Genomic DNA, 68,257 nt, shown 5'->3' on the forward strand with positions numbered 1-68,257 from the left:
GAAAATTGGTCATTGGGTGAGGCGGTGGGTCCGAGTGAGCCTCAGCAATTTTATTTATGAACAGAAATTTAATTGTTTAATATATCTCAAACTCTTTCTTGTCGTCACTGAGAACATACTGAAAATAATTCTGTCTCGAAAAATCACACAAAACACTAATTTGTGTTCTTTGTTATTAAGTGTTTTTGTAACCTTCTGTTAGAAAGGAGCTGCTAGTCCAATGTTTTAGCCCAACGATAATCCTGAACTCCCAATGAGCCGCTGTCACAAGCTCAACACAGCCCTTCACCTGTCATGATGTTGTTGTGCTGATTGAAAAATAGGTGCATGAGTCACAGATTGCTGTCAAGATTCTGGAATGTATTTAGGAAAGGGCCTTAAATATTGGGAAACTTCTGGAGTTGTACGCTGAAGCAAGTTGTGTGTGTATGTGACAATTTTGTGGAGGTTTTGTATAAAGCGGCAGTGTGTATTTTCAGATCAACAACCCAGACATGCGGGTTCAGATCCTGAAGGACTTTGTGAAGCAGCATTTCACCTCCACACAGCTGCTGGATTACGCTCTGGACGTGGAGAAGATCACTACCTCCAAGGTGAGCCAGAGAGAGAAACAGCCACCGTGTTCGCTGACCAGTCGTTGCCTCCCGTACCTTGGTCGCAGGGTTTTGTTTTTCCACTTGAGGTGTTTTCTGTCACACTACCCAGTCTACTCAGTTGTATTTCTTGCCAACAGAAACCCAACCTGATCCTGAACGTGGACGGTTTCATTGGCGTTGCCTTCGTGGACCTTCTCAGGACGTGCGGCGGCTTTACAAGGTAAACTGTCCCACCTGGAGACTGAGCTGAAGGAGAAACATCTAATTAATGTTTAAGTATGAATTTAAATTCAGCCATCACCTAGCTGGGGGTGTGGTCATTCACTGTGGAGGAAGCGTCTGTGCCCTTTGTGACATCACAAAAAGATAATTTCCAGGACTGCGTACGTTCTAAAAAGTGGAGGAAACGAAAGAAGTAAAGTGAAGTTCAGTGACCAGCTGGAGACTCAAATTATTGTGAGAAAACATTGATGGATTGAATTTTGCCTAATATGAAAACGTTTTACTTACTTTCTTCAGTTTTTAATTTAGCACACGTATATTTTTGCATATATGTGCAATCCATGTACTCTTTAATCCCACCATTTGGTTTACAGCTCACCTCAGTCTGTCCCTTGACTTGTACGCACGTCTCTGCTGTTTAAATGTCTGAAGACCGTCGTTTGTGCTGTTTCTAACCGTGATGATTGACGTCCCAACGTTGAACTGCTTCCAGGGACGAGGCCGACGAATTTGTGGAGATCGGAGCACTGAACGGGATCTTTGTCCTCGGCCGTAGCATGGGCTTCATCGGTGAGTCCCGCTCACGTCGAGCCAACAGGGCTCTCGGCTTCATTACTAACTGGAGACACGTGACTCTGCAGGACACTACCTGGACCAGAAGAGACTGAAGCAGGGCCTGTACCGCCACCCCTGGGACGACATCTCATACGTGCTCCCCGAGCACATGTCCATGTGATCCCCAGCCGGGTGGGAGTCCACCTGCATGTCATGTGACTGTTCTCAACGGCTCAGGCAGCAAGGATACAGATCTCTCTTAACGAGCATCACAACTGCTGCCTTGGGAAAACTGGCTCGGATCATTCTGGAAAGTTTAGGCGCTGTCTAGTTCTAGTAGGAGTCTGGCTTATCCAAATCTAGTTTTTGTTGGAGGAGTTAAAGAAGGGGAATTATATTTTCAGAATATTGCCATGATATAGTCCGTTCACATTGACCTTAACCAGTACTGCGATACTAAGAGCACAAAAACACTTGGTACTAGAAAATTGACACTTAGCCTGTTTAGAGACAATGTTACATGAGCAGGTTTTCAAAGCACATTTCAACATAAGACTCCTGTGATGAGGTACCATCGACAACCTGCGAAACAGAAAAAGCTGCTGCAAATATTTCGTTAAGCTCAGCAATACGGTCATGTGTCTTTTTCTATAAATATATTTAAACGGTAAGCCGGGGGAGAGGGGCGGGGGGTAAAGCATAAAACCCTTCTTAGTTCGGGAAAGCATGTATTTTGGCTCGAGCAGCATTGCACCTCTGTTTAAACACTAGCAGTACTAAGTCTAATTTCTCTTATATTCACAGTCCAAGTTGCACTCCATTAAGAAGGATCTTTGTCATAACGAGTGAAAAAAACCAAAGTTATTTTTAGAGATGCGTTTTGTTGTCAAGTTTTTTGAGGGAGTTGGCAGAATGCAGGGAAGAAAAGGAAAATAAAATCACTCCACCGTTGCCTTTCCCAGCGCAACCTTGATTTTCATCATCATTATTACTATTATTCTTATTATTGTTTACGTAACTTCGGACAAACTTTTGAGTTTTAACAGACGGTACGTCGACTGTCACTACTTGTTTTGGTATCTCGAGTTAACAGTCAGGAAACTGTACGATGCAGAAGCATGAATGGTGGGTTGAACTTTACACCCTAAGGAGAGCAGTGAGCCTTGGAGAGCAGCTAGGCCTGGCCAGGAACCGTGCAAGCGCTTGGTTTTATTTCAAGAGAACTGCCTGGCCGTCCTCCTGGGTGGAAGATTGACGGAGCTGTTAAAAAATAAAAGCAACATCCACGTTGTCACTTCGCTCGTAGACACCAACTGCAAAAATGCCGCCCTGCGTACAGCTTGCTGTGTTTGACCTTTGTGTTGCTGTTTTTTATTTAAACGTGAAAGAATGCTTTATTTGTAATATGCTTACATGTAATAGTATAAAAAAATAAAAACTTGTTTCACTATTTTCATTGGTGGACAGCAATCAAGTCAATTTGAGCATCTATACTGAGTGACTGATTTTTCAGAAGAACACAATACTTTTGCTCCATTAGATTTTTGCATCAGCATTGGCGTTGACTCTCATCTCCGCTGCTCATGTGCAGTGAGTGCACTGCCGAACAGTGACTTCCTCCAGTGGGAGCAGTACACTCAGATGAGAGGAGGATGGAGCGAAGGAGAGAGTGGAGTGGAGGAGAGGGTGTAATGACAGGAATACTTAGGAACTGTCTATGGCTCTAAGTGGAGTCGATAAATTTTGTCACTGAACCAAGAAGGTTCACTACAAACAGAATTTTACTTGGCATTTTCATTTTTGAACAGGGGTGTTTTGTATTTTTGTTTTGTTTGTCTAATAAAAACACCACAATGGCACTTTTGATCCTTCTAAGTTTGTTTCTACAAGATTTGCTCTAATAATCATTAGTTCAAACTTTGGACAGCTATTTTAGAACACGTTTTGTTGCTATGTGAAGTACTTTGAACACTTAAGTATTTTTAAAAGCTACTTTCTCTTTTATTGTAGAAACATTTGACCAGAGACGGATCTATACTTCAAGTCAAGTACCGAAGCTAGTAACTTTATCACCAACGTGGAAACTGTCGCACAAAAATCTAATTGGGGGGGGGGGGGGGGAATTCACATTTGTGTCAAAAATTCAGTTTGGTTACTTTGCCATTATTTGTTATTAATTAATAGAATAATTTATTCTGTCAATATCAATTTTGGGCATTTGTTTTATTTTATTTTCCGCGAAGCGGAAACGTCTTTATGTGGGAGGTAGGAACCGAAATACGTCGGAACCTTTGTGCCCTGTGTCGAGACGGATTAACGCTGCGGGTGCGACACAAACTCAACGTAAACAACTATTTCAAAAAACATTTCCCTGACTAAAGGCGCAAAGCCAGATATAACAGTTGTAACAGAACTGTCTGAAATGATCACAACAACCGTTAAAGGTTTTCGACAAAAGTCGTGAGACTGTAACGCTTCCTCCGGGTCGAGTTTGTCCGTCGTCGCATCTGCCTGCTAAGATGGTAAGTTCTTACGTAATCACTTCATCCATAGGAGGCGATGGCATGCTAGTCACACTGGCTATTAAAAGAATTCTCCTTATTTTTGGAGTTGTGACAACGCTGCGTAGAATGCATGTGCATACTCTGCAGAGGTAATCACAGCCAGTAACAGCATATAAAACAAGAAATAGTAAAAGGGCATATTTGAATGCGAGGCTGTATGATTTGTTTATTTTATTGTAACACAATTGTGTTCAATAAGACCAACAACATTTTTGTTACAGCAATCTATTGTATTTTATTTTTGTCTTGACATACCAAGATTAAAAAACAAAACAAAAACAAAAAACAATCCAAGTCAGGGTCAAGGTTACAATTTCAAGAAATAAACCAGCAAATGAGAGTCTTAACTTAAAACTGCAGTCTAGTTGAATATACATTTGTAAATAAAATTGTCGTTTACAAGTATAAGCTTTTTGTTTTTGTTTGTTTGTTTTGCAAAGGTGTCTATAAATATGAAAATCAAACTATTCAAATGTTTGTTTGTTTGTTTTTTCAAGTACTGAGAGGCAAATTTCATTAAAAAAAATAAAAAAAAACTTGCTTCTGATGAATAATCTATCATGAAATATTTCTTTAAATACTAAATTGATGTAATAGCTAAAATCAGTCATTGATAAAAATGATTGAGGCAGCTGTAAAATAGATAAACAATCCATGACCCAGTCTAAACCATTGATTTCCTGTTTGGCTTTGGCTATCCATGTCTGTCCTAACCTGAGCTCTATTTATAGCCAATCATGCAAGTTAACATTAACGTCTTGCGAACGACCAGCTCACTTTTGCCCCTTTGTGGCACCGAGTCCACCTGAAAACACCTCTGTACCTGCAGATACAGCAGATCCCCTGGATCCAGTCGCCGGTGCGGACCGTCCTGGCTCTCTGGCAGCAGCTCACAAAGACTGAGGTGAGTGAACCTTTTATCGCTAAACAAACGTAATCCTGATTAGAAAGTGAGATGTGTGGAGTATAAAGAGCAGTAATGTCAACACAGCAGTCCAAACAAAGACCTGGCACAAGGCTTTGGACCACAATCCCTGAAACAGTAAATGGCGATGAGATAGATTTTAGATTCTATTATTTGCCATTTCTGAGAGGCTTTGCTTGGAAAACACTTTAGAAAATGATGAGTCAAATCTTTTTCTGCTCAGATCCCCGAGCTGGCCAGAAGCTCGGTGCTGATGAGGGAACGCAGCAGAGTGGAGGAGACCATCCAGGCAATGCAGCATGCAGGTGCAGATAGTCTGCAGGTGCGTTCACTGACTCCTATTTTGCAATGCAATGTTTGGTGTTGTGATTTGTGGACGTGACGTGATGAAATGAGATGGGTGGCTGTGCACCAAAACAAACAGAAGACGCACTACTGTATATTTAACACGGTGAAGGCTCTGCCAGAATTTCTCTTCGCTCTTTATCATATCTCGATCTTGTTGATTTTTTCATTCCCATGACTCCTCAGGTGATCTCTGACTTTGACATGACACTGACCAGATTTGCCCACAATGGCCAACGGGTGCCCACTACACACAGTAAGAGCAAACCCCATTTTATTCATCTGTTCTAATTTTAATTCTTATCTGTTGTTTCTTTAAGCTCTCCCCTTCACCTGGTTTGGCATAACTCACTCTTTCCTGTTTCATCATCTTGCTGCTTCCTCCTCCTCCTCCTTTTCCTCCTCCTCCTCCCCCTCAGACATCCTGAATAACCGGCTTTTGATTGGTGAAGATTGTGTTAAAAAGGTAAAGTGGCTACACAAATGAACGGGTCAATGAATAGGGTGAGAGTTGCCTGTTGTCTGAAACATATATTAATAAGGTTGTTGTTACGTTTTTGTTTTTTATGAAACTTTAGATTCAGACGTTGTTAAAGACATACTATCCTATCGAGATCGACCCTCACAGGACTACAGAGGAAAAGCTCCCTCTAATGGTGGAGTGGTGAGTCACATCTTCTTTTTTGCTGCATTAATTTCCAATTTCATATTGATTTTCTTTTTTTTAGCTTCATTTTGTATTTTTTTCTATTTTATGTTCAATCATTCCAAGAATAGAGGAGAATTTTGTTTTGTGTGTTTCCCTCTACAGGTGGACTAAAGTCCACGAGCTGCTGATCGAGCAGAGGATCAGGAAGGACTTGTTGCCGCAGGCTGTGAGGGAATCCAACGCCATGCTGAGGTCTGCACATGCTCACTCCACATCACAACACAAAATTACAGCAGGAAATCTTACATGTTTTGAAAATAAGAAAAATCTTCTTTCTCTCTATCAGAGATGGCTACAAAGTGTTTTTCGACCTCCTGGACGAGCACCACGTCCCTCTGCTGATCTTCTCAGCTGGTGTCGGGGACGTCCTGGAGGAGGTGATCCATCAGAACCAGGTCTTCCATCCCAACGTCCGCGTCATCTCCAACTACATGGACTTCGACAGGGCGGTAGGCGTCACCTCACTTACTCACAAAAGGTCCAGTGTGTAATAATTGGCTTGATTTATGATTTTTATTTTGGTAAATGCGTAATAAACTGCCCATAAATACGTTAATAAAAGTGTATAATCACAGTACAATAAATGTAATTTGGTTTTCCAACCACTAGAATAGTTAGAATAGAATAGAAGGCCTTTATTAATCCCACAGTGGGGAAAATTGCATAATTACAGCAACTGTATAGTGCAAAAAGATAGAAAATTAAATGAATTAAAAGAAATAAGGCAATTATATATACATATATATACATATGTATATATGTATATGTATATATATATATATATATATATATATATATATATATATATATATATATATATATATATATATATATATGTATATGTATGCGCAGGCCACTGGGGGAGGCGGGAGAGTGAAAGATGCTGCAATCTATCAATCTATGTATATATGTGTATATGTATATGTATGTATATGTATATATATATGTATGTATATGTATATATATATATATATGTATATGTATGCGCAGGCCACTGGGGGAGGCGGGAGAGTGAAAGACGCTGCAATCTAAAATGTAACCACTCGATGTCGCTGTTTCTTCGTCAAAATCTCCAAGTTATTCCACACTCAACCTTTAGTATTATTCATCAAACGCCCCGAGTGTTCTTCCTGCTTTGCAAAGCTCTCTGTCCAGCTAACTGCACGAGCACCTTGTGTCTCAGGGCGTCCTGCGAGCCTTTAAAGGCCAACTCATCCACACCTTCAACAAGAGGGAGGGCGCCCTCACGCACGCCGCCGCCGGGCAGCCGCGGGGTCGAGGCAACGTGCTGCTGCTGGGCGACTCCCTGGGTGACCTCACCATGGCGGACGGAGTGTCGGAGCACCGCAACATCCTCACCATCGGCTTCCTCAACGACCAGGTCTGCTGCTCGTACACAAACGCACACGCACACACACACACACACGCACGCACGCACAAACTGCAGTTTCAGAGCTGCTGACTGCAGCTTCGGTGTCTCGCAGGTGGAGGAGAGGAAAGAGTCGTACGTCAACTCCTTCGACATCGTGCTGGTGAAGGACGAGACGCTGGACGTCCCGAACGCCGTCCTCAGATACATCACTCAGCCAGGCGCCGCAAACGCAACAACACACAAGAAGGACGAGGCCTCGCAGTGACGCCTTGATGGACGACGTCACAACGGACCTCAAACTGCACACTTCTGAATCACACTGATTCTCCAGTATTTTCACTCTCAAGCACAGTTTTTTTTAAGCATCTTGGTTTTTATCGTAGTCGCGCGACTGAAATCAGTCGAGAGCGACTGGAAAAGCAAGAAGACTTATTTTAACTGCAAAGGTTTTAGAAAAAGAACGAACTGCATGTAGTTCATGAGAAAAAAAACTTCTCAGTGAGTTTTGTTTGTGCTGCATTTTTACTCAAGTTTTAGTCGAGTTGTGCAAATGCTAATGTGCTGGAGCACATGACTAGCTACAGGTATGCTGTATCTCACTGGACCACACGGGTGTAAATGTTTGGTCATTTTCGTTTTTCTTTTTTTCTTTTGCTCAGTATTATATATTATATAATATGACTGACAGACTCAATAGGTCACGTCTGTGAAAAAAGGGCTTTAATGTGAACAGAACAATATTTAATATAGAATTAATGCTGCGGACAGCGTTCAATGGACTGAGCCTGCTGTGGCCCTGCGACCCCTGCTGGCCCTTGGTGACCCCTGTTGACCCCTACCCACACCTGCCATTGATGTCACTGCCATCGTCACCACGGAACCCCTTGAGAAGCTTTCTGTGGCGCGACTGTCCGAATCAGAGGCCCCCCAGTGAAACAAACCAGTGATTTATCTTTGCATCGCTGGAAAACAGTGACATGGATCTGGCTGGCGGATTTTGTTTTAGTCGGTGGCGCTGTAGAGTGTGAAATGTGTGAAATGTTTCACCAGTTTGGACCTGTGTGTCAAATTTGATGAGTTTCGTAGCATGTTTAGAGGGTGAAATATGTACTGTAATGGAAATGGTAAGGAAATTACACAAATGATGCATTTCCTGTTTGATTTTGTTTCAATTTTGTACTTCGATTTTTTTTTTTTTTTTTCAAACTAACTGAAATAATGCACTTCTAGCTTGTGGAGGTCAAAGTTCAAAGCAAAGGCAATGTAGGTCTTGAAAAGACGAACGTGGGTTTTTGCCTCATGTCTCTGTGACCTACCTAGTGGCAACCATAGGGCCATTTTAGCATCCAAAGTGTTTTGTTTCTTTTGGGTTTTTTTGCCTATATGTGGCGCTGTGGAGCAGCTAACGTTTTCAATTTTGCATTACGGTATATAAAATGTTTCAGTAGTCAAGTAGTAGTTTTGTTCAGGGAGTCCAAATTGGGTTTGAAGCTGCATATGAACAGAAATAATAATATAGATAAAATCATTGACGTTGCAATTTCAGTGGAGGTCTTCATCCTGATGATGAGTTGCTCCAGAACAGAGCAGGTCTAACTCGTGAAAAACTGAACAATCCCAGATTTATTCTAAACATTTTAATCAATGTGACTTTACAGGACAACTTAAGGTGCTTGTTTGGTTTTCTGAAGTAGTACAAAAAATCAAAAACAAACGTCACACAACAAAAAGACCCAAAGTCCGTTTCTCTCTCTCGCTCTACAAACTTGAACCAGCCGTGACGCGGTGAGGTTTAAAAAAAAATAACAATAAAATAAACTCAACTTTTTTTTTCATGTTGAACTTGTCGGCCTGTTTGGAGTTTCATCCCTGAGAGAAAATTCAACAACATTGGCACTGATCACAACTCGTCGTGCTGAACTGCCTCCCGCTCTTTGTCTTCGTCCACTTTCAGTTTGAGCTCCTCGGCTTTGATGACGCCGTCGTTGTTGCGGTCCTGGTTGTTGAACATGTCCTGCACCACCGTCTCCATGCTCATGCCAGGCTTGATGCGACCTTTGCCCTCTGCCACCTGCAGCTTGATGAACTCCCCAAACTGTCACCAACACAACACACACATCACGTTCAACAACAACACTGTTCCTTTAAAAAACAAAAAGATTCCGAGTGGAGCTTTCAGTCACATGATGTTTGCCATGGTGCTGCACAATCCTTCTCTTTCAAAGCTTTTAGCTGCAGCGAGTTACTTACTGAACGCTGGCCTTTGGAGAAAAGTGTACTAAAGCACATGGCATTGTCAATTGACTCTTTGTGATGTCACAAAGGGTGTTTATAAATTTCTTGGATCTATTGTCGGTGTAAGACATAAAATATCACATTTTTCTAAGTATATTGTACAGCAGGGGTCCCCAAGGCCCGGGTGGCGGACCGGTACTGGTCCGTGGGTCATGTGGTACCGGGACTTTAGCGCGATCGCCACCAGATTTCTGTAGTAAAAACAGTAGTGAAAACATCCATGTTACAACGATAGCAGCAGACACCGACCTCCTGCAGGGGAACCTCCAGGTTCTTGTCCAGGTCCATGGCCTCAAACAGGTTCTCAGGGCTGCCCTGGAGCCACACAAACAGGTAACCTGGCGGGACTCCCTTCTCGAAGCTCAGCAGCTCGATGTCAAAGACCAGCACGGCACTGCTGGGAACCCCAGTGGCTGATGGGAGCAAAGCCGGGAAAACACGGAGGAGCACAAAGAGCTGAGAATTGTTGCTGTTTTCAATAAAAGTGAAATTAACGCGACTATTTTGTTAAAGCTGTAGTGACAAAGTGCATCTTAATACATTTTGCTGAGGTGAAATTCAGCAGTGAATGGAATAGAGACAGATGAACCTTCACCTGTCATTTTTATTTTTGTGGTGACTCTAAATATTTTTTTTAGACAAAATGTAGTTGGTGGTGGAACTGAATGACTTTGGTGGGAACCAGTCAATGTTTCTGAGGGACCTAACGTGCCATCAGGGTATTTTGCCAAACTAAAAGCCATATTTTGCTAATACAGAATCGTACTTGAAGTATTTTTTCACCTCCTTCTCAATTTTCACTTTGGCAGTCTGGTTTTTCCACCGCTGTCAGAATAGAAAAGTAATATTTTCCACTTTGATCTACTGGATCTGTTGGTTTCTGTATTTATAGAGCGCTAAATCACATCTTTGGATGCCTCAAAGCACTTTCACAATAATAAAAAAGTTTGAGCGATTGATTCCAACCCACTGCGCGCTCTGCTCTGTCGCTGCTCCAGCCCCTAGAGTCTCCTACCTGCTTTTACTAAAAAATGTAAGTTTGCATACTTAGAATTTAATACAATCCCAATTATTGTCATGAAATATTTGCCAGAGAATTTTTCTGTGTGCGTTTCAAATAGTTTGTCTGCATCAGAGACACACAAACAAATTAAAATGATTTTTGTTGTTTCTTGTTAACACTAAATAAGAAAACTAAATGTTTGTACTCTTGCTTGTACTCAATGATGTGTTGCAAGGGACAAAATCATGGAACCAGGAAAACATGCAGCATGTGAGTCAATGATGTTGGTGACTGCACTAAATTAAACGGCACTCGGAGGCTTAAGACTGATTCTTAACACAATGCAGCGCATCACAAATGAATGAGATGTCCACTGCAAAATCCTTCAGCAAGAGACAAAAAACAAGGCGGGTGTCATTTCAGCTTTACAATCCCTGTCTGTGGCCAAACTAATGAATGAAACTCAAGACCTGAGGCCTCACCTCCTTTCTCCCCGTGGCCAAGGTGAGGCGGCACCGTCACCAGCCTCTTCTCTCCGGCGCACATCCCCCTCAGACCCTCGTCCAGCCCGTCAATCACTTTGTCGCCCCCTAGCACTGCATCCTGGATGTTCTCGTAGTCGTGTCTGAGGAAAAGACGCAACGGATCAAACAGGACATTCTAGTCCGTTTAGACAACAGCCACTAATAATAACAACAATGATGATGATGTTAATAATACTGCAGGGTCACGCATGCAGCGACTCACGAGGAGAAGAGCGGCGTTCCGTCCACCAGGGTGCAGTTGTAGTGGTAGCGGACGAGGTCGTGCAGCTCGGTGGTGTCGTTGCAGGCCTCGGGCCTGTGGGTGACCTGCACGTCGATGGAGTCGCTGGGGTTGTGGAAGTCGACGACGAGGATGTCGAAGACCAGCACCGCTGACGGAGGGATGACGTCACCTGAAACCAGAAGAAAACAACTGTGTGTTTTCTGTTTGTTTTTTTATTTTAAATGAAACTCAAAAGTGTCAAAAGTAAAAAAAAACTATTCTAAACTTTGTTGGGGATCTGCTTTAGCTTCAATTTGAACTGGTGTTTGGAAAATACTTGTGGCCGGTCGGTGACAATTATAGATGTGCCCTATTTAATTATTTAAATATAAATATAAATATTTAATTAATTCTGACAAAGAGGCCAATTATTAATTCTTAAGGTGACTCTAATTTTTTGGGGTTTTTTAGACAAAATGTAGTGAGTAGTAGGAGATGGAAACAAGTCAATGTTTCTGAAGGACTGTCAGGGTACTTTGTTAAACCAAAAGCCATATTTTGCTAATGCAGAATCGTACTTATGTATTATTTGACCTCCTTCTCAATTTTCACTTTGGCAGTCTGGTTTTTCCACCGCTGTCAGAATAGGAAAAAGTAATGTTTCCACTTTGTTTTGCTCTGGAAGGATCTGTTGGTTTCTGTATTTATAGAGCGCTAAATCACATCTTCGAAAGTTTCAAAGTACTTTCACAATAAAAAAATAAAAAAAGTTTGAGTGATTGATCCCAACCCACTGCACGCTCCCGCAGTCGCCTACCTGCTCCTTGCTCTCCGTAAGCCAGCCGTGGGGGGATGATGACCCTCCTCCTCTCCCCGGTGCAGACCCCCAGCAGACCCTCGTCCACGCCCGGAATCACGTAGCCCATCCCCAAGTACGTGTTGTACGTACTGTTCCTCTTGTAACTGGTGGCGGAAGGAACCAGAGAGTCACTTGACACGTGATACACAGGTTTGATACAGGCGCCAAACTGGTCACGTGACCCCCGTACGTCCGATATACCTCTGAAAAACCACCTTGTGAGAGTGTCAAAACCTTTGAGCCGTATTTGAGAGACTTTCCCGTGTTTCCATTTCCATTCTAACAGGCTTCTTCTGTGCTTCAGAAGAGTTTCCCGCCGTGTCACCGCTGAGTTTCCCTGAATGACCCGGGCCTCACCTGGTGTCAAAGGTCACCCCGTTCAGGAAGGTGCCGTTGTAATGGTAGCGAATGTAATCCCCGGTCACTGTCCTGCGCGTGCACGACTCCGGCACCACCTGGTTCTCGATGGTGATGTTGTCCTTTGGGTTGTGAATGTCCACCAGCAGGACGTCAAACACCAGGGTGGCGTGGGGGGGGATCTCTGTACCTGCGGAGCAAAGACAAGAACCAACCGGCGCTCAGATGTGCGACTGCCTGGAATGCTTCTGAATTGGCCTCCCTCCGATCTCCTCCGCCCTACCTGATCCCTTTTCTCCGTAAGCTTTGAAGGGCGGGATGACGATATGTCTTATCTCTCCCACACACATTCCCAGCAGGCCCTCATCCATGCCCTTCACCTGCCAGCCCGCGCCCACCAGCGAGTCGTGGGTCTGCTTTCTGGTGTAGCTGCGTAGGGCTCATATAAGAGCAAAGTCAAACACACAACAACCCTGGGGTGGCACAGTACAGACACACAAGAGCTGTTATTCACAACGAGGTCCGGGGTCACAGTGGGAATCAACAAGTGTGCGAGTGCGCCGCACTGTACGTCACCTGGAGTCAAAGGGCGTGCCGTCCAGCAGAGTGCCGTTGAAGCGGTAGCGCACAAAGTCGGTGCGCATCACAGAGCGCGCGCAGTCTTTGGGCGTGGTGACGGTTTTGGTCACCACCAAGTCGGCCGTGTTCCACACGTCCAGCAGTTGGAGGTCGAACACCAAAGTGGCATCCGGAGGGACGACGTCGCCTGAGAAACACAGTTCGGCGACGGTCAGACTGGGTGACCCCAGACCAGATCAAAGCCTCAGACTGCACAGCGCTTCAAATGATGTTTTAAATTTAATTTTTGAAATGGAAGGTGCGGTTACTGCAGTCGACACAGCGCCCCCAGGAGGCCTGGAGGTGAAGTATGCAACTTTGGAAATCAAGAACCTAATCGACACCAAGACCGGTCAAGACTCAGCCAACGCTACAATGACAGATAATAACAGAAGTGGCTGCAGTTTTACACTCTGTTTCCCCTTATTTCTAGTTAATAGTTGGCAAAGCAGCAAAATGTTAAAGAAAATGATTGAAAGATACCTTGCTGATAAGAGATGTTGCTGTTGGGATTAGAAGCAAACTTGAATTTTATTCTGTTTTTTATTCCACAACCACCGGGTTTTGTGGTTGTTTTTCTTTGATATATATAAAGTCTTGGTCTGGTCTTGCTCTCGAACTACAAAGGTCTTGGTCTGGTCTTGATCTCGATGCTCTGTAGTCTTGATCATATCTTGGCCTCGGTTGGTCTCGTCTTGACTACAACACTATCTTCGCTCAGTCTTCTTTGGTGTCTCTGCCATTGGAACAGCCACAGAGACCAGAGAGCCAGCGAGCTGCCTTCTTATTCCTACACAAGCAGTCAACGTGTGAAGTTGGCGGTGCAGAAGTGAAGCGTGACCTCCCGAGAGAGGCCCCTGGGCAGGCAACCAAAGTTTCATAGTTCTACCAGAGGCCAACTGGGCCTGATGTATCAGTGGTAGGTGTGTCATGGTCCCCGTCACAAGTCGAGGCAAGAGAGGCAAGAGAGGCATGGAAACCACACTCGAACCATCATCTGGAGCTACAAAACAGCACCGTGTTGCTTTAAACAACGCTAATGGAGTGCCAAAAAAACATAGTCTAACAATAATGTCAGAAAGGCTAAACCTGCTGCAGGCTGTCTTAAGATAAGCAAAGGCATGTGAGTACAGGAGGTCTACCTGCTTGAAAAGTAAAGACGAAGAAGAATATTCACAATACCACCTTCAGCTGCGACTGAACGAAGCGGCGCCAGTTTACCTGCACCAGTGTTGCCGTAGGCCAGGTGAGGCGGGACAGTGACGGTCCTGCGCTCGCTCACACACATGTCCCGCAGACCCTTGTCGACCCCGGCGATGAGGCGACCCTCCCCCAGCAGGCCCACCTTGGCCGCTCCTCTCTGGTGGCTTGCGGAGGAAAGAAAGAATCAAGACGTCGGTACGGGCGCGCGTGAGCTGACACGACACCAAAAAAAAAAAAAAAAAAACCTTCAACCCGAGGGCACGTTGGCACGACGTCTTTGCTTACACGCCTACCGGACCGAGGCTTTGATTGACGCACTGGTTTGATGTTGCAAAGCCTGGAATGCAAACTGTTGCACGCAACTCAACTCATGCAATTTGTTTGACGCCTCCCTCTTTTACCTGGAATCAAACGTCTTCCCGTCTGCAAGCGTGGCGTTGTAGTGGTAGCGGACGTGGTCTCCGGTCTTGGACTGCCTGACGCACAGCTCGGGGATGAAGTATCTGTCCACGACGACGTCTCCGAGCACCGGGCTGGGGTTGCTCCCCGCCGGAGCACAAGTAGCGGCCAGGAGGATCAGAGTAACACAGCCGGAAAACATCCCGATGCAATCACGTCTCATAACTTCTTGCGAGAAAATAAATAACAACGGTAACAAAAAATAAGATTTTTAAGGTGCGGGGTTTTTTTTTTGTTGTTGTTGCAAAGCTCCGGAATGTGTCTTTTTGTGCGGGTCGGGATGCGCACAGAGGGCCGCGGCTGCAGATCTGCGGGATCTCGGCGCTGTAAACGTGGACAACCTCCAGACTGGGGCTCAGATTTTTTTTTTCTTTTTTTTTTTTTTTCTCCAACACAGGAAAGGAATGACGAGGTCCGGGGAGTTTGGAGCGGGGACGTGTCTTCCAATAAGAAGCGGAACTTCCTTTAGGAAATAAAAGAAATCTTCTCCCATCAAGAACATTTTCAGCAAGGCTGCACATACATGGTTTTGTTTTTCCTTTGTTGTTCTGAATAAAACAAACGACTTGAGGCTGTGCTTCGGGATGGCAAATGAAAATAGTTTTCACGCCCACCCAAAAGTCATTTCCGCTTTTATTTTGAAGGCAAATCCACATCCTGTTATGTCTTGACTTGTTTCAGCTGCTTCTTGTGCACACAACGCACAGTTCCGCTTCTGCCAGTCTGTTTCGGGAGAGCAAAGAGGCGTGAAAGCCGCAAACTCTCAATCTGGACTTTCCTGATGTTATAAAGAGAAACAAACAAACAACAGCAGCCAGTCATTGGAAAAAAAAAAAAAAGAAAAAAAATCTGTGCAGTTTTTAAAAACCCACAAACCCAGAAATACCCTTTCATCTTTTTGATCTTTTAATTGTCGGGAAAACCCTTTAATTTGTCCCGGATGTCATTTCAGTGACTTTTCACATATGAAACAGGGAGAGGCAAAAAGTGTGTGTGTGTGTGTGTGTGTGTGTGTGTGTGTGTGGGGGGGGGGTCACGTTTACGCTGCGGCTGTTCCAAGTAAAGACAACAACCGGGGGAACAGCTGCTGTCTGTCCCCGGAAACCTGAGACCGCGGCCCCTCAAAGAGCCAATCCCGGAATTCCCACCGACGCCTGAGCACTTCAGCAGACCACCGCCGCTGGCTGAGGGGGAGAAGGTGCTGGAGAAGCCCGGCAGTAGCAGGAGCACCGATGTCCTCCCCATCATGGTGGCCTTTGGCGCACACGCAGACGCGCCGCTGCGCACCTTCCTCTGCCTGGGCGTCGTGTTGACCGCGGCAGCAGCGCAGTATGAGACCTACAGCTTCCACAGCTTCCCCGCCGAGGAGCTGCTGCCCCTGGCCGAGGCCTACGGCCTGGCGCTCGGCCACTACGCGGCGCAGAACTGGACCGAGTCGATCCGCTTCCTGGAGCTGAGTTTGCGCCTGCACCGGCACCTGCGAGAGAGCGCGAGGTACTGCGCGCGGCACTGCGACCGTGACGCGCGCCACGAACCGGGACCCTCCTTCGCGGCGTGGAGCCCGGATCTGCGCGCGTACTGGCACGTTCTGATGAGGGCTTCGTGCGCGCAGAGGTGCAGGGCGCGCTTCCCCGCGCTGCAGCTGCCGCCGCCGGGGAGACTCGTGCTGGAGGAGTTCCGCAGGAGGTCCCCCTACAGATACCTGCACTTTGCGCACTCCAGGGTCAGCAACAGCAGCAGGAGCAGCAGAATCACCTGAGGAGGCAGCTCGGCTCACTGTTTGCGTCTCCCTCGCCTGTCACCAACAGCTGGACGACCTGCAGAGCGCCGTGCCCTGCGCCTACACCTACCTGCAGAGGAACCCCCAGGACCAGGAGATGAGCAGACTGATGGAGGAGTACAGGAGCCGCTACGACCTGAGCGGATACCTGACCGACCACGAGGAGGGGCCGCACGAGGTGAGTGACTTCTGCAAACAGTTAAAAAAAAAAAAAAAAAAAAAAAGAGTTCACTTTAATCAGATGAAAGACTGCGGTCAAAGCCAACGAACAATTAGGATTTTGTTTGTTTGTTTGTTTGTTTGTTTTTTTGTGGGTTTTTTTTGGAGGGGGGGGGGGTTTCGGGTATTTTGAAAGGCAACGTCAGAATTATCTGAAACTGAGTGGGGCGTTTACTTTCATACAAAACGACAATTTTGGAGCTTTATTTTGAAATGCTACCATCACAATTTTCTGAAACTGAGTGGGGGGGGGGGCCTTCCTGGGGTGGTGTACTACCAGCCACACATGGAATGATGGACTGACAACAAAGACTTTTCCTAAAAATATTCATCTGAAACCAAGTACAGAGAAAATTCTATTACTATATACTATTACTATTCTACTAGATTCTATCTAGTTTCCTCACTGTGCACAGTCATTACCGTAATAACTGGTTTACGCGGAGTCAGCAAAAAGCGAGTGTCTGCTGCTGGCTCGACCGCTTTTGTCGAATTGTTGGTGGGCTTGATCGCAGTGAAGAAAGGAAAGTGATTCTTTGGGTGAATCCTTAAAAAAAAAAGATAAAAAAAAAAAATCAGTGTGCAGTTCGCCGATCAGTCCTCTTCCTGCGTCTTCTCCACCTCCTCGCCCCCCGCAGCCCTTCTTCCTGAAAGGAGTTCGACTGGTCAACTCAGGCGACTACAGCAGCGCTGTGGATCGCCTCGAGGAGGCCCTCAGGCTCTACCTGCACGAGTGCGACCTCTGCCGGGCGGACTGTGAAGGCGTCGTCCCGCTGCCGCCTCCGGACACCGACTTCTACGCGGTCCTTGCAGGTTAAAGACGGACAGTTGACGCGTTTACTGAGAGCAAAGCAAGTTCGCGACTGCGACACCTAGCGTCTAAAATTTCCATAAGGAGAACTTTTTGTTTGTTTGTTTGTTTTTTCCCCAAGAAAAACAAACATTTAACTGTATTTGTGAATGTAATCATTTAGTACTAATAGACAAAGCATAAAACTGTAATTAAAATAAAACAGATTTTTCAACTGGCCACAAATACTCCAATTATTTAAGATGTTATTCATGTTAATATGTTGTATAGCAGCTTCACAGCAGAAAAGAAATATAGCATAACATCAGTTATGATGCTTTGCCCAAATTATTTTTGGGAAAAAAAACAAAAACATTTGTCACTGTGTATGCAAAGTTGAGAATTTGCGCTCTGATTTTCACCCCCAGACGTCTCCCTCCATGTGATACGGTGCAAACTCAAGTGTGAGGACAACTTGATGCCAAACGTCGGGGGGCATTTTGTGCAAAACTTTGTGGCCAACATTTACCACCACCTCCAGTACTCCTACTATAAATGTGAGTTTTCTGCCAGCAGCTGAGCTTCTAACCACCTCTTTAATTCTCCTTCTGACTGGGAGACCAGAAAAATGATGTCTTCATCTTGTGCCTTTGTGTTTGTCCAGTGAACGACGGCCGGAAGGCTGTGCCCTGTGCGTTCAGTTACTTCCTGTTTGAGCCCGAAGACGAGGTCATGGGGCGGAACCTGCACTATTATAAAGCCTACAGTGATCAGTGGGGCCTTGAGGAGGAGCACTTCACACCCCGGAAGGTCGGAAGCAAAGAACGAAACTCTGCTTCTTGCGATTCAGTAATTCAAAGTTAAGAGAGAAAAAAAAAAACTACTTGTGAGTTTTTAATGAATGTTAAAAACTGAAAGATGACTAATTCTGCTTTAGGGACACCAATAATACGTTCAGATGCATTGGATGATTGTTATTCCTGATCACAGGAGGCCATCAGACACTTCAACCAGACCGCCGCACTGAAACAGATGCTGTCGCTCGTGGACAACTACTTAAATCTGGACGACGAGGTGAGATCGTTTTGGATTCTCATCCCAAACACCCGAGAATTTTGAAAACTACTTAAAATCTAACACCAAAAAAAAGGCCTCTGCCACTTCGACGACGTCTCAAAGCGTTTGTTTCTGCCGCTCCAGGATTTTCTAGGAGCGGAGGAAGCTGCACGTTTGTCCCCCGAGTCCCCTGACGAGGAGTTTGAAGGGATGGGCGACTACGAGGAGTCCATCTACTCCAACTGGAAACAGCCCAAAGGCAAAGGAGACGCCGGGCAGTCGGAGGCCTGAAGGCAGCGGCGACTTCTCAACTGTCAGCGAACACCTGTGTGACGTTTCATTAAATTATTTTCACTCTTTGGTAGATTCGCAGTGGTTTGTCATGATTGCAGCTACACAGGCACACCGGCGCTCTCAGTCCGATAGGCTTTATTTCAATACACAGAAATATGAGTATTTACACAGAGCGGCAACATTGTTTGTCTTGCTTTCAAGACTACGTTGCGTTCCGCTATGATCACAACAGTTCACAACAGCGGGGACACAGCCTGAGCACCAAGTTCACAACCCAGGAAGTGTGACGAGGAGAAGGATCCGGCAACATTTTTCAGCAGTTCTGAAAATTATATTTCACCCACAGCAGAACCAAATCGCTTCTCTCTTGTTTTTGAATTTGGAATGTTAAGTTACACAGCAATAAACCCTGACTGTAAATGTTGCTATGCTCCTTTAATGCTTCCCTGCTTTGAGTGGCAGTGTTTGAGCACAAGCTTTGTCTACAGGAACCGCAGGAGGAGAAGAAGCTGCCTTCAAAGCGGATACTCTGGTTTTCTTTCATAAATCTAAACGCCCCAATATGTTGTGATTATATTTTTCAGCACAATATTCACTGTTCTTTTTAAATGTACATCATTATTGCTTTTGCCTGTATCTATCAAGACAGTATTGAAGTATCAGGTCAAATTCTAATAATGCATATTTGCTGCAATGACCGAAATCTTGATTTCAATCTGATTCTGGCCCTTTGTGACCTGTTACAGTATATATATATACATGTTGGGTTTTTTTTCAAATTTGAAACTCCCTCCCTGGCGTGAGCTGCAAGATGTGCAGCACTGCAGAGAGCTGCAGAGACACCACCAAGCAACCAGGATCCCTGAAAACGCACAGTTGTATGACTTGAATGACGGTCGAGTTTTTTTTTCTCCGTCCGGATTTGTGCTTGGGTTCCGTTTTGCGGCAGTGAGTCGACTCCACCTCATCCTGCACTATGTACAACAGCACCCGTGTGTCTGTGAAGGTCGTCCAGGTCATCGTGGTCTTGGTCGTTAAGTGAAGGCGACTGGACTGGTTTTTGATGACTTGACAGTTTCTAGTTACCAAAAACCAGTCTTAGGTGCCTTAACTTTCAGAACAGCAGCACCCATGTTCAGCATACATGTATGCATAAATTTCTTCCTTCTTTTTTGGTTGGAATGATTACATACTGGGTAATGCAGACGAGGCTTCAACATTAAATGTAAACGTGTGCAACTGTCTATGAGGCTCTAAGTGCAGGAGAGACCACAAACGTCCCCACAGGCCTGAACTGGACATTCGTACACTGATGCATATTGTGTAATAGGGACTCAGAATGCTCTGATGCTTCTTAATTAAAAGGCTGCATACACGTAACTTTCCTTAAAAAAGAAAAAAGAAAAAAGTCAACTACCCTCGGCTAGACGCAGAAGATGTGGACGTCACTTAGTGATGCTCTCTTTACATTTCTATTGCAGTTAAATTCACACCTCCATCAAGAGATGCATGCATTCTAGCATCTTTGAATATGTCCACGGTCTCGCTGTCCTCAAGGAATCAATCAAAGGTTGTGGAAAGTATTTCTAAAAATAAAAAAAATAAAAAATTCTGCTCTTTTCACTGGGCCACTGCAACACAACGATCCAGGAAAGATAGTTCCAAGCAGTGGGAGGAGGAGACAGACGAGAGCCGAGCGAGTGAGCGCTCGGGAAGTGGAAGACGTCCGTGTCTGGTCTCCCTCAGAGTCGACGGGACACAGCGTAAAGTAAGACAGCAGAGGAGGAAGAGGAGGAGGAGTCAGACCCCCGAAGATCTGAGAAGGAGAGCAGAAGAAGAGGTGGAGGGAGGAGGAAGAGTAGGGAGGGGCCAGAGGGGAAGGGAGGAGGAAGAAGGGAAAAATGTTTAGCAACCTGAGAAGAAAACGAAGATGGAAACGGATGGGAATGACTTGACTTGACTTGTAATACATGTCTGAAAGGCTTTCCTGCACTGAAGAACGTGCACATTTGCACATTAATGTTTTTTTTATTTATTTATTTTTTATTTAAAGCAAAGTAAAGTAAAATAAATGAAATATCCAAAGCATGAAAGTTCAAAGTGGCCCCGGCCATTTATTACAGGAGACTTTGTGAAGTTAACACTACCACTAAATGCGCCAACTGTGCAGTAGAAGCAAGAGCCGAGTTCTTGAGGGGAAATGCACTACAAACATTACAAATACAACATAACAGCAAAAAGTCAGGTGTAATTCATCGGTCGCTGCACTCGCAGAAATTTAAAAATGACATCTTAAAAAGCACTCGTTGCCTTGACTAAGACTAATGTATAGAAAAGGATCGCAAACAGGCACACGATGTATAAATGCTGTGGTGATTGGTCGAAGCTGGTACAAGGACTGCACAGTTGGATTTACACTGGATTAAAAATAGTGAGTTAAAAAGACATGAACAGTTTGTGTCGGAATATAAAGACTTTACAAAAAGATGGTGGAGACTGTGGTGGTTAGGACTGATAGGCGGCATCGTACCTTCCCCTCCGGATGTTTCTGGTTCCGCAGAGAGGGAGGCGGGCAAAGAGAAAAAGAGGAGAAGAAGGGGCGGGACGAGAGCGGGATCAGTCGAGTAGAAACACAACCAGGCTGGTCAAATCCTGTGTTATGAGAGCGGGAAGCAGCGAGGCATTCAGAGACATGCGATGAGCGTGCACGTGGCCTCGGCCCCACAACAGGCATCCAGACCCGGGTCAGGTGACCCGACAGCCACTCGGATACTTTTGACCCCGAGCAACAGTCGCAAGGTCGAAGATTAGTTCAAGAGAAGAAACGGTAACCTGCAGAAAAGTCAGAGCGATGCGAGACAGCGGCGAGGAGAGAGGAGCGACTGCACAGCGAGGAAGTGAAGAGCCGCAGCCACATCGACCACACGTGCAGAGAGGAAGACGCTCAAAGCTCTGTGAATACTTCACCTGTAGAAATTAGACACCCGAGTGTGTGTGTGTTAAGATGTGCACTGCCAGTCAAAAGTTTGGACGCACCTTCTCATGCAATTTTCTTTTTTTTTTTTTGTATCTGTACAACTTTCTACACTGCAGATAGATACTGAAGACATCAAATACATGAGCAGGATATATGTAATTATGCAGCAAAGAAAAACACCTTAAATAACTCTAAATATGTTTTTTATGAAAGGTGGCTATTTTGAAGAATTGAAGTATAAAACGTGTTTGGGTTATTTTACACTTGTATTGTTTCCTACATAATTCCATGTGTGCTCATACGTAGTTTTGATGCCTTCAGTGAGAAACTGCAATGTCAATAGTCATGGGAAGGAAGACATTAAATTCATAGGCTGTGTCCAAACTTTGGACCGCTAATGTACACTCCAATAGATGAGCCCGTTGTGATATCACAAAGGGCACCAAAGCCTCTCCTGGCTTAGCGACAGTGACATCAGCCAGGTGTTGACTCCGCCCTCTGAAACTGCTTTGTTCTGGTTCCCTTCCAAACGTGTGGACGGTCCGACAAAGTGTCTTTTAAACAGGTGGCTAAAAACAGAGGGCTAAATGTGCTGGGTTTTTTTTCACCCCAGAGATTTAGAGAGTTTGTAGGATAATTACAAAAGCCTGAGGAAAAAATTGACCACAAAAACTTTTCAACCTTTAAAACTTAAAAACAAAAGCTGAAAAATGCACTGATTTAATACCCGACCGAACGAATCCTCAAATCTCAACACCGCTCAATGCAAATTGAGTTCCTGCACCCATTGGTTAAAAACGCTATAAGTGATGACATCATGCCGTGACGGAGCTCGCAAGCCGAAATGAGCAATGAGGAGTGCTGTGGATGCTGCCGGTCACTTCCTCTCACTCCCCCACAATTCAAACCTCTCCGCTGCTCACCGAGCAGAACAGAACAACCCTGCAGCTCTCTGGTTGTGTGTGTGTGTGTGTGTGTGTGTGTGTGTGTGTGTGTGTGTGTGTGTGTGTGTGTTGAGAAGGCGAGCAGGGGAGCATTCAGCAGCGAGCGAGCGAGAGCGCACAGCGGGCACACACACACGGAGGCATGCTGAGCTCTTACTTAAATCCCCAGCCAGTTCCCCCCAGGACAATCGCTGCCAGCAGAATAGCACCCGCAACCGAACCTATTATGATATTGGTGCCGCTGGGACCTGCAGGGAGTGAAGGGACTGAAATGAGCAAGAATGTAACACAAAAAGGGCCGCGGGAGCAGCGCAGGAGAGAAAACCTGGCTTCTGGGTGGTCGCTTCCGAAACGTCTGTGAAAAAGAATTAGAACCGAGTTCTGGAGACGCAAAAAGAAAAGAAGAACAAATTAATGTGTTGGGGGAATTTTTCTTTCGAGCTGCAAGTTGGCCTTCGTCTCCATAAAAGACGCAGAGGAAAAATACTGTAAAAGTTTCACATGAACAAGCAACAAAGTGATCCTGCAAGACCTCTGGTCAGATCAGTCCAGGCTATTCTGTCACAACTTTTTCACTTTTGCAAAACAATCAACCGATGTATTGTTTCATAAATGGAAAAACAACCCCTATATTTACTGTTTAATTAGGTATGATTCAGAACATGTACTTTATTTGAGTAAAGAAGTTAAATCAGTTTACTTTACTGTATTTTTTATGCAAGTATCTGTACTTTTACTTCAGTTCAGAATGTGAATACTTTTGTCATCTCACTTCAAACGGACCCTCGAGCTCCTCCTGATCCACACACTCCACTTTAAAAAACCTATTACAATCTATTCATCCTGGTCTATATATGGACATATCCATACGATACAATTGCGCTCTCACCTTTGTACTTTTCAGGTCCGTCGTGCGGGGTGGGGATGGGGATGGGGTCGAACACGCTGCAGTCCTTCCCGGTGTAGTCAGGGTCGCAGATACACTTCACCTCGTTATTGCAGGTCTGAGGGCAGGAGAGGAGAGGAGGGGAGAGGAGAGGAGAGGAGAGGAGAGGAGAGAAGAGGGGAGGAGAGGAGAGAAGAGGAGAGGACAGGAGAGAAGAGGAGAGGGGAGGAGAGGAGAGAAGAGGAGAGGGGAGTAGAGGAGAGAAGAGGAGAGGAGAGGAGAGAGGAGTGGAGTGGAGTGGAGTGGAGAGGAGAGGAGAAGAGAAGAGAAGAGAAGAGAAGAGAAGAGAAGAGAGGGGAGGGGAGGGGAGGAGAGGAGAGGAGAGGAGAGGAGAAGAGAAGAGAAGAGAAGAGGGGAGTAGAGGAGAGGAGAGGAGAGGAGAGGAGAGGAGAGAGGAATGGAGAGGAGAGGAGAGAAGAGAAGAGAAGAGAAGAGAAGAGAAGAGAAGAGGAGAGGAGAGAAGAGGAGAGGAGAGGAGAGAAGACGAGAGAAGACGAGAGGAGAGGGGAGGAGAGGAGAGGAGAGGAAAGGAGAGAAGAGGAGATGAGAGGAGAGAAGAGGAGATGGGAGGAGAGGAGAGGAGAGGAAATGAGGGGACGTCTTCTTATCACTCAGCCTTTTGTCGTCACGAGCGAAACACAGCTACCGACGCTGTGAAACAAACTAGAAACTGACCCCGTGGTGCGAGCAGATCCTGGAGGTGGACGAGCCGGGGCAGAAGCTGAGGTTGAAGGTGTTGACGGGGAGGCAGCGGCGCTCCAGACACATCATGTTGGGCCCGCACGGAGTCCCGTCCTCCACGTAGCCCAGGTCCAAGCCGTCGTCCAGCACGGCGTGACCCCCTCTGCAGGTCAACACATGCAATGAACCTGCACAGCCGGAGCTCTAAGCTCCCGATGCACCGAGTGATGCTAGAACAGAGGTAGGCAAACTGTTTGACTGGTGGGGAGAGTGGAGCAGATGGAGTGTTTTGGTGACCCACCTCATAGGAGGAAAAATATATCATGGGATATGTAAAAAAAAACATGCGCTTTAATATCTATTGAAAATTAACAAAAGTGTTACAACAAAATATCTGTTGTTGGTCTGGGGGCCACATATGGCCCACAGACCATAATTTGCTAATGCCTGAGCTCGAACTTTTTTTAAATTATTATTATTATTATTATCATTATTATTATTATTATTATTATTATTATTATTATTAGTAGTAGTAGTAGTATTATTATTATTTTAAACTCTGTTAGAGGATTTTCACCCTCACTTCAACTTCAACTCAAAATTAAGACTTAATCAAGAAGAATGAATTAAGAATCAAACTGCCATGTGCTTCCCATTGCAGGAAACAAATTACTTGCTGTTTTATTCTGCAGTCTGACACCAACAGCGTTTAAAGATTTTGCTACACATCAGTGAATCTGCAGCCTTAATGCCGTCATCATGTCTCAGCATGTCAGCGCAGGTGTTGCCTTCTCCCCTTAGTCTGTGTCCACCACGTCCAGGTGTAAGACCTGTCTCACCCCCTCAGCTGACGGCCTCACCTGCAGTCCATGTATCTGTTCTGATGGTGGATCGTCAGGCTGGTGACTTTCCCCTTCAGCTCCCCAAACGTCGGCTTCTCCGTCAGGTTGGTGCACAGCAGCAGACCGCACAGCACGTCTCTGTCGGAGGAAGCAACGAGGAAGGAAAAAAAAAAAGTGAAAGCAGCTGTTAGCAGCCGTCGCTCTTCTTCTTCTTCTTCTTCTTCTTACAATGTTTAATTAATGGTGCCCTATTATCTAAAAAAAAAGTCTTATTAACATTTATAACAATAATGTGTTGCTGATCGTGCCAGTAGTGAAAAACATCATTTTTTCCCCTTTGCCTGCTCAAGTTGCAGTTTTGGAAATCAGCTCCTTACGATGTCACAAAGGGAACTGATACATCTCCCAGGTTAAGCAATAACAACCCCAGCCAGGAGTTGGCTCTGCCCTCTGAGAGCACCTTGCAAACATGCAAACTATCCAACATCAGTTCTTGCAGGAAGATAAAAAACAGCATTTTGCTGGAGGCTGCAAACAGAGGGCTAAAAACGCTGATAATAATAAGTTGTCCAAAGCTGCAGAAACTGTAGTTCTGTATAATAAAGACTTGAAACAAACAAAACAAAACTCTGCAAACACACGTGTGTGTGTGTGTGTGTGTGTGTGTGTGTGTGTGTGTGTGTGTGCGTGTGCACGCTCACTCACTGCTTGTTGCACTGCATCCACCCCTGACCACTGGCCTCTGGGCCACAGTTCCCTTTCTCTGTGCCTTCAGAGTTCAGCTTCTCATAGCAGAACCTGTCAGCTGAACCTGGAGAGAGAGAGGGGGAAGAGAGAGAAAGATTAGCCTTTCTCGTGAAGAAGAAGAAGATTTTTTTTTTGATTTTTGAAAAATAACATTTATTTGCCGCTCTCATTTCCATTAATCAATCAAACTAAATAAATAAATAAATAAATATATAAATAAAAAATTAATTTTCTTGAGAAGAAGAAGAAGAAGAAGAAGAAGAAGAAGAGTGTGAACCCAGACTCACCGTAGCCCCACAGCGCCCTGCACTGGCCGTCTCTGGTCTTACAGCGACCTCCATAACAGCGTCCCTGGGGGAGATGTGGGTGTTGATAGGATGCAGGTTTGCTCACCGTCACACAGAACCTTCAGTGATGAATCAGTGAGATTGCATCTGTAGGATCTTTACCTGTCCGGCTTCGCACGTGTAGCCGTCCAGCTTGTGGACGTTGTGAGGACACTGCGGGAGTGAGAGAGAGTCTCACGCCACCACAACTTCCAAGTCGGTGTTTGGAGTCTTGATTTATTTATACATTTCTTTCCTTACCTGGCTGGAGTCTCCCGTGCACGTCTCTGCAATGTCACAGTCATTGACGGCCTCGCGGCAGGCCACGCCTCTCAGCTCGTACTGCGGGAAAAACAACCACAGAAGAAGATGATCTTTTATTTTTCATCCCGGCATCTGTGACAAACGGCGATAGAGCTCCTCAGAGAACAACATATTTAGCCCTCTGTTCACAGCCTCCTGCTGAAATGCTGGGTTTGAGCTTCATGCCCTTTTTCAGTGTGTGTCTTTTTTTTGAAAGGTCCCACCATTTGACTCATTTTCATAACTTGATTTTATACAAAGCTGTAGAACCAATAGATCAGTGTAGAGAAATGGCAGCTTTTACCCATGTTTACAGCCTCATGCTCAAACTGATGCTTTATTGGTGCATCAGCGTGTTTAGCTGGGGACAAAAACAAGTCGGGAGTCGTACAGTTATCAGTGCCCTTGGTGACATCACAGAGGGTCAAGGTAATGAGTTGTGTGTTCGTAAACACTTTCTGAATAGTTCACTGACAGGATTAAGACAGACGGTGGTTGGAAAACTGGAGTTTTGCTCAACATAGATCTTAAAAAGCAGTGTGTGTTGCAGTTCACCTTGCAGTCTCTGCAGCACAGCCCGTTGCTGCACATGGCATTGTGGGTGAGCGTGCACTTCTTGCAGCAGTTGGCTCCATTCCTCGTGCATTCCTAAGAAGAAAAAAAAAAATGTCAGTGGAAAAACTCACAACTCAACATTGTAACAACTCCGAAAGCTTGAAGGACTCTGAGCTTAAAGGACTCACGAGGAGCGATCCGCAGTCGCATTCTTCTCCCAGCTCCACATAGCCGTTGCCACAATCGGGCAGGTCTAACAGCTACAGGAAGTAGAAGGAAAAGTGTGCAGGTGTCACTGAGTGACGTCTTGAAAGATTTGTGGTGCCGGTACGATTCATCTTCCAGACAGCAGCGGCTCAGTTCTACCTTGCTGGGCTTATTGAAGAGACAGCTGCCTCCTCCCTGCTGCAGGAAGCGCAGGTACTGGTCCATACTGCAGCGGGAGAACTTCCTGGGCAGGTAGTAGCTAGTGAGAATGGAGAAATATATATTAACGCAACACAGTGTCGCTGGCAGAAATAGAGAGAGAGGTTGAAAGTGTCACTTTTTACATTTTGGTCATCAGTGGGGCAGCATCATGAGCTCTATTGATATTCAAAAAAATCTGATTTAGCCCTCTGTTTAGAGCATGTGGTAAAATGCTCAGTTTTGTCTTTTGGTATAATGAGAGATCACTGCTTTTGGTGACATCACAAAGGGCTTAGTTATCAGAAATGAGCTTTTAAGCACTGACTCTCTGAAAAGGGGGAATAAGCTGTAGAAGCAAATGACTGATGTCTTACTTCTCTTTCTGGGGAATTCACAACACATACATTGTATATACATGTAGTAAAGTAAAGTTTGAAAAATAAATAAATAAATGAGACTGTAAAAATCATTAAAGCCATTGAGACGGCGTCGTGTACAGCAGGACTGCTGGTGTTTTTACTGTCTGCTGCTGGTGAATCTCTCACCCTGTGTCCTCCATGATGCAGCCCAGCCAGGGGTCAGGACACCTGCAGTGTTCTGCACACACACACACACACACACACACACACACACACACACACACACACACACACAAAACAATAGTTGTTGTGAAGTTTCAATTTCAATGCGATTTTATAGTCCTGCCACTAGAGGGAGCGGGCGGTTAAGAAGGTAAATCTGTGCAAGTCATAACATTTGTTTTTTTTAGCTTTGCTCGATGCAACATGACTTTGTTACTTTGTTCTGCAGTGAGTGACAACAAAGACAACAAAGAAAATCTTTATATAAAATAATATCGCAGGCTGAATTATTACAATTATTGAATTATTATTCGCAGTAGACATGAGAAGACATTTCCTTCTTCCTGCTTCCTCACCGGCATCTGGTCGCTCTTTGTTCCTTAGCATCCCGATGTTCTGGCCGAGACTCTGGCTCAGTGTGATGGCCATGGGCCCCACGCTGCCATACTGGAGGCGAAGACAAATCCTGTCAACAATACTGACGGACTCACGCTGTGATTTATGACCACCAGGGGGCAGCACTCGCCTCGTTGATGCCGCCGCCGCGGGTGAGAGAGCAGATGCCGCCGATGTACGCCGCCTCGCTGCGGCTGCTCATGAAGGTCCTGCCGCTGGAGGGAAACACGGGAAGAGGGACACGGTGGGTCGGAGAGAAGCGGGAAGAGGAAGAAGGAAGAGCAGTTGTGGTAAAACGGAAAAGAGAATGAAAAGAGAAAGCAGGACGAAGAGGAGTGATTATTTTCTTCACATAAGTAATACATTTGTTCAAATTATATATTCAATATTTTGTTGCATACACATACTATAAACAAAGAAGACAATAATAGGAAATAAAGAAATTAATGGATGAATCAATAAATGAACAAATGAATGACTGAATGAATGAAGGGAAGAGGCAACAGGATGAGATGAAGGGGTGGTAAATGGAGGACAGAAAAAAGGAGGAGGAAGTAGATGTAGGATGACAGTGGGGCAGCAAAAGATGATGGAAGCAAAGGATGATGGTTGACAATGAAAGAAAGAAGGAAGAAGAAGAAGAAAAGACGATGGAGGAGAAGTGGGAGATAAAGTGAGGAAGAACTCGAGAAAAAAGAAAAAAGTAGTAGATGGGAAGAAAAATATGAAGGATGAGATGAAAACAGAAGAGGTCGAGGTCGGAGGAGGAGGAGGAGGAGGTCGGAGGGCGAGTGCCTACGAGAAGAGGTGGACGGCGTCGCAGCGCTCCTTGATGCTCTCCTTGCGGTACTTCATGAAGTCGCGCAGCGTGAGCAGCGCGTCGTCGCCCACCGAGATCCTGTTCTCCGAGGACCAGGTGTCCATGGCCACCAGCACGATGCGAGTGTTGAGCTGCTCCTTGTAGATCTGCTCTCACCCGGCAGGAGGAACAGTGAGACAAAGAGAGGAGGGGGCGGGGGTAAATAAATAGATGAATATGGAAACTAACAAACAAACAAACAAACAAACAAACAAATATTGCACTCACCGCGTCAGCCATGTTCACCACCGCTTTGGCAAAGTTCTTCGTCTTGGTGGTTGAACGGTGGAGCTGCACAAACTAACGTGACGACAGAGAGAGTTAAAAAAAACAAAAAAAACAACATGGTCCAAGATGAAGAGAAAACACTTTGCGGTTTTCACAAAGATGTGGCCTCTTTGTGCAGAAGAAGCTGAAGGTGGAAGAGAGAGAGGAGCGTCACGTGCCAGCTCGTGGTCGTTGACCACCATCAGCTCGATGTACTTGGTCTCAGTCTGGATGGTGCGCTGACCTCGCCGCACCTGCAGGGGGCACAGCAGAGTTCATGACGTGTTGAACCTCCCCGTTTAAAATGTTCACAGCGTCTCTCACAGTTGTTGAGTTGAAACGATTGATCGACTCGGAGGAATTAGTAATAATCCCTCAACTGAATCGAGTCAAATAAATAATCACTAGATTAATCGGTTACAATCTATTGATCGATAGCTGTGGCTGCAGCTGAAGCACACAAGGACATGCAAGACTACAGATTTTGTGTGGTTGTTTTTTTTTTTTTTTTTTTTTTGAGTTTCATTTGGGAGAATCTGCAGGAGAAGAGTGGAGAGAAGTGGAATGCATCCCACAGTTATTGCTCTTTGTGAAGCAGCAGCTGGTGCTTCAGTGCAGAGGAGTGTTTGGTGAGGAGTCGCAGATGGAAGCTGCCGGAGTGAAAGAGTTCAGTGGAGCAGCATCCAGAAATTTCATCATGTCGACAAATTTTCACCGCCGCGTATGTTTTTCTTTGCGCTTCCTGTCCGAGCACAATCCTGCCGAGCTTCAACCCAGAGTGACGTCAAAAGTTCCACTGATCTCGGATACAATCGCATTCCTCTTCTGTCTCAGATTGCATCAAAAAATAATATCTGCGTTGGACTTTGAACCACAGATTATAAAAAAGCAAACAAGTAGCCAGAATCTGAATCTGATATGAATAACAGATTCCAAAGTGATTTGTGTTGTCGACACTAAACAATCAGATCTGAGCCACAGAAACAGATTGATGCCATTTGGGTTCAGATCCATGGTTTATTTTGTATTAAGATTTGGAATTTCGAAACAGAAGTGACGACAGTATCATCTAACCAGTCTTGGAGTTTAACACAAACACGTCAGTCAACAATGTTCCTGTTATTTGAGGGCCTCTGTTTATCTTTTTGTTGGTCAGTTTGATTCCTGTCAGACAAAGTTTTGGGATTTTTTGGGGGGATAATTCATTTATAGTGTGAAGCTGCTCCACTGAGGTCTTTGGGTAAATCATGGCACCTCAACATTTGGATGTTCAGTCTTTTTCAACTAACTTTTTTATTAAGTTATATTTGATTCATCTCACTTCAATTCAGCTCAATCTAGTTAACACGGAAAAATCAGAGCTGGGAGAAACTCAGCTCTTCCACTCTTTTCAAGTGTCTGAAATTTGTGTTGCATTGTGTTGTTATGCTGGGGAGAAAAATAAAACACACTTGTCTTTTTGCTCGTCTCAGGCCTCCTGCGAAGAGGAGCTCTTCCTCTCCGTCCTCCTCCTCATTGTCCGTCCGTCCCTCAGCCTCCGTCCTGTTCTCCGAGTATCCTGAGGAAGACAAAGAAAAGTCTTCGGTCCAAAGACGGACGGATGTAGCCGTGCGTTGGCGCTCGCTGACATGTAGGAGGAAATCAATACGGCGCAGCCGGCCGAGGAGGAGAGGACGAGAGGAGGAAAGGAGGAGAGGAGGAGAGCGTTGAAGCAGCCAACCGGGAAGGCGGAGAGGTCGCGGGAGCGAGGAGGGAGTTGGATGACAGGAAGGAAAAGTAGAAGATCAATCCGGAGAGGAGGACAAATGTCAGGGAGAGGAGAAGGGGACACCCTGAGGAGGCTGTAGGAGGCTCCACAGTGTGTGTGTGTGATGGGGAAAAAAACAACAAAAGAAAGCAGAGTGAACACAGAGGGCAAGAACAAACGTGATGTTTCAAAGGAAACACAAGCAGCCCTCGGATTTATCGCTAACATACACTGCAGTCCTGAGGAGGAATCTTACAATCTCCACTTCTAAAATCTGACAGACATTACATCAGCGGAGGGGCAGCGACTGTCACGTCGCTCTGGTTTAGAGTTCACATGGAGGGTTCTGGCTGTCAGCCAAGCCTTCATCGGCCATCAAGCTGGGGTTGGAATTCTTCTAGCGCTAAAAGACGGAAGCATGTGAGTAAGTAGTTTGTCTGAAATCTTCTTCCTCACGACAAAGCCACATCGTGCTTGGCAGGTTGGAAAAAAAAACACAGCAGCAACGGTAAAAGCGGAGAAATTTGGACCCTGCAGATCTTTGCAGACGTCCACAGACCTCAAATCCAGGAAGAGTGACGACCAATGAGCACAAGAGACACTGCGAGAGGCCATGGTGACCAAAACAAATCGGCTCCCTGCAGGCCGGCAGCCTGAGTCTGAACTGAACATGGCTGCATGTCTTCGATGAATGAAACATGTGCAGGACACTGAGTGAATACAACTAGTAAAGGACGTCAACCGAGCCAAAAATAACAACAAGTTTTCCAGAGATTAGACAGCCTGGCTGCGGTGCTCAACACGAGATCCTGTGTGAGGGTGATGGAGGTCCTACCTGGGCGCTGAGGCGGGAAGAGGTCCACGTCTGGCAGGCGGTACACCACATGGTCACCCTGCATCTGAGAGTCACAACAACAGCAACACCGTCAACGGCTGCTGCACTTACGAGCACAAGATCCCAGTAGGTGAAGGAAAGCGAAAAAGGCAGAATAATTTGTTTTTTTAATTTGTTTTGATTTCAACTCCTGTTCCATTTATTCATCTATTTATTGACTGACCTCGACTATACGAATACTGACACTAAACCTTTACTGGGTACCACTCAATAAAGTTTTAAAAAGAGTCAAATTTGTCTGGGAAAAAAAATATTTTATTAATATTAAATTAAAGTTAAAGGTCTCACATTGTAGCCAGATTTTCACTACTTTGATTTTTTACTCCCAGTTTTCAGAAAAGTATTTTTATTGATTCCTTTGTTGAAAATGGTTCTCTGCATCTGACCCATCCTACATACTGGCAGCAGTGGGCCACCGCAGTGCAGCGCCCTCGGGGGGTGGTGGTGGTGGTGGTGGTGGTGAGGGTGGAGACAAGCAAGGGAAAAGTGGCTACTTTTCCCATCCAAATCACCTGTTGGTCCTGGGATTTAAACCAATGACTTTTCAATCGCAAGCAGGACTTTGTGCATCTCCATACAACAGCATACTTAGCCCTCTGTTTGCAACCTTCTGGAGCTACAAGCCAGCTTTGATTGGACAAAGCATCAGGCAAAAACAAGGCTCAAGTCTCAGAGGGCAGAGCCAACACCTGGGTGGGGTTTGTCTGGTCACTAACCTGGGAAAGGTGTCAGGGACTTCAAAATTGGGCTCGTTGTGACATCACAAGGGGCTGATTTTCAGAACTCAACGGTTCAGAACACACTTCCTCCACCAACAGTTTAATAATGTGACCAAGTGCGAGACCTTTAATGAATGACTTTCTGAGCAGAAGACTGGAAGCAGTGCAGGCTTGAGCATATCAATGATTTACTGACAGCAGGCAACTGGAGAGAAACAACTGACCGCAGCTGAGTGGAGAACATGCTTTCAGAGTCACGTGGGAATGAAGCGTAATGTTCCCAACAGCGTCCACAGACGTGTGAGACAAAAGCCGCCGTGTCCTCGGAGGCGGAGACACGGAGCAAAGTGCCCCGATGCATAATTAATACATCAGTCATAATGGCAATAACAGTGGCGGACAGCGTGGCACACTTGAGCTGGCGATAAATACTTTATGAAAATGACCCATCTGAGTTAGAGAGCCGAGGAGAAAGAGAGAGCGAGAGAGAGAGAGAGAGAGAGAGAGAGAGAAAGGGAGCCGGCCGGTTCCGAGGATCAGCTCGGAGGCCATTGATCCATCTCCAGGTCTATGTAATCGAGCTTCGCTTCAACTGGGGCCCCAGATGGAAATAAACCCACTTCAACTCTGAAATATCCTCCCGGTTCCTCAGTGGTTTATGACAAGGCGTCTTATCCAACCTCCAAAAACACTAATTTTACCGGAAACACGAATCGCTAAATTAAACACAGGGCGAAGAGAGAATAGATGAGCTTTGTTGGTGGAATGATTGGAATTCCAGACTCACCTCGCCGCCTTCAACTGGCTCAATGCCATACGTGAGGTTGCCGTCTGAGAAAACCCCACTGGAAAAAACAAACAGAAAAACATCACCGTCAGTCTGAGGGTTGTTGATTTCACAAGTGAAAAAAAATGCTTCATATCAACGTGATGGTATGGCACTTGAATGGAACAATAATATAAAGACATAGTGAAACAAAATGTGTTAGCTTTTGTGAAAATATCAATTTTATTTTGTAAGCTTTAAAGGCCTCAGATTTGACTAAATTAGCTCTTTAAAAGTTCCACATGATGCAAAACTCACTTCAGCAATGAAACTGATCTTTATCTCTATCCTAGAATTGAACTCCCCCCCCCCCCCCCAAAAAAAAAAAAATCCATCTCTAATCCATTTTCGGAACACAGGCTTCTGGAAAAAGTCCCCTTATGATGTCACAGAGTGCACGGATGCCTCTCCCAGCTTAAATTACAAAACCCCTAGGTCGGTGTTGGCTCCACCCCCTTCAGGATGAATTGTTTCTGTCACTTTGTGACTAATGGAGCATTAAATGTTTGCATGCATGTTTGCATGGATGGGGTTTCCTCTCAGTTCTAAACTCACTGCAGGCCGTGGCAAGTGGACAGAGCGACCCAGGAACCTGGCCGCCCCCGGACACGTCCATGGTAGTAGCAGTGCTCTCCACCCTGCAGCAAAAATAAATGAAATAAGATAAAATAATTAATAAAATTTAAAAATGAGACCTGCTGCTGACCGACTTGGAGCCTCAATATAGGAAGTGGCGCTCGTGATTTACTGTCGGCCGCTGGACGCTCGGCTGGAGGATATCGGTGACCACCGTACAGAACCCGGCTTCTGGGAAAGTCTACACCTGACGCAGCGGAGCGGAGGGCGCAGTGCGTGCGGAGAGAGTGCTCGGAGGTCACATGACCTCAACGTACAGCGAAGTAGCGGCGGGCAATCAGGGGACGCAGCAGCCTCAGGTGGTGTTTCTAGTTACTCAGGACGACTGCCAACGTGCGTGCACGTGCGTGCTCGTGCGTCAGGGAGTTTCTGTTTCAGCGCTTTGTAATGCAGCCCTTGAATGTCATGTCTGTCACCCGAGCCCGCAGTTGTCTGGCACGGCTGACGGGCCGACCACAGAGAGAGAGAGGCGACGGCGAGCTGCTCCTCTGCACGCTTGGGCAAACTTTAGTCTGAGCTGCAGCGCAAAGCCTGAAAGCACCATGCCTCGTCCTTCACAAATTAAAAGACATGAAATGAAAAACAAATGCTATGTTTACATGTCAGAGTTACTAATGTGCACCTACGTCACAAGTGCAGTCAGAACATTTAGTGCCTCCTTGGATTTGCAGCCAAAAAAATTCAAGGCAACAGATGGCCGCTGACGGATGGAAAGTCGTTTGTAGAATCCAAATGTTGGCCAAAATCTACTTTACTGGAGAATTCTTATGATATTCGCCAGTGAACGCCTCCTTTACTCCTTTTGTTTGCAACACTTTTCTGAAAGTAGGCACTTCAACACATTGTACGGAAAAGGTGCCCTTTGTGATGTCACAGAGGGCACTGCCACCTTTCGCAATTAGTGACAACACCCCTGGTGCTGGCTCTGCCCTCCAGGACCACCTTCCTTTTTTTGTATCCTTTCAACAATGAGGAAGGCGAGTACTGGAATAGTAAAACCAACCTTTTTTTTTTTTTTTTTTTTGCTGGAGGCCGCAAACACAGGGGTAATTGATGTGTTTGAGTGATATGATGGGTCTTTCATTGTGCAAGGCAACTCCTTTGGAGTCCAAGATGGAAAAATACTGACATGATCATTTCAGAACGGGTCCTTTAAAATGTTTACAGGACATGAAAGAAAACACGGCTGTCTGAAGTATCTGAGGTACAATATGATCAGTATGATCATTGATAGTAACCTTTCTTAAAAAAAACAAAAAAAAAACAAAAGCAAACACAGCAGGCATCTCATTTAAATGACACAGCTTTGTCTCAGTCTGGTGATGGAAAACGTTTCAAGCAGGATGGATTTGCTAACAAGTCGTTACAAATCTAATGTGTCAGGAAGGAGCCCATTAGCAGGACTTCTAATTCGGGCTCCAGCAGAGTCCAAGCTAATGTTTTTCAGATAGCGGTGCTGACGCTGAGCAAGTACATGATGCTGATTACTGGCTGGTAAAAAGACACAACAGCTGAACCTGATGGGGGCAAACTACTCTGATGGTATTTGGTCCAAAACAAGGATTAAGGCTGGAGAGATAGAATACAATAAAAAATAAAATTCACAAGCTCGGAAGTTAGAGTCAAAAGTAAATGTTTCATTCAATTTCAATATTTTTTGAATGACCATTTTGTTCTGAAATTTTTTCTCAAGCTGTGAAATCACACAAAACAACAATAACATTTAAATTTTGTTTAGTTCTTTCTTTCTCTCTTTTCTTCCTCCCAAGGCTTCTGTGTCAATCTGTCGGAGAACAAAAAGGACTTTTTAATCATTCATATCAAACGGTGAAACAGCACACGGCACTTAGTCCGGGGCAAGACGATAAATAAATAAATAAAAGGTAGGATTACGAGGCTAAATGGAGGAAATCAAATTGCCTGACGCAGCAGCCGCACGCTTGGACTGCTGCGAGGGGCCTGAGTGCGCCGCTGCTTCTCAGACGGGTGGGCTGGGGTGGGGTGGGGTGGGGTGGGGCGGGCGGGGCAGGTGGGGCGGGGTGGGCGTGCACTTGGAGTAATGGCCCCTCGCTGTAAATCACACTGTGCAAGAAACCATCGGCTAATTGCCAGGGTTTCTTAAAGTGCAAGGGAGACGACGACAACGACGACGACAACGACGACGACAAATTGCAGAAATAAATAAGGAAAAGAAAGGAGCGCTTGACAACCAGGAGGAAAAACTGCAAGACGACAGGAAGTTACCGAACCGGACCAGACCGACTGAACTGGACTGCATTAACTAAATGGATCAGGAGAGGCTGAGAGGCGTGGACGTGGACTCGGCTCTCTGCTGAAGCCACCAAGATGAAGGGAAGAAGGTCATGAGACAAAACGACACTGACGAGCCCTGATAGGAAAACGGAGCGGCGTCGCTTCCCGGTCGGGATCTCAGCTCTCTGTGCTCAGTCATGTGATGTGATCCACAAACAGGGGGAAACTGCATCTTTCTACAGACTCTCAACATCAGTGAGTAAGTAAGCGATCACGTTGTGTTTGGAAAGACAATTTATTCAGACCAAGAAGCTGCAGGGTGCAGCCAGGACCAGCGGGTTTTCGCAAACCACCACCAGCCGACTTGACAGTGTCCCGATGCATTGTGGGTATGCGCCACTAATGGATGACAGTGGGACAAACACTAGTTTGACTGCCTTGACTCACCAGCTGAGTATCTGGACTCCAACGCATGTGACCTTTCGTCAAGAGTCAAGGATGAATGGAGATCAATATTGAACCAACGCATGGAACAAAGACCAGCAAAAGAAATTCCACCAAGTGGAAAAAAAAATGTATACACGCTTACAGCATTATTGCAATACAGCCACGACTGAGACTCAATCAACTGGCTCCTTTAAATTCCCCCCCTCAATGTTATATCAATTTATTGATGTTCTGTTTGATTGTAGTGGGAGTTCTGTCAAATGCCTTATTTATTGTTATTTTTCATTATTGATGGTGTTGCTGCTATTGCTACACAAAACACTAACCCTTGCGGGATCAATAAAGATAGTTCTATTCTATTCTATTCTATTCTTGTGACCATGTGTAACAATCACACAGCCAAACATCAGGAGAAAAAAAAAACAACAGCTTGCAATATTTCCAGCCTATCCCAACCCTCAGAATTCGATCAATCCTTCTTTTTGTTTTGTTTTTTTCAGCCTTGTGTGTCACCGGTACTCAATCCTGTCGGGCTGCTCAGCCACTCAGCAGCGGTCGCGAGGATCCACGGGGACCAATAAAGAAGAAGTGACACACGACGGCGGGAGAAATTTATTGGCACTTCGGTAAAACCAAATAAATCAAGACGGAGCGAAGGGTTGTGGTGGGGGGTGAGGGGTGGCGGGTGGGGGAGTGGAGGGGGGCGTGCACAGGGTTCACCAGCCCTGAACAGAGGGAGGAAAAAAAAATAAAAAAAAGAATATGCAGGCAATGACATTTTCCCATTTATATAAAAGCCTGCAAATCTGCTGATGGCTCGGCTGGTTTATTTCATGCTGCTTTGGCACCCCCCCCCCCCTCCCGCTCCACCTCCCCCCCTCCTCCCCTGTTTGATCCGGTTCGCTGCCCCAACTGGGGAGGGGGGGAGGGGGAGTGTTGACAATGAACCTGCATGAGGGTGACAGCGCTAACGTGTAGTTCCAGAAGTAACAGACGGAGGGCGATGGCACAATTTGGTTAAGTCTGTTCTGAGAAAAACGGACGTGATTTGAATTCCCCTCACGACGTGACAAATAGACCCTCGCTGCTGCTGCTGCTGCTGCTGCTGCTGCTGCTGCTGCTGCTGCTGCTGCTGCCGCCGCCGCCGGTGCCCATGGCAACCATCCACTGATTGGTTGGGCGGCGTTTCGCACCGGAAAAAAAAAAGCGATGGAAATGGAAACAGAGGGAGACGGTCGGGAAGTGACAAATGAAAGAGCGTCTGAGATTGAGCGAAGGACGCAGCCGGGAAACGAGGAAGTGGGGAAGCTGAAGGCAGCGGGCGGTCGGCCACGCACCCGGAGGAAAAACATTCTCACATCCAGTTACACCAAACAACTCCGACCTCGGAAAACATTTTCCATTTATAAGTCGTCTCTGCCAGAAGCAGGGACCAGTAAACAAGCTCCCCCGTTATTGCCCCGAGTCGGTTGGATTTCACCCACAGAGAACAGACCCCCATCGCCCAACACGTCCCGGACACGGAGCACTTCAAGCTCGTCGGCCTCTGGCAGGAAAATCAATTTCTATCATATTTGCTTTGATGGGAAAGCAGCCGGCCGGCTGACTTGTGTTGGATTCCGACAGGAAACTGAGGAGGCCGGTCTGCTGCGCTCCACCTGCCAGTTTCACGCCCAGAGGAGGAAAAATTGTGCCAAATTTTTTTTCAAATAAACCAGGGCGACAACTTCTGAAGGGAGAAGAGCAGAGTTGTCGTCAGAGCGCTGAGTGTTTCCTCTCCAAAATTCAATTAGCAAATAATAATAATAAAAATAATAACTTCCATGTCTGTGCTGTTGTGCCCTGCTTGAGTGCTAAACACACTCACTGGTAAAATAGTTGAAGACCAAAACTGACAATCACAATCTACGGGTAATGAACATTCTCATAATATCCTAATTTTCAAATCTTTAATTTTCACCCCGATTTCCTGTCGTACAAAAACTTTCGTGGATCTCCAGACAACAGCGTATTTAGCCCTGTTTACACCATGTCACAAAAAACACTGTTTTTTTTTTTATTACTCTTCCTGCTAACAGTGTTGCTCAGTTGGACCTGCGCTACGCTTCACAGCAGCGCAAAAACCAAGAAGGCAGTGTCAGAGGGCGGAGCCAACATCTGGCTGGGGGTGTGGCCACTAGCCTTGGGAAAGTATCAGCTTGGTATCAGCTTGGTATATGATGCCCTTTGTGACATCATTAAAGGCACTGCTGCAGAACTGTGGGTTTACTGAATGGTTAAATACCCTATGTGTAAAATCTGACCTGATTTATGATTTTTATATTGGTAAATGCTTCATATTCTGCCCGTAAATAGAGTAATAAAAGTGTGTACTCGGTGCAAAAATTGTAATTTGATTTTCCTACCCAGAGAACAGTTCTTATTCATATAAAAATATACAAAGAGCAAGAATTTTGCTACCAGTGAGTTGTCATATTGCACCACCATATTTCTAAGGAAGCCTGGTGTGGACAATCCAGCATGTCTGACAGCGCGTTTCATTGGGGTGACTGCTGGTGTCCTCCAAAAAAAAAAAAACCAATGAAGAAGAAGGTGGACGAGGTATCAAGGTTTGTGCGCTCAGGCCACTGTAGTTCACTGGCAAGCTTGGGAGAGGGAGGGTGAGCGAATGAGCGCTGCAATCTAAAATCCGACCACTAGATGGCAGAATTTTACAAACTGTACCTTTAAAGTCACATCATATTTTTTTTTATAAAACTAGGTAACACAGGGTTTTTAAATTGAGGATATCACCTAGAAACATAGCAGTTTCTCTTGTATGTGTTTCTCTGCATCCGCCCCTCCCCAGAAAAAGAAGAAAATGTTTCGGCTTACCATATTCTGCGCCAGGCGTCCGTCTTCCTCATAGTGACGCTCCACGTAGTCAGTAGCCAGAAGGTCGCTGCAGTAGACAACAGAGCCACGTTCAAATTACATCGTGGTCTAAATTTATCAGCGCGGAATTGTTTACAGCCGCATGCTTCCAGCACCATTAGGGCAAAATCAAATACGGATGCTCGCCATTAAATTTCTACTGCCAGGCGGCTAATTGAAGCCAATCTGTGATATTTTTATACCGAGCACTTGGAGAAGAAGTGAGCGCGGCTCGAAGGCTAAACTCATCACGTCGTCTTCTGCAGATTCACTACAGCAGAGCTTGTACAGATGTGAGCAAAGCCATAAAAGTCACCGGTGCCTTGTGCGTGCAAAAGCATTTTGGTCAGGACTTACTGGTTGAGCTCCAGGTCAAGGATGAAGGACGAGCCGAAGGCCTCCACCGAGAAGCTGCACTCAGCCAGATGGATGGACTGGGAGCAAGAGAGGGAGGAGAGGTTAAGACAAGGTGAGCTTCACTGTATTTGAGCAAAGTGTCATTGAAACCTAAACCTCAAAAATGTGGGCAGCACGCGGTAAATCAAAGTGGCGACTCACTAGCTGCGTTTCCATTACCCCTAAAATTGTGCAAAACCTAAGAATGGCAATGAAAAACTGGTCATGGAAACAGCTAAACTTCAAAAAAACAGACTCAAATATGGCTAAAAGATTTTGACGCTCTGATGAGGTGGTTTTTCAGACGTATCAATATGGAGGTATATCGCAAGAGTGACATGGAAACCCTTTTTTTCCACATTCACACATCAGCGGGTGTGACTAGTTCACTTCAAGTGAAAATGGTGCGTTATAATTACGTAATATTTTTTTCAAGTAATCAAAGAGAAAGATATAACAACCGTTCTTGACAGCAAACAACATGGAAATGCAGATTTATGGCAAAACGAAACAAACAAAAAGAAGGGCGACGGAGAATGTTTAAAAGATTAATGAACCTCCTGCGTGAACCGACTGGAGCGCAGCGACAAAAGGCAGAGATAAGAAAAGCCGCCGAGTCGGGCGGGACTCCAGAAGCTCCTCACGTCCAACCTTGGCCCAAGGTGAAGCCCGTCCCAGCGTTCAGAGGTGGAGCTGCGAGGTGCGAGGCTCCCACCAGCACTTACTGGGGCCCATCTGAGAGGCCACGGCGCTCATTAGCATTACGGTGCACTCTTGGCTGCAGCAGCACTTAGTATCAATCTGAACCTCCAGCGGCTCTGCAGGCCGTCCAATAAAAAGGCCCACAGTGGTGCCTGGGGGCTGAGATAAGACGGCAGGCTCACAGCCTTGAACTGTGTGGATGTGGGGTGGGGGGTGGGGGGTGGCGGCGAGGGTCAGGGTGGTTAAATCTTGTTGTGCGCTGTAATTGGGTCTCCAATAACACAACGCAAATACTCCCGTTTTTGCACACAATGAAAATGCTCAGTTCTCTTTCTGACAGGCACAAACCAGACGTTGCTTGCTTTCAAAAATGGCATAATCAACAGATATCAGTTCCTGGTTTCATTACCTGAAGTCAAATACTGCTTTTTTTTTTCTCAATCACCCCAGAATAATAAGCTTGTATAAGTGTATAATCTGTGAAAAAGCAAAGTTAGTCAGCTAGGGGGACATCCGTTCAGGTTTTAGGTTTTAAAGGCATCGGTGTTACTACAGTTTTCTCCATACACCCTCCAGACCTGAAATCTAAAGGAGAAACTATAATGTAAATATAAAGATTTACATTTTATCAGCATGCTGTGAGTTGTTTTACTAGTTTCCATGGCAAAGCTTGGTGTTGAAATTTGAGACAAAACAAAAACAACATCAGAAATGACCACAGACATTGGTGGAGTGACAGGATGTACTGTGTCTCTGTGTAAATGCGCCGTTCTGCAGCTCACAATAGGATTCCAGACTCGCTCTCCTCCAAGTGCAGCAACAACAGCGTGAAACCGAAAGGGGTCACTTAAGGTCAGACCTGTGTCATATCAGCCGAGCTGCTGACTGACGGTGCTCATCATGGTGGTAATGAGAGGCCAGACGGAGGTGTGAAATATTATCTAATAGACTGGAGAGAGGAGGAGGAGGAGGGAGGAGGAGGCAGCTCAAGGTTCACTGGGTGGAGTCAGGCCGATGGATTTGACCTCAGGACAGACAGAGGGGAAAACCAGAGAAACAGAGTCCAACGCGACAATGGCTCTTTCTCTGTTACATGTTTTATTTCAGTGTTGATGGCCAAATGAGGCCTGTGAAGTAGTCACATCAAACACAGACTAAGAAAAAGGAATTCTGATGCAACTGTGCACACATGAGCAAAAAACAAACAAAAACAAACCCAAAGGTGGCGATCACGGTGGTTTGTCGCATTTAGCAGAACTATAAGCAAATTAATAAAACAGTACATTCCAACAGGTAGTTGGTTTGGTAGAGGATATCACGGACACAGATAACATCTCAGCCGTGATGGTCTCAAACTGGACTGAATTTAAAGGTTTAGTTCAAACGCAACAATTTAAAAAAAAAAGAGAAGAAAATCTGATTCCGTCCTCTGTTAAAACGATGAATTTTACTAACGCAGGCTGACGGTGAAAGGCTTTTCCTTTCCGCCGAGGTCTCGTCGTGCATTCAACATGCACGTCCTCCGGCCGCGGAACCGGTTTGACTCGAATCCTCGCCACAGTAAAAATAAACATCAGTGACTGGTGACGCTATGGACGGAGGCGGTGCAGGTGAGACACCTTCGGGAGAAGCAACTCACCTGTCCTCCGGCTGTGTGGTTGTTGACTCGAGTGTCCAGCCGGCTGTGCAGCAGCTCCTGCGGGGAGTGCATCTGTTGCAGCAGCCTCCTGGGCTGCACCACCTGCACGCCAGGCGCTCCATCCCGGCTCAGACCTGCGTGCATGCGGCGGAGGACGAGGATGAAAGAGCGGCGGTGGGACGAGAGACGTGGAGGGCGAGCTGGCGGCGTTTGAGCTCTTTGGACGGTGACACTCGAGGTGCAAAGCATCGCTAGAACTTACATTTGTGGAACGAACGCCAATGATAAAGCGTATTTTAAGATCAGATGACATGAAATAAAGAAGGCGCACGGTACCTGTGGCGGCGCACGGTGCGCAGACTGCAGCGAGCAGCAGGCATGTCACAGGCAGCATGATGCTCTCACATAGCCGAGGCGACGTCCCCGCTGCGGCGCCGTGAGTACAGTGCACTCAACAGAGGAACTGCTGCTAGACTGCTGTTGCTGTCGGCGCGCATGGACGGCGCGCGGTTTCACCGGCTCGCGGCGCCCGCATCGCCCAGCTGCCCGCCCGCGTGTGGCGACCGCGCGGCGTGACACTCCCTCTCGCGGCTGCTGCTGCTGCTCCTCCAGCTGCTGCTCCTCCAGCGGCGCCACGCACGACGCGGAAAATCGGGGACGAGAAACGACGCTCGCTCGCTCGCTCCAGCTGTGCGCTCGCGAGAGACGCGTACATGCATGCACGCGCGCGCAAAAAAAGCACAGGGGTGGGTGGTGGGGGGGTGGAGGGGCTAGGGCGTTCAGTGAGGAGACCTCGCGCCCGCCTGATCAACAGAATACAAGCTGAAGATCAGAGCACCTTCTCAGTTCTCACACACACACACACACACACACACACACACACACACACACACACACACACACACACACACACACACACACACACACACACACACGTCACAAAGCTACGATTCCATCAGACCAACATTCCACCCATTTTCAGACCTTCAATTTTCATCCTTTTTTCCAGTGGTGGCCTGCACACAAAAAACATCCAAAAATAAAATACTGCAGATCTCCAGAAAACAGTATGTTGCGCTCACAGTTTTTGGCCTCCAGCTAAAAATGCCTTTGTGGACCTTCCAGGCGTTTGGAAGAAGAGAAAAACAACACCTGGCTTGTGATCTTGAAGAGATTTCACTTCTCATTCGAAAGGCTTCTTCAGTTCAGAACTGAAGAGGACTGTGAGAAGTCTTCAAGATCACAGGAACAAGTCCAGTTGCCCTAAATTAACCCATCCACTTAAAGACGACCTGGATGAACTTTCACAGACACATATCTGGAGACCTCTCTTCTCACTTGATTATTGGTCAAGTGACCACCATGTGAGGTTGGAATGAAAAGTGATGGGCAGGGACTTTGTATAATACAGATCCTTCAAACACAGACAAAAAAACAAAAAAAAAAACAGCAGGTAACTCTTTCCAACTACAGTTTTTGTCCTCCAGCTAAAAATGCCTTTGTGGACCTTCCAGGCGTTTGGAAGAAGAGAAAAACAACACCTGGCAAAGGATGTCGTCACCATCACGGACCTGATGATTCCCAGGACAGTGTGTTTAAGTGTGTTTAAGCAAACACTGTCAAAGTGGACCAAGCAAGACGAGGAGAGGACATTTTTTAGGCAAGAGTTGACTGTGTACAGACACTGTTTGTGTGGCTTGTGAAGAAACAGCAACAAACCAACAGCCAAGTGTTAAACCAAGATTTGAAGGTCAAGAAAAGTCAAAAGACTGTCTGAGTTCTGAAATATGAGGCCAAACACTCGCTGTGTTTCCATTACAGTTTTTCGCAAAAAAAAGGAAAAAGAAAAAGCGATATTTCTAAAATTTCAACATAGTACAGTTGCAAAATGCAGGTGTTTCCATTGAACGGTGTGAAACGCATAAGACGTAATTCTCGTCAAATCTCGTGCCGGGAGACCCCACACAGGACGGAGGGACAAAACAATTTTCCATAAATCTGCATTTCCATGTCGTTTGCTGTCAAGAATGGTTGTTATATTTTTCTCTTGGACTACTTCTCTGTGATTACTCTGCGTCCTCCTCCGTCCAAGCATACCGCGCCATTGTCACTTGAAGTGAATTGGTCACGTGACCCCAGTACGTCACATCCACTGATGAGTAAACGTGAAAAAAGTGTTTCCATGACACTTTAGATATATACTGTACCTCTGTATGGATGTGTCTGAAAGACCCCCTCATGAGAGCGTCAAAGCCTTTTAGCCATTATTGGAGAGGTTTTTTCCAGTTTTCTATTGCGATATTTAGGTTTTGCGCAATTCTAGGGGTAACGGAAACCCAGTTACCGTTTGTGTTGCTTGTGAAACAGCAACAAGCTAACAGTCAAGTGTCAAACCAAGACTTGAAGGTCACAAAAAAATCAAAACACAGTCTGAGTTCTGAAATATGTGGCCAAACAGTTTCAGGAGAGGCCTAATAAATAAACTCTCAAATCACTTGACTTTAAAAGTCTTTGAAGTTATAAAGTCTCTCTCTCTCCCCCCAAAGCTCGTTTGCTTGCTTGCTGGCTGTCCTAACAAAGGACGCCTTCACTGGGACCCATGTGGACAGCTGAAGGTTACATAACGAGGCTATTAGATTAGATTTCAAAGAGTGTTTGTGTCAGCGTTTGGCTTGGCCGACGAAGTCGTGCGGGACACATCAACCCCACGCTGCCCTTGTCTCATCTCCCCCTTCCCATTGGCCTGTTAGCAGAGTCAGCAGCGCTTGGAGAGCATCTCCAGATTAGAACGTCTTTGATCGTCGTCTATGCTAATGAGCCAAGAACAGTATGATTAAAAACATTTATTCAAACAATTTTACAAAATCACCGCTTGCAGTTGATGGGTTGGTGGAAGGCTGAATATTACCCTTGCTGAGATGATTGTTTGTCTTTACACAGTGTGTTTAATGCCTCGTGGTTTCCAAAAGCCTTTCAAGTCCTCCTGAGGACTGCAATGCCCCATTAAAGGAACATGAACTCCTAAAAAAATAAATAGAAAACAAAATAAAGATAATCAACATCCCTGTGGTTTCAGAGTGGGGGCTGTATCACTTTGAAAAAGTCAGGTCTCCTTGAACACACCGGGCCTTTGGCCAACCTTCAAAAGGCAGGGGGAGCCGCTCGACCTTTGACGTTTTTTCATCTCGCAGGTGGCCGAGTGAGTTTTGTTTTTGACGCCAAACACCTCGGCACTGCAGCGCAGGCGGGGCCTGGTCCAGACGCAGCACTTACAGTTATGGAGGAATCCACCCTCCCTTTGGAAAAGCCTCATTAAATTCTCAATACCGACATGTAGGTGCTGAAAGTCTGCGGTCAGCAAAGACATGCAGAACATTGCTTTCAGGTCCGCGGGGGGAAAAAATTCATTGGAAAGTGCAGCGTCCACTGTGCATCTGCCATGATATTAAAAATAATAATTAAATTAAGAATAATGATAATCTGCTGACCCATGTAAGAGGTTTAAACATTTAACGTTGCTGGATTTTAAATATTTATTCAGCCTGCACCTCAAAGTGCCTCACAGTGCCTGGCGCTGGTTCCTCTTTGCGAAACAATCGTCAGTGTTTGACCTCAACAATCTTGACCAAAGTTCTGGAAAATGCTGACGAGTCCACGTCTTCCCCGCACAGCGACCCTGCCCCCACCCCCACCCCGACCCCGACCCCGGCCCCCGCGGCCTGTGGCTGGAGGACGGTGTGGAGCCGCGACTCGTAGCCGCTGTCCTGCATCCAGGCGCAGGACCGGTGGAGGAGCTCCGTGTCCAGCTCGCGGGCCGCCGCCGCCACTGCCGGGTCGGCAGGGGCGGGCGGGTCTGCCGAGGCCGGGCCCAGCCGCAACAGCAGGCCGCTGTCCCAGTCCGAGTCGGAGGAGGGCGAGGAGAGGCGGTGCAGGTCGGGGATCAGGGCCGGCTCGATACACAGAGACGTGGAGTGGCAGAGGGAGAGTCGACCGTCCGGACTGGGAGACGCCTCCTGAGGCTCGGCGCAGGGGACGAGACGTGGGGCGTCGGAACTCGCGTCTCTGGACCGATGACAGAGAGACCTACGATCGCAGTCCGATGAACTCGAGTCGTCCATGGCGCGACGATGACACTCGGCCGATCTCTCCCGACCGCCGCTGTGCTTTGCGCTCTTGCGTCTTTTGCTCCAGCTGTGCTCGGGACTGGACGGACACCGGCGCTTTTTGCGGTCTTGTGAAAACGGAGCACCGCACCTCGACTCCGCTTCCTCTCCGCTTCCTGCGACTGACCCCGTCATTTCCTCCAGAGGAGGGAGAGAGGCGGTGGAAGGTGGAGGTGAGACCGGCTCCTCTCCGGCGCAGAGCTGAGGACTGAGTACGGGCGGGTCCGAGTACAGCGGGTGAAACTCCTCGTTTTCAGAAGGGTGACAGATTTGTGGGCTGAGGACCGGAGGGAAGACGTAGAGGTCGGGGAGCGGAGACAGGCTGTCGGGACAAGAGGGGAGTTGCTGGGCGCCGGACGCGTCGCAGGCCGAGGGCTCGGCATCCAACACGGGCATCGTCGGACTGCCGGGCGTCTGGTGGAGGTCCGTGCGGGGAGTCGAGCAGGGCTGGAGGTCGGCGGGGGGCGTGGCCGGGCTCCGGAGGGGAAACAGAAGTCCTGGCGGTGGGCATCCAGATCGGGGGGCGACAGGACTCCGACAGCGGCCGAGGGAACTGTCGAGCGAGGACCCCTGTCCCTGCAGGGCCCGGACGGCATCTTCCGCTTCAGCTTCATCTAGAGTCTCAAGTTCGAAACCGTCATGGCCGGACAAAGGACCCGGTCTAGGAGGAAAAGAGCAAGAACATACAAAAATGAATCATCGAGAAAAACACAGAAGGCTCTTTGTCACAGTTAAAAAGAGCAAAGAAAATGGGTAGAATGGTAAAATGGCAGAAAGTACAAATGAAAAAAAAAAAAAACCCCACAGATGCAGCGTCTCCTCAGGTTGTTCGGGTGGATCGGGGTCGAAGCTCGGGAGCATCTCGGCCACCAGCCGGTCGACTGCAGAGTAGTTGGAGGGATCCAGCACGAAGCCGCGGTGGAGGTCCGACTGCAAGTGCTGCCAGGAGCCACGAGCGCAAACAATTTTTAACGACCATTAAATCAAATCGCAACATAAATATTCAGTCATGGTCAAGAAATGTCAATGTGTGGAGAGAAAAAAAAAAATGTCCACCTCTTCCACATTGGAGAAGGCCTGACGACAACATTCGCAGTAAGACACGGCCTTCTTGCGAGGCCTCCAGGGTGAAGGGTTGAGGCTGAGCGGCGTCTCGGGCCTCTCCTGGGGGCTGCTGACGCTCTGCTGCCTTTTCCTTTGGGAACAAAGAACAAACCAGAGAAAATAAGAAGAAGAACGGGTTATAGTAAGTTTTAATAAAAATGTATGCAAGCGGGGTCACAACTCTTCAAATAATGGAAGCCAACAAACCTTGTCTTATTTTCTCTGTGCTCGGCCCATTTTTCAAACTGAGGGGGAGGGGGAGACTCAAAGGGACTAAATCGGCCCAGATACTGCAGCGAGGGGAAGGTCATTGACTGCATGTGCAGGGGCTTGTATTTCCTGTTTAAGCAGAAAACAGACGCACATGCGATATGATTAAGCGTCACAAAGTTACACGTAAACACAGAGAAGCGGCGATACGGCGGGGAATTCACCCCCGCAATCGCTCCGCTCCGCGGAACGCGATCCAACGCGGCTACGATCAACGGCAGACAGAAAATTATGCGGAGGGTTCAGATGTCGCCGGCTCAGTTTCTCTCAAAGCGACGGCCTCGGCATAAGCCAGAGCACTTCAATTAGCCGAAATGGGCAGGCGCATGAAAAGGGCTGTTCGCACGCAGAGATCCCCCGCAGCTGCGTGCAGTGGAGCTCGCAAAGTCTCATTGGACAGGAATTGTATCCATTTCGGGCGCAGGCTCCCGGGGAGCGGCGACGCTGGGGGCCGAGGCTTTTCTCATTACGCTGTGGGACTCTTAAACTGGTTCAATTATGAAAATCGTCTGGACTGAAACAAAACCCCCCCAACGAGACATTACACTGGTGGGGGAGCAGGGCATGAAGGTGGGGACAGGTGAGTGTCACCCACCTGCTACAGTGAATGAGACGGATGCAAGATAAATCCAGCATTGAGAATACACACACTCACCTGCTGGAGTCTTCAATTTTCAGATAAGGAGATCGTAGAGATGCCGCTGCAATCCAGGAGAAGTGAGAGAGGGCAGTGATATTCGATATATTCTCCACAAACAGCGAGACTGGGCCAGAAGAAATTACATTTATATTATGACAACTAACCTTTGACAACATGAGACGGTTTCTTGGTGTGAGTCTTCTACATAAAAAAAAGAAAAAGAAATAGCATTATAAAATAAAAAATGTCATTAAATATGTTTTGAGATTCTTTATTATTCGAACCATTGCCACTTTTTAAAATTTTAATGTGCTTGCGCTTTTGTGTGTGTGTGTGTGTGTGTGTGTGTGTGTGTGTGTGTGTGTGTACACGCAGAGGACAAACATTTTACCTCAGGCTTCTTGTGTGTGGATCGTAAACTCTCCCGAGTCAGCTGCTTTAAGTGTAAAATGACATCTGGATTCTACATTAAGGGACAATGCAGGGTTTCTCATTCCAATCTGAAAACTGAAACTTGGATATTTTATTTTTTACATGACCAGGTAGGTACTGTAGGTCGCTTGTGGTGCCTTCACAAAACACACTGTGCTATGCTTTGCCTCCTCCTCCTGTGAAAGATGAATTACACACTGTAACTGTTCCTGTTTGCTGTCAGAAGCACTGAACTGCTTCTGCAGATTTGTGTTGCTGTATATAATGTTTCTTGTTTATCTTATTATGTGCATTAGTTTGATTAATTTTTTTTTTTTTTTTGTATTATACAAGTTTTTATTTTAGTGATGTATGTGTATTACACATACATCATCAGTGCTACAATTTCCCCATTTAAGATTCTACCTAACATGCAAAACACAGAAAGAAACCAGGAAAATAAAGAAGCATACATCCTTATGGTGCCATCTGCTGCAAGCACAGCTTTACTGCAGTTAAGAGCAAAGAAAGCAAGCAAGAATTCTCTGTCAAAAGGATACCATCCACGTACAATATCTTGACACCCCAAGACCGGGCATTGGCCAACACGCTGCTCTTCTGCAGCTGCTCCTACAGTAGGAATCCAAGTCAAGATTTCAATGCACTTTAGTCTTCAATACGTGATCAATATACAAAGACTCCGACTTACATAGTTGCGAATGGCTTTTTCAAGCAGTGCCTTTCCACGGCTGCCACAAGCCTACAGAGGAAAACACACAGACATGCATAGTATTTATATTAAAATCCAAAAATGTAAACCTTACCATGGTTAAATAAAAAAATAATAATAATAATAATTACTTTGGTGCAAAATATCTTAAACCAATTTTCTTCAGAAATTTTGCAAAGAATTTTAATATCCGACAACTTAATAATAGTTATCATTATTATTATTATTTACCGCTGGTCTTGGGGTTCCTGGTCTTCTCTCTCTTGACATGATGGGATGCTGAGCTTCCTCACTTTTCCCCACTACCGTAGCCTTTGTATCTGTGTCCCTCTGCTTGTTAAGACACTCCTGATTTCCAGTCACTACAAAGCTGACATCCTTGTGCAGAAAACTCTCTACGCCCTTCACAGCAGAAAATGATGGAAACAAAATACGACCATGTAAAAACAGTGGGACATAAGAAACTGTCAGTCTGATCATACATTTCAGATGAGTGTGTCTCATAAGAATGGCAGGAAGGATGCTACATATCTTACCCCTCCCAAAAACGAGATAGTCTCCAGAAGGACAGCTGTTGATCGTTTCTTCACACTGTCCAGGTAGAAGGTTTTACCCGAGAGCTTTTTCTGACCAGGACACAGGGGGCCAAAAGGGTTCTGCTGCTCCTCTTCATGCTGTTGCGGCTGCATGATCCCGGTGTTCTTCACAAACGCCCAAACGTAAAATAAGTTACCAGGATGCACCTAAGAGGAGAAATCAAGAAAATAGTTAGTAACTGTGCTGTAGCACGGTGTGTTTACGGTTAGGAGTGATTTCGTCTGATCAAGCCCATTGCATTTAAACATTGACACATACGATAGGCCTTTAAGTAGTGGGAAGAGTGAAATGAAAGTAAAAGGGACATTAAAAGTCAAGAGTGACTTGACAATCAGCTGGTTTACGCTAAAAAAAAAAATTAAAAAATAAATAAATAAATAAATCGTTCATCAGTTTTGTCCAGCGGCCTGACTACGTGCCAGACCGTCCATCTCTCACTACGGCACTCACTGTCAACTCGGTTAGCCTCTGTTAGCAAACTGAGCTACGGTTAGCACTAGCCATCTTAGCTTCAACAGATTACAATCAGTTTGAACAAAAACGATGCGGTCTCTTGGGGGAATCTTTACATGTCTAGCGAGCCATTTCTACGCAGTTTGGAAATGCGCCGAACAGCCGGTACACCTACGTTTGATCATCGTCCGGTAACACCGCGATGAAATTACTTTTCCTGCTGCGGCTTCGAAGAATCAACCGCCGCTTTTTAAAAAACACTGAGAGACGCGTGCGTATACATTGCGTCATTTCCGGCACAGCTTCTATTTATGATCGCAATGTGGGAATTATATCATAATAGCCATTGCCATTGCAATGGATATCTTACGTCCTCATTCGTGGACGTTTAAATGCACCATGAACACAAAATTCTCAATCTCAAGAAACGACAATAATCTGACGTACTGACAGTCATGTCAACCTATTGTGAACTGTAACGTCAGTGGAATGCTAATATCATCTGTTCCAGCAGGGAGCAGCACGTAGATGCGCCCTCAATGATTTAGTTTAGTTTTTTTTTTTTTTTTTTTTTTTCCCCAGAAAAACAGTTTGAACATAATAGTTCAATGCTGTAAGTACGTCTTTTTGAAAAATAAATAAATAAATAAATTCCGAACCATGTATAAAATCTTTATTCAAAAACATGCATTTTGTTTATAAAAATGTTTCTAAGAAACGTATTGCATAGTGACAAAGGAATTAAACATGACAGTAAACTCACAGGTCAAACTCACAAAGTAAAAAAAAAAGGACATAAACAAGGAAATAATGTAAAAACTGACAAAGCTGACGAGAGTCTCATCATAGCAAAGGTTTATTTAACTTGGCCAGCACTTCTTCTAACATAATCTAATAACTGTCTAGTATCCCTGTCCTTTCCCTCACATGCAGAATGACACAGATGCATATTATGCAGCAGTTGTCATATTATCAAGGTTCAGCACATTGTTTAAAGTAAGGCACCTTTCCATCCTTTCGAGACAATCTCTGTACTCTGTTGCATATTCCTGCTGGAAAATATATAGAGAGAGTAGATACAGCTCATCATGTTGGACTCACATTGAATGCATCACATCATTTCCTTCTACCCTTCCACAATACTCAAATTGCTCTTATAATTTGGCAAGTTGCATATTTGGAGTTTTTCTTGTCATTTACTTTCAAAAGTAGAAAAACACAAACTGCTGTAAACACTGGCAAAGAGTCATAACAAGTTTTTACTCAATGAAAGTTTCTCCTACGATTATGGTCAGCATTAACAATTCTTTCCTTAGAACACAATTCAAGTATCTGGGACGTAAAACTCCAAATTAACACTTGTCTGATAATCACTACTTTTATAAACTAATAACATGTTTTTTTTTTTGTTTGTAGAATAAACAAAATGTAAGAAAAAAACAAGAAGATCCAAATTTCACCTTCAAGTCTTGAGTTCAACCTGTGCGCCTGGAACTCTCAGATTTTTGGATGATGTAAAACATGATGAATACCAAAAAAATTAAACTATTTTATTTATTTGAACGTGAAAAAAAAAGGATAATTAAGCCATCAGTAAAACATTTGTGTTACTGCAGGTGCACTAAGTGACATTTTTTAGGGTTAGAGTTCTCTCCACGATAGATTCATACATCGCATATAAATTGTGTATATATACATTGTACTGTATAACAAACATCTACGCATCAATAAGTAACTTCAGTTACTTGTGTGTTTTTGTCAGCGAAGTAAAGATACTGCATAAGTTGAAGCTGACAGGACAGAGCTTATAGATGACAAGGGAAAAATCCATTGGAGAATAAACTTATCGGACAAATGCTACAGAAGAAACAGCAAACAGAGGGCGCTGTCCGTCTTCTACACACAATGGGGGAGTCAAACGTCTTGACGACAAAGAAAGTCTTGGGGTCTGTATTTCAGATCCACTCGGAGCCTTTGATGACTCCGTACTTGCTGCTGGTGCTGCTGCTGCCTCTGTCCGTGTCCGCCTTGCTGGAGGAGTGCTTGGAAGGCTGTCGGTGTTTGTGTTCCCGCTGAGTCTTGCTGTGGCCGTTGCTGTGACTCTGCGACTGACCGTCCGCCTCCAGCTTGCTCTGGACGTGGTAGCTCTCTCCGTGGGCGTCGCCCATTCCGGCTCTGCAGAGGTTCTCATCGTTGTTGTACTGCTGGCGCTCCTCGTGCGCTATGTTCACGTGGTTCTGCCGGCACGCCATCTTGGCGTTGGTGAGATCGGAGATGGGCAGCGGCGGCCCGTGGGACACCACCGGCGGGGGCTTGATGGCGATGTTGTAGCCAGGGGGCGCCGAAGGGGACGGCCAAGAGAAAGAGTAGCTGTTGTATTCCTCCTTGCTCAGTCCGGCCTCATGAGAAGCCCCGTGCGCCTGCGTCAGTCCGTACAGCTCCTCGTCGTGCAGGTGGTGCTGCTGCGAGCGGACAATCTCGCAGATGGTCCCGACGCCCAGGTGGAGCATCTCCCACACGTTGAGCGTCAGACAGAGCATGGACACGGTGTACATGATGAGCAGGAAGATGGTTTTCTCGGTGGGCCGCGATATGAAGCAGTCCACGTTGTGGGGGCAGGGCAGCTGCGAGCACATGTAGGTGGCGGGCACGGCGAACCCGTACAGGACGTACTGGCCGCACAGGAAGGCCACCTCCAGCAAGGAGCGGGCCAGCAGCTGCAGGACGTAGATCCGCATCAGACCGTCCTGTCTGATGCGCTGGCGCCCGTCGTGACGAGCCTTGGCCTTGTCTTTTCCGTCTGCGCCATTGGCGTTGGCCGCCCCGCCGCCGTCGCACTCCGTCTCCGCCATTTCATACACCATGGGGTCTTCTTCTTGGTCGTCCTCAGCCTCCTCGATCCCCCTGTGCTGCTTCCTGCCAGCCACGTAGTGCTTCTTCTTCACCTTCCTCTGCACTAAGCCCTTGGCCACCCTGCTGTCCGCCTGCTCCTCCGCCCGGGCAATCTTGTTGACGGCGTAGCCGAGGTACATGAGCGAGGGGGTGGCCACCAGGATGATCTGGAAGACCCAGAAGCGGACGTGCGAGAGCGGGGCGAAGGCGTCATAGCAGACGTTCTCGCAGCCCGGCTGGCCCGTGTTGCACACAAACTTGCTCTGCTCGTCGTAGTAGATGGACTCCCCCCCGACGGCCGTCAGCACGATGCGGAACACCACGAGGACGGTGAGCCAGATCTTCCCCACGAACGTGGAATGGTTGTGGATTTCTTCGAGGAGGCGGGTCAGGAAACTCCAACTCATCGTCGTGGGTCAGAGGATCACAGCAACAGAGGCAACTTAGGTCCGCATTCACTTCCCTGAAGAGATAGAAGAGATAGAAGAGATGATTCAGCCACCACTAACCACTCAAAATTACCAAAAAAGTAAAGATCACATATTGTAATGACGTCTCAAAATGTCTGAAAAGAGAATATGAATCATTTGGATAAAATTATATACTTGGGGTGTCACAGAGAATATAAGTTTCAAGGTTTTTTTTTCCCACAGGAAATGTGAGAAAAACAAGCAGGGGCCCGCTAGCATGCTGGCTGGGGGTGGAGCTACTTCCACGCTCATTATTACTCCGTCCACCGCTCACTATGGAGACACTTGGGGGTTTGGGCTGGAGGTTACAGTGTCGGCCGTGGGAAAATGTCATAGATGTTTGCTTGGCTTTTAACTCCCTTTTCACTGGGCGAGAAAACACCAGGCTACTGTCACCTCTTCGCAAGAACACCAGCAAAGACATAATAAATATCAGCAAAAGTGAAGTGAAAGCGTTTAGATGAAAAAAAAACAGGTAGAATACTAAAGCTATACATTACTATATGCTCTAAACTTACTATACAGCGTTGACGACACTTCCCTAATTAAGAGCTTTCTTTATAGTTAAGATGATTTTCCCCTGTGCAATTTCATTGTATACATCTTGCTTAATGTTGTGTCAGTTAAAGATTATTTTTTTTATTTATTTCACTTTAAGCTGACAGTATTTATTTTTACTTTATGGTGACATTTTACTTTAAGGTGAGAGTTCTCTTTAACTTAACATACACATTTCGGCACTCGTTCTAAGCAGTGTCTTCACCGTGGAAAACTCCCTTCAGACCAACCAAACATCAGCAGGACGGCTTCATGCACCCGTTCACCTCTTCAGACTCTGAATGGAGGGAGTGTTTTGTTGGGGGCTTTTTTTTTTTCTCGTCTCAATTCAACTCTGTCCAACAATGCATTCACCGTTCACAAAGATGTAGGTATTCGCAAAAGGGCTAATGAGTGATGTCACTCGGAAGGCTTATCTTTGTCTGTCCCAGAGACAGACTGATAAGTGACAGGTCACAGACTGCACAGGCACAACACACTGAACCTCCGCGGAGGAAACTCGTAGAGATGCCACGCCTGCTGTTTTTGCGAGCAAGAGGATTAAAGTCAATTCGTGGTTGGTATTTTTTGTGCAACTGCCGACAGGGGAGGACACGTGCTACTCCATAATGACGTGAAAACAAAATTGAGTGATTAAGGGTTTCATAATATACAAAATTAACTTTACGCTTGCTAACTTATTTGTTTCTATCCTGTTAGCTAGCTCCACAAATTCAGAAAAGTGCACACTCTGCTTCTTTTGCTCGCTCCACTTTTCAAAGTGTCTGCAAAAACACCCACTGCTGGAATCAACTCTTTGTGATGTCACGACCGGCACTGATTCCTTTATGATACCCCCCCCCCCACCCCCCACCAAGGTTAGAGAAAACCCAACCCTCTGAGGCTGCCTTGCCTTTGCCTCTTTTTAAACACAAGGTTCAATGATTATATAATTGACAGCTACAATCTTTTCTGGTAACTTTAAACAGAGGGCTAAGTATTGTACTGTTTTCAGGTGATAGGAGTTGTTTTGTTTTTTTCTTTCCAAAAGTTCAAAAGCATTTAATGCTGCAGACAGCTTCAGTCGCTTTGATTCTTTAAAAAATATTTATCAAATCCTTTTTCCACAAAAACAACATGAGTCTTTTAATAGCCGTGCACTAAAGCTCATGTCTAAACACACCGCTGGCATTAGTACACACATGGAGGAGGAATGGTGAGAGTGGAATGTTGAACCATAATTGCTATTGTTAACTGAATGCCCTGATAGCCATTTTGCATCTTGGGCTGTTCCATGTTAAAGACATGTAACTTTTTGGGGGAGGAAGATGCATTCTATGATGATATATTCACATCATCTGCCATGAATATATTTGTACTTCTTTTCAATATACAGTTCATCTGTGAACATATAGTTTGTTCTGTAATTAAATTTGACAAAACCCCTTTGTCCTCTAGTGAACTGGACCACTTCAGCATCCTGTCATGAAAAAAGAAGAAGAAGAAGAAAAAGAAGAAGAAGGGGGAAAAACCCTATTTATCCTGCAGACATCCATCTGTGCCAAAACCTGCGCTGCAAACAACTGAGCGCTTTTTCTTCCTTCAAAAACCAGAATCACAGAGGTTCACTCTCCTGTGATATTTGTGTATGTTTATTTTAATGTGACTTCAGAGGGTTTTTTAGGTTACCAGTAATCATCTAACAATCAGTGGCACCGTGCATGCTATTGTTGTAACAGAAAAAAAAAACATTTTTAAGACCATTAATCTTAGTTAGAGTTATTATTTGAATAGCTATATTTATAGATAATTAATTGTACCTCAAGAGAATTTGCTTTTTTTTTTTGCAGAAACTCATTCAAGAAAATGCTTGCTTCTCATGTATGGTACTATTCACTGAAATTGTGGCCAGATGCTGTTGACAAGCCTCCTAATGTGTCTGTAAAAAGGAAAAAAAAAAAACCTCTCCACTCTCTCATTAGGAGTCACATGCCATCTACAAACGCACATCTGGCAGTATTGTGTAATATACTATTTGAAGACCCTGTTTGTAGTGCAGCCATTACCAAACACACACCCCCACACACACACACACACACCCACACACACACACACACACACACACACACACACACACACACACACACACATCTCGTTAAGGGCAACATTGAAATCCTTCACACGGCTTTGTTTCCACTAATACTAATAATACTAATACTACTACTCCTACTACTTCTACTACTACTACTACTAATAATAATAATAACAATAACAATAATAATATTAATGATAATAATAATAATAACGTACTAATAACAATGATATATTTACACATATACTTTGTGTGTGACTAAAAACTACAACATAGTCTTTATATATATATATATATACATACATATATATATATATATATATATATACATATATATATATATATATATATATATATATATATATATATATATGTATATATATATATATATATATAAATTTGAATTTTAACTGGGTTTGGCTAAATGATATATTTTGAGATTCTGATAGAAAGCAAACAATTGTCAACGTTATGCCACTGAGCGACCTTAACAAAACATGGGTTCTTTCTATCGGCCAGGACAGTAGTTTATTCACGCACCTGTTGTAAAGAACAGGCTGCTTGTAGATGCATCCAGGTTGGAGAATGATTGAATATTACCATCCTTACTTTGAAGGAAACATAAAAATTCCAACATGAACAATGAAATTAACAACACACGCCGGATTGTGGGAGTAAATACACCCGGAGCGCTCATTAACAATTCCTTTAGCAAATCAGAAACTGGTGTAGACACTTCAACTGGTGTGAAAATACTGATTGCATCGTTAAGTTGACCAAATAAAATGAACCACACCCAGTAAAGCATGCGCAGTGAATTCTTTCTATGGAATGGAGAAAATAGAATAATCTCTAGGAACAGACTTGAAATGATGCCATACACCAATAAAGTGCATTTTCCCTCAGCGTCTTCCTGGCCCAGACCAACAGCCTCCAGTTTCCCACAGTGCCTAGTAAAATAACTATTTGAGCGGTGTGACTTTAAAGATCAGCCGGCCGTGCACATGCCTTTTAAAGAAGACTTCAAGCTGTGAATGTTTGAGGTTTCCGCTAAAGCGGTCTAATGACGCACCACCCAAAATCTCACTATTAACTTGAAAGGCGCTCTTAAAAAGTCAGTAGTTTGCTGACATTGCACATATTCGTATGTGTGCATTTAGAGGTATTTTATCTTCATTAGCGACAAAGCAACAGACAGAGGTCTGACAGTTCAGCATCATTTATATTTTGGTTAACGTAAATAAAATCTTAATAAATAGAAAGTTATAAGCACGCTTTGGATGTATGCTCTGACTAAACCCCCTGAAAAAAGAGAAGAAAAGTTCAGGTTGTCATTATTTAATATGCTGGAACTGAAGGAACTGAACATTGACAGTCTAGAATGTTTTAGTTTTTTTTTTTTAATGGTATTTGCCTCCAATTCACATACGTACAAGACAAAATTTCAAACTATACCGATAGATAATGATGTTAGAAACGATGCCTCTCTTTGTGATGATTTAAATGACATCAAGAGAAATTCTATGGCTATTTTCCAATTCAAATAGGTAGAATGACTTTCCAGTAACAAAACCATTTAAGATTAATGAACTAACAAGGCATTTAGCTACTGTAAGGGAGATATAATTGAACTCTGGCCACTGAACAGGAATCATTTCCCAGCTATCACACTACTTTCCCTACTTCAGGAGCTTTTCCTGAAAGTTTTCTGAAAGCCTTACCTAAAGTGGTAGAGTGTCGCAGAGTCTGTCACTTGATCAACTCCAATAAAGTATTTCATCTGGTCACGCTGGGCCCTGCGATTTGGTTGTTTTATGGCGCCACTTCTCTCCGGGACCCATGGAGAGAACAGTTACTCTGTTTTGGCTAGTCGTGACAATGCTGCAATAACAAATAACAAAAAGACAGAGGTGTTGGCAAACACTTTTGTTATGATTTGTAACTCAATAGTTTATTTGAGGAGAAAAGAAAAGTCAGACAGAGAGAGAGCGAGAGAGTGAGAGTGAGAGAGAGAGAGAGTGAGAGAGAGAGAGAGAGAGAGAGAGAGAGAGAGAGGGAGAGAGAGAGAGCAATCACAGAAAATACTCATTCGCTAGGTAGGAAAAAAAAAAACACCTAAAATGTCATTTTCAACCTGTAAGTGTTTGAATAACACAAGAAAGACTGCCAGTTCGTCAGACAATTCTTTCGGAAGATTTTTAACAATTTTTTAAATTATTTTTTTTTAATGATAATTTGCCAATGATTCTCATACACACAATTAAGGGATATTCAAATAACACTGGCTCGATAGTTTCAAATGCTAACATCAGCAGGCTGACGTCCACCAACTAATGAGCATGGCCAAGTTTGCTTGAAGACATTCTTTCATTCTTTGCTGTGAAATTTGAGTACATTTTTTCCCACGGTGCCTGAACTAATCAATAATTCCTCATACATTCTAGCCTTTCAAACCACAAAAGTCAAACATGCGCCGACAAAACGTGTTACTAATCCCCGTGAAGTGGAATGGTACAGCATCCTTACCTTGTCGTTTGGCGCCGCTTCCTCTCGGCGCAAACGCCCGTCGACTGGCAGGAACGGGGGGACTCTCTCAGGAGGAGCCAAACTTGACTTTCACTCCTCACATTAGCTCGGAAAAATGCCCAGTACTGACTATCGCTCGAAGTTGTGCGCCAGTTAAATGTCCCCTCATGATTAGCTGGAGGTTCCAGGAGTGACTCTTTATCCCGGCGAGGCGCCGTTGAAGCCGACAGAGAGGGGGGGGGGGGGGGGGGGGAGTGCTGGACGGTTTAAACAGAGACCGACGGCTGCCAAGGAGGAGCCTGTGTGTGTGTGTGTGTGTGTGTGTGTGTGTGTGTGTGTGTGTGTGTGTGTGTGGGGAGTGCGCGCACAAGCATTTGAAGTAATAAACCAACATTCCTTTATCACTGAAAGGAAAGGAATAATATTAGCATGGTTTAATAAAGTTTGTTTTTTAGTATTTCAATAATAAAAATGATAGAAATTATACATTTATTTATAAATAACAATATGAACATATTGTATAATTGAATATATTAGACTTGACTGCACCATGAAGGTTTAGTGTAGCATGAATTTAATCATCGCTATACAATTCTTGTGCAAGTAGTTAGCTAAAACTGGCTACTGGTCCAAACCAGAATGTGGAAATCATTTCAAAAATCTTCACAATAATCAGTGACCTCTAGCTAATACACCCCGACTACATCCTTATCTGCTGCTGAATCCAGTGCGGGAAATACCAGTTCTGCTACTTTTTTTCCCCCCTTGGTTCACTTTTTCTTTGACTTCTATCTGTTTTCACTCTGCCTCACCTGTCTCTCATCAGGAAACTGATGCCTTAAGGCTGCCTGGTGACACACAGGGACTAGTTTTACACCTTTACAGTGCTACTTTATCAACGACCCCCCACCCGATTGCCGATTGTGTTAGTGCAACAAACCACATACACGAAAAAATAATTTTCTTTACAGTGTTTTGTGTCACATGCTCAGGCATATCTGAAAGTTTTGAGTGTTGGCTGTGCACGTGGCATTATTTGAGTGGAGGCTTTGCGACGTGGCTAAGACAACACGTGTTGACCTCACTGTTGAGCCTGAGAATGAACAGCCACCAGTGGTTTGTTTCATCATCTTCCATCAGCTCCAGATATGAATCACATATCGTCAGAGGTCACTTTTGTGGGAAGCCCAGAGTTTTTTGTCAAGGGTGATCCGACTCCTCCTCATTAACAGGTGTCTGTATTTCTTCAAATACGTTGTATTGTTTGTGTGCTCTCCCAGCACAGAACATTAGACTACCGCCCACTTGATAGAAGCTGAAATAAAGACAGTTCACTGTCAAGGCACCGCCATTAGTTTATCACTGCCCTTTTTTACATCCTCAAGGACGCACCAGCAGAACAAATAATTGTTCTTTTCTGTGGCCGGTGACCTACAAGTGGAAGAATCTTGTTTTAATCTCCAATCCTTATCTCAAGGACACAGGTGAACCCCGGTGGTGGCAGACTTCATCAGTCCTTTTGTTGCAAACGAAGCCGACTGCTGCTGCTCGGAACGATTATCTTGACTTTTGACCGGCATTGTCTTCTTTAAACTCTATCAGCGAAAGCATCGCGCAGGCGCACAAGCGGAGAGTGGAAACACTTACACCTCTAATAAGCCTGATAGTGTTTGGCACAGGAAGTCTGCACCCTAATTCTGAATGACCTCTTACAAGGCTGAAGTCCCTTAAGCGAGTTATCTTTCACCTCAGATGGAGAAACGCAGTTCCCGGCGAAGGGGAGGGGGTGTGGGGAATCAATGAGGGCGTCAATAAAAACAATCATTTAATAGGCCCGGAAAGTTAATTCTGCATTTTCACAGTCTGGGCGGGGGAAGGGCTGTGTCAGCTGCCACTCTGTGGATATTGTCAGAGAGGTACAACAGGAGGCGCTGAGGCTTTTCATTGACGGGTTTGAGGGTCCTCAAAATACGATTTGTCATCATTCTCCATGGATTGATGTTAGCTGGGTTTCCCATCCACTCAATTACCTGTGGAGGTCACTGAAAATTGGGTTGCATGGCGAGTAATCTTCTGCCAATTTAATCGTAATAGACGCGGCATGTACTCCTTGCCGAACAATGTCAGCCTCAAGATGTCCTAAACGGAGGGATCAATTCTGGGAGGGTCAATTGAGCTGAGAGTCGCAAAAAGTTCCGATGCGACAGCTGGTTTTGTTTTTGAACAGAGTGACGTCCAGGCTTGCACCAAGAAGAAACACAGAGTGAATCATAAATAACACAGCCAAATCAAGCGCAAACTTTAAGGGTTTGCAAGTGACAGTTGATCTGCGGCCCTGGTGATGTTATCTTTGGGGGATACTTGACTGACAACAGCAAATGTGATGGCAAACAAGGATGATTCAGAATCTCCCTCGGGGATGGAAGAGAGCAGAGAAGGAGACGGACATGGAGGCGGTTCAGAGGCGGTGAGGCTGATGCAACTGGGGCGAGCGACTTGTGCGGATTTCAACCAGAGGTTTTCAGGCCCTCTGTTCGGACACAGTAAATAAAGTTTCTCATTCCTGGGCATTTGTCCGAATTTTTGATACGAGCAGCATTTGACTTTTCATGAGGACAGAGATTTCATCAACTCACAGCCATTTCACCGTGACCTTCCCTCATGTCCAACCTTCGACTACTGGAGCACTAAAAGTAACATAACTCCAGCTCTTCTTTCTTCACAAAGTACCTGTAGTCCAACCCTCCACATTGTTGATTGTAGGCTGTTGTTACTGAACATACAAGGTGAAAAATCACTAGGACCTTTAACTTCAATTGAAGTGGAGAATTGTCATAGAAACATTACAATTATCAAAATGAAATCATCATTAAAAAAAAGAAGAAAAAAAAAGCAACTGAAATGAAAAGAAAAACAACTGGAATTACTTATCATTGGTGGAAGTGGTGAATGGACATTGATGCCAAGTGTGAAAAAACAAAACAAATAAACTGTCCTTATTTTCAGTCAACCTATGAAGCAACGGAAATCTGGAAAGCAACAAAACTGATGTTGAAGAATGAAGACGTATCTAGAATGGTACACTGAGTGGACTTCAGTCCAGCAGATGGGAGCTGAATCAACAAATGACTCCAGTGACTTCTTGACGTTGCCGCTCCTCAGCGCCACATCATCTCTGTCGCTGCGCCCCCCCGAGCCTTCGCTGTCCCTGCGCTCTCCGATCACGTTCAGTTTTTCTTTTCCCAGCATCAGCAACTTGTCCCCAGTGCCTGAGGATCCCTCGCTGTCGTCACGTTGTTTTCTCATCAGTCTGGTGCAAAACACTTCCTGTCTGCATCCTCCACATGTGGCAGTAGGAACCCCCCCCCCCCCCTTTTTTTTTTTTTTTTCCCCAGAGCGCTGCTTCGATCTGGCGCCATCTGCTGGCCATGTGCTGTACACGAGACCAGGGGCACCTTCCCAACAACAGACTACTGTCACTATTCAAGCCCGAGTGGCTGTACAAGTCGCATCTGACGTCATCTGTCGCGTCCATGTCCATCATACATCTCAACTGTTCCTCTCGTCCTTCCAAACTGCTGACTTCCTACCATCTGCACTTTATCAGCGCACACTTCTTCTGTCCTTCACTTCATACTCTGCCCTTTAACTGCCAATGCAGGTCCTACAAGTTAAGGGGAGGTTTGTATGACTCTTCTGCCTGGGGCTGCTTTTCCACATGTAGTTGAATTAACATGGCACCTGCTGCTGCTTCTTCTCGTCTGCAAAGCTTCAGATGTTCTCGGGCGTCTTATCATTTTCTACCAAGATATAAGACCACACTAGTTGCTTAATTCAAGAGTTTTTCATGGTGGGCAATAATGGGTTCTCGTTGGACTCTTTTTTAAAAAGTCACATTTAGATCTTCAGGATCTGAGACTAAATTGACAAAAATAATAAATAATAAAATTGCCCATCACCATTGCCAAATCAGATGTTTCCAGCGTTTCTAAAAAACAAAACAAAACAAAAAGTCGTAATGATCTTAACGATAGACTGAAGTGGGTGGTCATAGTTTATAGCCTTTGTAGTAAAGCACACAACAGGAATAGATTTATCGCATGATGGCTTTATATTCCCTTTACACTTACAATTTACACATAATTTGACCTTAACACACACACACACAAACACATTCAAGTTAAAAGTAAAACAGCCTGTTAGTCAACACAGATTTTTAATTGCTTGTTCTATTGCCATCCTAACTTGCTAAAATGTTTGACCACAAACATTAAGATCTGGGCTTGATTCCTGAAAAATCTGTGTTTTAAAATCTGTGATAAATTATTGTCATCTTAAAAACTCTTACTATTAACACAGCATTCAGTTATTGCTCAAACCACAACTATAAGTCCTGTGAGCACAGACACACGTAAAGCATAATTTAACTTCTTCACCAGGAGCGGAACTCAACATTAAAATACTATTTAGCAAATTTCACAACTTCCTTAAAGTTTGTTGCATCTCACATGTATACTTCATAATATCCTAACTGATGACAAACACTGTTTTTGTTCCTGTTATTATCTCGACAAAACATTTCTCTGCATTCCCTGAGAAATGAAAACACAGTTTTATGGGAAAATTTCCAGCACTTTCACATGTTTCTTTTTAAGGCTAGAAGTGTTGCATCAATAATTAAACCAACCTGCAACCATATAGTTGTTTTACTGCTCTCATCGCACACAAACATAAGTGCAATGGTGTGAACAGGAAGTGCAGCACACAGATATAATAATACAATCAAATTGATGCCAGTAGGATCAAACATTGATGCTGCCTCTTCTCCTCAGAACCAGTTTAAGTGCCTGCATATGAACGCTCAAACCTTGAACGCATCAGAATTCACATAGTACAGTCAGGAATCAAACTGGTTGGGGGGTGGGGTGGGGGTGGGGGGTGGGGGGGGAACAGTCTTTGCTCATATGTGAATTAGATGACATGATGCACAATTTCCTGAATAAATTCCACACTTTTTCTTAATACATACATATTTGTTAGGAGTTAAACAAAGCAAAATGAGGTTTCATGTTGAGATAATTATGAGGCTAGACACAGTCAAACAAAAAAACTGACTATATTGTATTATGCTATAGATCAGTACTAAATTAAATAGGTTTAACGGACAGTGACATCAAGCAAGCAAATATAATCATAATAAATATATATATTTTTGTGAGTGACTCAGACTCAGAGGGAATACTGTTGGGCCAAAGTGCAGACACACGGCTGCAGCTATTCGCCTTTTGGATCGCTTGCTGGTGTAGATTACCATTGTATAATCAAGTCCTAGATTAGGTATCAGGAGTGAGTGGTGTGGAGAACAGAGGTCCGGTCACCTTATATCTGTTCACAGTCGACACTGCATGAACCACGCGCAAGTCGGCGTCGCCTTTTGTTCAAGTAGAGTCGTCAGATGTGACCTTAATAGATTGCTGAGGCCGCAGTGACCACTCTAACACACATAATGCCAGTGGCAAGTACTTGCACAGTTAGGATTGCTCAGAATGGGTCGCTTCATGCACTGCTGAGTTGATACTTTCACATTGAGAGGGATTACAAGTCTGCTTTGCACTGAGGTGAACGGCGAACACAGCTTTGATCCGCACCGCTAATGAATGCTGCACGTCTTGTCGTTGGTCAGTTTGCTTTCGAGAGCAACAACATTTGCTTCCCAAGTGTGGTGCGGCGGGGCTGCAGAAATAGTTTGACATTTTCAGAAACTTGCTTATTTGTTATTTGGGCAACTCTTAACGTCATCTTCCCACCCAATGACGTAGCGTAGCATTGAGCTTAAGAGGGTGCAAGTCCAAATTCTTGTGATTGTATTTATTTTCTGGTACTACATGCATCCAGTTCGCTTAGCATGCTGCCTGGAATTACAAGGGAACATTTCGCCTGCCTCTGCTAAAATTAGACATATGCCGATGTCATACCCTGTTTTAAGTTGTGTAAGTTCAAAACCTTTTGTTTATTCAACATGTCACCGGACGCCATGTAGCAACTATTTCTTGGCCCGCTGCAGTCAGTGTCTTGTGCAGTCTCAACTGTCATCTATAAACTTTGTTTTGTTTTGTTTTGCTTTTTACACAGGACTAGCTGCGATATGCGACGTCGACACATTTGGACTTGGCTTTTTGTTGTTTCCCTGCAAGAGCGCCGCTATCAGTCCTTCTACTGAGCTACGCCCAACTGTCGCTGACTCTGGCTGCTTATCTGATGTGCTGCCCTCCTTAGCTGGCCTTTCCTCTTCTTTTTCTTTTTTTCAAAAAGTGATTAAAACAGAAGCACATTAAATGACTGCTAGTAGTTGAAATGTGCATACTGCAGCTGCTGATCAGTACTGGTGATTGGTGCATGTTTGCTCTATGTCTGCCCTCATCAACCCATCCTACTCCACCCCCCTCCCCCCTCCCCCAACCCAATTCCCCCTGCTCCACATACACACAATCTCATCTTTCCTCCATGACTTTCTTCAAGCAGTCCACGATGTCCTCACAACTGACCCAAGGTACTATGCTGGCGCTGAAATTGTCTGCCTGGACCTGCAGGAGCCTGTGCATGGGGAAGTCCCTCCTGGGAAAGGCGATGTCCCTGGGCCCCAGCGCCAGCGATGGACAAACATCATTGGAGCCGTCTCCGATGTAGAACACCCTCTGGAAGGGAGCGCCGCCCTCCTGGTCGTTGTTGTCGGCGTCCTTCTGCCGCCTCGCCAGGTACTCCCGCAGGATCGCCTGCTTGCACATGTTGTCGGGACAGCGGGAGCACGAATGCGAGTGGAACGGCAGCAGGACCAGGCGGCCCGAGTCGTCGAAGCTGGCCGGGTTGGTGAAAATCTCCTGGAAAAGGTGGCGCATGCCGGCGCGCTCCAGCCACGTCTCGATGAAGTACATGTTGGCGTCGGACACCACGGCCAGCTCGAAGTCCTGCTGGTTGCTCTGCAGGTAGTTGAGCAGGTTGAGGAGGCCCGGCGTGGGCTGGATCTCCTCCACCGCCAAGCGGATGGAGTCCTTGGACACGCCCTGCTCGGCCATATAGGCCAGCACCTTCTGCATGTGCTCGTTGTAGTGGCCCTCTCGGTAGCTGTTCTTCAGCCAGTCGGGGAGCCGCTGGCTGGGCAGGGCCCGCACCACCGCGTCGTCGCTGCTCTCATTGATGATGGTCTCGTCGAAGTCGAAGAGCACCAAGAAGCGCCGTCGCTGCTGCTGCTGGGGCGCCACCTGGCTGCTGTTGGACGGGGATGTCATCTTTCAGCGCGACGGAGGGGAGTGACAGTGGTCTATCTCTACGGCGGGGGAGAAAGAAAAAGGCGGGATTTTTATTTTCGGTTTCTGAGGAGAACTTTGCTAAACTGTCACACAAGCTTCTAAAAATACATTGTTGGAGGGGGAAGCGGAGAGACTTTCTGCAAGGGTTCAATTAGACCCGAGCGGCACACGAGGCAAGGCTAGGTTGACTCCAGGAGAAAAAACCATTCCATTTGGGAATGTATCACACGGAGGGAAGGACGCACGAGTGGAAAGGGGGGGGGGGGGAAATGACAAACAGGGTGTTTACCGAGTGCCTTGAAGTCCCTTGTGATCTCGTTTCAGACTACACCTCTCTGATTGATTGCGTCAATGAGTGTCGCAAACACTCATGTGCAGCACTGACACACTTATCTCAATGCAGTTTTTTTTTTCCACACACAGACATTCCTTCAGTGCTCCAGGGGTGAAGGAGTTCAAGAAGGGAGAAAAAAAAAAAACCCTGACCCAGTTATTTCATATATACGGATCTTGGGTCATCGCCAGTTCCACCGTGATGCAAATACATTTCAAAAGACAGGGCTGCAGTGTTGCAGGCATGTGGTAACTTGAGTATGGGGAGAGTTGTTGCTGCATACCTTCGCCATAAGCGGTACAGAATACGAGCCTACGGCAGTGCGACAAGAGCAAAGCCGACTGAAAGCTTTTCCATACCATACAGCTCGGGGCTTTTCAAATCCATGCAATTCAACAATTCAATAGCGTACGACTCGAACATGACTGGCAGCTGCTGCCTCACGCGCTGCCGTCTTTCTATTTGTTATCATACACTTTCTTTAATATTTATTTTATCTTATAAATACTTTTAAACAATAAAGGCCAGTTGTCCCTTCCATTTCAGAATCAGAAAAAGTCATTTTAATCAATAAAGGGATTCTGGACGCGTAACGGGTAACAATGAATGATCTTGGGCTTTGATGTACTTGTCAGCAGAAAAGTCCTCGCATGGAGACTCCATGGAGGCTGGACACAATGCGTCAGTGCATGCAACAGTGTGGGACTTTTTCAGAGGCGCACTTGTTTTTGCAGGGATGACCTTTAAAACCCCCGTGG

General features: G+C 45.4%; 8 protein-coding genes across 13 annotated transcripts in view; 3 read left to right on the plus strand and 5 right to left on the minus strand.

Moving 5' to 3' along the window:
• LOC142889381 (ATP-citrate synthase-like) overlaps positions 1-2,829 on the plus strand; it is a 126,967-nt gene extending 124,138 nt beyond the window's left edge. For all 6 annotated transcript variants that reach the window (XM_076028086.1, XM_076028089.1, XM_076028083.1 and 3 more), the window contains 4 exons: positions 480-593; positions 734-816; positions 1,312-1,388; positions 1,460-2,829. In XM_076028086.1, coding sequence (XP_075884201.1) covers positions 480-593; positions 734-816; positions 1,312-1,388; positions 1,460-1,554 — 369 coding nt within the window. In that variant the 3' untranslated portion in view covers positions 1,555-2,829. The remainder of the gene's footprint in view (positions 1-479; positions 594-733; positions 817-1,311; positions 1,389-1,459) is intronic.
• An 841-nt stretch (positions 2,830-3,670) lies between these two features.
• On the plus strand, positions 3,671-8,446 carry LOC142889388 (7-methylguanosine phosphate-specific 5'-nucleotidase-like). The gene is made up of 10 exons (XM_076028100.1): positions 3,671-3,895; positions 4,767-4,841; positions 5,086-5,184; positions 5,394-5,463; positions 5,627-5,673; positions 5,786-5,871; positions 6,019-6,108; positions 6,203-6,365; positions 7,100-7,297; positions 7,401-8,446. Exons 1-10 carry the CDS (start codon positions 3,893-3,895, stop codon positions 7,551-7,553), a joined length of 984 nt encoding a protein of 327 aa, XP_075884215.1. The 5' UTR covers positions 3,671-3,892; the 3' UTR covers positions 7,554-8,446.
• A 464-nt stretch (positions 8,447-8,910) lies between these two features.
• On the minus strand, positions 8,911-15,334 carry fkbp10b (FKBP prolyl isomerase 10b). The gene is made up of 10 exons (XM_076028098.1): positions 14,772-15,334; positions 14,389-14,534; positions 13,126-13,315; positions 12,833-12,978; positions 12,550-12,739; positions 12,151-12,296; positions 11,334-11,523; positions 11,069-11,211; positions 9,833-9,996; positions 8,911-9,383 (listed from the first exon to the last, which is right to left on the minus strand). Exons 1-10 carry the CDS (start codon positions 14,990-14,992, stop codon positions 9,189-9,191), a joined length of 1,731 nt encoding a protein of 576 aa, XP_075884213.1. The 5' UTR covers positions 14,993-15,334; the 3' UTR covers positions 8,911-9,188.
• Positions 15,335-15,863: 529 nt separating this feature from the next.
• LOC142889387 (endoplasmic reticulum protein SC65-like) lies at positions 15,864-19,376 on the plus strand. Its single transcript, XM_076028099.1, has 7 exons — positions 15,864-16,552; positions 16,638-16,787; positions 17,467-17,641; positions 18,047-18,175; positions 18,283-18,428; positions 18,609-18,692; positions 18,819-19,376. The coding sequence occupies exons 1-7, from the start codon at positions 16,076-16,078 to the stop codon at positions 18,963-18,965; spliced, it is 1,308 nt and encodes a 435-aa protein (XP_075884214.1). The 5' UTR covers positions 15,864-16,075; the 3' UTR covers positions 18,966-19,376.
• Positions 19,377-21,333: 1,957 nt separating this feature from the next.
• On the minus strand, positions 21,334-43,565 carry LOC142889384 (disintegrin and metalloproteinase domain-containing protein 11-like). Its single transcript, XM_076028096.1, has 26 exons — positions 43,310-43,565; positions 42,974-43,107; positions 40,594-40,670; positions 40,198-40,264; positions 34,543-34,625; positions 33,949-34,006; positions 32,383-32,446; positions 31,252-31,358; positions 29,980-30,054; positions 29,762-29,833; positions 29,474-29,640; positions 28,805-28,889; positions 28,635-28,725; positions 28,243-28,294; positions 27,656-27,755; positions 27,478-27,549; positions 27,290-27,382; positions 26,693-26,773; positions 26,555-26,605; positions 26,393-26,456; positions 26,064-26,169; positions 25,377-25,496; positions 24,511-24,679; positions 23,779-23,893; positions 23,047-23,137; positions 21,334-21,516 (listed from the first exon to the last, which is right to left on the minus strand). Exons 1-26 carry the CDS (start codon positions 43,365-43,367, stop codon positions 21,474-21,476), a joined length of 2,295 nt encoding a protein of 764 aa, XP_075884211.1. The 5' UTR covers positions 43,368-43,565; the 3' UTR covers positions 21,334-21,473.
• Positions 43,566-45,801: 2,236 nt separating this feature from the next.
• Positions 45,802-51,656, minus strand: dbf4b (DBF4B-CDC7 kinase regulatory subunit). Its single transcript, XM_076028097.1, has 12 exons — positions 51,517-51,656; positions 50,828-51,034; positions 50,523-50,693; positions 50,271-50,321; positions 50,122-50,191; positions 49,542-49,606; positions 49,315-49,351; positions 49,166-49,211; positions 48,448-48,579; positions 48,193-48,331; positions 47,942-48,075; positions 45,802-47,797 (listed from the first exon to the last, which is right to left on the minus strand). Exons 2-12 carry the CDS (start codon positions 50,978-50,980, stop codon positions 46,573-46,575), a joined length of 2,223 nt encoding a protein of 740 aa, XP_075884212.1. The 5' UTR covers positions 50,981-51,034; positions 51,517-51,656; the 3' UTR covers positions 45,802-46,572.
• Positions 51,657-51,995: 339 nt separating this feature from the next.
• LOC142889389 (gap junction gamma-1 protein-like) lies at positions 51,996-60,125 on the minus strand. Its single transcript, XM_076028101.1, has 3 exons — positions 59,859-60,125; positions 59,054-59,213; positions 51,996-54,696 (listed from the first exon to the last, which is right to left on the minus strand). The coding sequence occupies exon 3, from the start codon at positions 54,638-54,640 to the stop codon at positions 53,297-53,299; it is 1,344 nt and encodes a 447-aa protein (XP_075884216.1). The 5' UTR covers positions 54,641-54,696; positions 59,054-59,213; positions 59,859-60,125; the 3' UTR covers positions 51,996-53,296.
• A 6,198-nt stretch (positions 60,126-66,323) lies between these two features.
• Positions 66,324-68,257, minus strand: part of LOC142889390 (putative phosphatase phospho1) — a 3,596-nt gene continuing 1,662 nt past the window's right edge. Inside the window, exon 2 of the mRNA XM_076028102.1 lies at positions 66,324-67,182. Within this exon, the coding sequence (XP_075884217.1) occupies positions 66,350-67,144 (795 nt within the window). The 5' untranslated portion in view covers positions 67,145-67,182 and the 3' untranslated portion in view covers positions 66,324-66,349. The remainder of the gene's footprint in view (positions 67,183-68,257) is intronic.

Source organism: Nelusetta ayraudi, unplaced genomic scaffold, assembly GCF_046127955.1.
Source record: "Nelusetta ayraudi isolate G7.1 ecotype Tasmania unplaced genomic scaffold, CSIRO-AGI_Nayr_v1 ptg000022l, whole genome shotgun sequence".
Taxonomy (NCBI): Eukaryota; Metazoa; Chordata; class Actinopteri; order Tetraodontiformes; family Monacanthidae; genus Nelusetta; species Nelusetta ayraudi.

What these genes read in the sequence shown, in the direction of transcription:
- LOC142889388 (XM_076028100.1), top strand. An exon ending in GTGAAGATTGTGTTAAAAAG is followed by an intron (nt 5,674 to 5,785) that starts GTAAAGTGGCTA and finishes ATGAAACTTTAG; the next exon opens with ATTCAGACGTTGTTAAAGAC. An exon ending in CTCCCTCTAATGGTGGAGTG is followed by an intron (nt 5,872 to 6,018) that starts GTGAGTCACATC and finishes TTCCCTCTACAG; the next exon opens with GTGGACTAAAGTCCACGAGC.
- fkbp10b (XM_076028098.1), bottom strand. Translation starts at nt 14,992, where the DNA reads ATGAGACGTGATTGCATCGGGATGTTTTCCGGCTGTGTTACTCTGATC. An exon ending in GGAACGCCGCTCTTCTCCTC is followed by an intron (nt 11,212 to 11,333) that starts GTGAGTCGCTGC and finishes TCTTTTCCTCAG; the next exon opens with ACACGACTACGAGAACATCC. An exon ending in TGGAGGTTCCCCTGCAGGAG is followed by an intron (nt 9,384 to 9,832) that starts GTCGGTGTCTGC and finishes TGTTGGTGACAG; the next exon opens with TTTGGGGAGTTCATCAAGCT.
- LOC142889387 (XM_076028099.1), top strand. Translation starts at nt 16,076, where the DNA reads ATGGTGGCCTTTGGCGCACACGCAGACGCGCCGCTGCGCACCTTCCTC. An exon ending in TGCACTTTGCGCACTCCAGG is followed by an intron (nt 16,553 to 16,637) that starts GTCAGCAACAGC and finishes TGTCACCAACAG; the next exon opens with CTGGACGACCTGCAGAGCGC. An exon ending in CCAGTACTCCTACTATAAAT is followed by an intron (nt 18,176 to 18,282) that starts GTGAGTTTTCTG and finishes GTGTTTGTCCAG; the next exon opens with TGAACGACGGCCGGAAGGCT.
- LOC142889384 (XM_076028096.1), bottom strand. Translation starts at nt 43,367, where the DNA reads ATGCTGCCTGTGACATGCCTGCTGCTCGCTGCAGTCTGCGCACCGTGC. An exon ending in GCGGCGGCGGCATCAACGAG is followed by an intron (nt 28,726 to 28,804) that starts GCGAGTGCTGCC and finishes CTTCGCCTCCAG; the next exon opens with TATGGCAGCGTGGGGCCCAT. An exon ending in AACAGATACATGGACTGCAG is followed by an intron (nt 24,680 to 25,376) that starts GTGAGGCCGTCA and finishes GTTGACCTGCAG; the next exon opens with AGGGGGTCACGCCGTGCTGG.
- dbf4b (XM_076028097.1), bottom strand. Translation starts at nt 50,980, where the DNA reads ATGCAGCCGCAACAGCATGAAGAGGAGCAGCAGAACCCTTTTGGCCCC. An exon ending in CAGGAACCCCAAGACCAGCG is followed by an intron (nt 50,322 to 50,522) that starts GTAAATAATAAT and finishes TTTCCTCTGTAG; the next exon opens with GCTTGTGGCAGCCGTGGAAA. An exon ending in CAAGATATTGTACGTGGATG is followed by an intron (nt 49,607 to 50,121) that starts GTATCCTTTTGA and finishes TGTAGAATCCAG; the next exon opens with ATGTCATTTTACACTTAAAG.
- LOC142889389 (XM_076028101.1), bottom strand. Translation starts at nt 54,640, where the DNA reads ATGAGTTGGAGTTTCCTGACCCGCCTCCTCGAAGAAATCCACAACCAT.